Source organism: Ursus arctos, unplaced genomic scaffold, assembly GCF_023065955.2.
Source record: "Ursus arctos isolate Adak ecotype North America unplaced genomic scaffold, UrsArc2.0 scaffold_10, whole genome shotgun sequence".
Lineage (NCBI taxonomy): Eukaryota > Metazoa > Chordata > Mammalia > Carnivora > Ursidae > Ursus > Ursus arctos.
In genome coordinates this window covers 70,584,227-70,656,315 of record NW_026622764.1, presented here as the reverse complement: position 1 = coordinate 70,656,315, position 72,089 = coordinate 70,584,227, and the positions used below count along the sequence as shown (strand labels likewise).

Here is a 72,089-nt window from a genome sequence, read left to right as displayed (position 1 = left end):
TTGGCTCAGGGCGTGATCCCGGCATTCTGGGATGGAGTCCCACATCAGGCTCCTCGGCTCCCTGCTTCTTCCTCTCCCACTCCCCCTGCTTGTGTTCCCTCTCTCGCTGGCTGTCTCTCTGTCACATAAATAAATAAAATCTTTTTAAAAAAATAAAAATAAAGAAGGGGGTGAGGAGTAATCACTTCTCCCTACCAGACTTCCACAACTGCTGGCCATGGAGAAGAGGTGGGTGTTCACTGGTTAGACATGAGCCTTTTCTGGCTAGGTCAGAGACGGGGCAGGCCCTGCCAGCACAAGCAGCAGCATCCACATAGGCTGAACATGCCTGTCACGTCAAGCCATCGTGTGGAGAGGCCCCCAGCCCTCCCCTACTCGGTTAAAGCCTCAGCTGGTATGGATTGGCCATTACTAGAAAAAGTCAGGAAAGCAGGGGCCTGGCAGCTTAAACACAGTGGGAGCCGCCAGACATTCAGGACAAACGTCCTTAAAAGCATGTTTCTCAGGGTGCCTGGGTGGCCCAGTAGGTTAAACATCTGATTCTTGATCTCACCTCGGGTCTTGATCTCAGGGTCATGAGTTTGAGCCCTGCCTTGGGCTCCACACTGAGTATGGAGCCTTCCTAAAAAAAAAAAGCACATTGCCTAAAGCCAGTCACCCACTTTACACATTTCAAACATAGCACTGGGATGCAAATTCAAGCTGCCGCATTTCAGCCAGGCTGTCAGCATTATAGGAGGCCAACAGGCTTAATTCAGAAGATGGTCTAGGACCCATGGGAAATCCCATTACAAAATGATCTTTGATGGTGTGCCTGGGTGGCTCAGTCGGTTGACTGTCTACCTTCGGCTCAGGTCATGATTTCAGGGTCCTGGAATCAAGCCCCGCATCAGGCTCTCTACTCAGTGGGGAGTCTGCTTCTCCCTCTCCCTCTCCCTCTCTCAAATAAATAAATAAAATCTTTTAAAAAATGCTTTTTGCCTGGATGGGTCCAGGCCCTGTCTAGGAAAGGGTCCCTTACTCCAGGACCCCGGCTTTTGTACCCATCTGCTGTGGACCCCTCAGTGTCCTTTTGGAGTGCTGGTGATGGCCCCAGACAAGGCACTGGATTCTTCCCTCTTATTAGCTGAGTAACTACAGGCAATTCCGTTACCCTGAGTCAGATTCAGCACAACCCGCCCACCAGAGTGAAATCCATAGAACTTGCCTATCATCAGGCGATTTATTAGTAAATGTAAGTGCATTCATGCCACGGAACACTACAGTCATTTTTTAAAAAGTGCTAATAAGGAATGATATCCAAAATGGATTGCCAAGTGCAAAGAGCAAGGTACACAACAACTCAATATGTATGGTACTGGTCACGTGAAAAGGAGGAAAAGAATGTATGTATATTCATACTATCTCTGAAAGACTTTACAAGAAACTGATAGCATTGGCTATCTCCTGGCTGGGGACCTACATGAACAAGGAACAGGGCAGAAAGAACACTCTCAAGCTTTACGCTTTAGAATTTCAACAGTGTGAATATATTATCTATCCACTATAAAGTTTTAATGTTAAAAAAGTCAAACAACATCAATAGGATTTAACGATTGGCAGGATAGAGGTAGGCAGGAGGAGAGGGAGAGGTGGAAGTCAACGATGACTCTGAGATCACTAGTCTGGATGACTGGATTGGCTAAAATACAGATTCTAGAAGGAAAAGGAAGGTTTTGGGGAAGGAAAGTAAATCGAACTTGGACTATCCCGCTGGAAGTGCAAGAACTATACAAATAGAGATGTTTAGAGCAGGAAATTGAAGACATGTCAACAGAGCTCAAGAGACAAGGTAGTATTAAAAATGTAGATTTGATGGGGCGCCTGGGTGGCTCAGTCTGCCTTCAGCTCAGGGAGTGATCCCGGCGTTCTGGGATCGAGCCCCGCATCAGGCTCCTCTGCTGGGAGCCTGCTGCTTCCTCTCCCACTTCCCCTGCTTGTGTTCCCTCTCTCACCAGCTGTCTCTCTCTCTGTCAAATAAATAAATAAAATCTTCAAAAAAAATTTTTTAAATAGATTTGATATATACAACAGAACAGTACTCAGCCATCAAAAAAATGAAATCTTGCCATTTGCAATGACCTGAATGGAACTAGAAGGTATTATGCTAAGTAAAACAAGTCAATCAGAGGAAGACAATTATTATACAATTTCACTCACATGTAAAATTTAAGAAACAAAAGAGAGGAGCATAGAAGAAGGGAGGGAAAAATAAAACAAGACAAAATCAGAGAGGGAGACAAACCAGAAGAGACTCTTAACTATAGGAAATAAGGTTGCTGGAGGGGTTTGGGAGTGGGGTAACTGGGTGATGGGCATTAAGGAGTGCACATGATATAATGAGCACTGGCTGTTATATGAACTGATGAATCACTGAACTCTACCTCTGAAACTAATAATATACTATATGCTAATTAATTGAATTTAAATTGTAAAAATGTAGATTGGGAGGGCACCTGGGTGATGCAGTCGGTTAAGCATCTGATTCTTGGTTTCGGCTCGGCTCATGATCTCAGTCATGAGATGGGAGACCCAAGTCGGGCTCTGCAATCAGCACTGAGTGTGCTGGAGTTTCTCTTGCCCTCTCCCTCTGCCCCTATCTCCCGCAAATAAATAAATAAATAAATTTTTTAAATGTAGATTTGGGGTCATCCTGGATGTTTAAAGCCATGAGGATGGGTAATAGGCTGGTCTACCAGGTGAAAGAAGCAGAAACCTAACTCAATCTGCTTTTAAAAATAAAAGGGGAAGAGAAGTCTATTAGAATACATTACAGTGAAATCCAAGGCACAGGTGTGGCTGAATTTATTTTTATTTTTTTAAAGATTTTATTTATTCATTTTTTTAAATATTTTATTTATCTGACAGAGAGAGACAGTCAGAGAGAGAAGGAACACAAGCAGGGGGAGTGGGAGAGGAAGAAGCAGGCTCCCAGTGGAGCAGGGAGCCTGATGCGGGTCTCGATCCCAGGACCCTGGGATCATGACCTGAGCCAAAGGCAGACACTTACTTAATGACTGGCCACCCAGGGACCCCTGAATTTAAGGATTCAAAAACATCCTCAGGGTTCTAAGGGGAAAAAAGTTCTTATTCTGTAAGTTCAAGAAAGAAAAAAAGAGATTGTTATTTAGCCCTAGTTCCAAGCCATGAACAAGTGACCACACAAAAAGTTCTAAAGCCCTGCCTTACCCTTCAGTGAGAGTCTCACTTCAGCACCACACCTGATCAGCAACAATTCCCTGCACAAGTCAGCAAAGCCCTAAAATCCAAGCTTCTCACAACTGCCTAGGAGAACAGTGCTTATTTGGTTCTAAGAGACAGTGCAATGCAGTTCTCCTTGATTGAGCAGGTAATAAATTCAACACATGCACAGAAAGAGAATGATGTGTTCAATTCCTACAATAATTCTGTTTCTCTTTACCCCCTTTCAGCTCAGCTTGCTTCCGTTTGTCTTGATTCACATATGGATTCTAGCTATCTGTCAGCAAGTTGTTCCCTGACTGCTCCAGGTTTCCATGGTCCTTAGAGCTCTTGTCCCAGAAACCCTGAGAACATGAGGAAAAGACACAGGGGCGATTCTATTTAGCTGAGTTTAGATCACATGCCCGACATTTAACCAACACATTGGCAAAGAGGATAGAGTACTCTCCTTGGCCAAATCCAAGTCAAATGTGCTGGTAATTACTCTCCATTTGCCATCCCCCAGGTCAGTTCTCCATCCTCATCTGTCTTGTTCAGTGAGGCAGATGCTGACTGCAATGACGGCATCACCCAGGTGCACTTGCCAGCAGGCTTCCAGCTGGGTGTGGCCAGTAGGAGGCACTGGGAGGCACCCAACAGAACTGAAGAGAAAGGTGAGGGTATTTCTTCCCTGCTCCCTCCTTGCTTTGGGTTGCAAACTGTTAGCAGACGCATCTCTCCACAGCTACTGCTAAGCACTGGTTATACAAAACTGGAGCTCTCACTGGGTGCTGGCAACAATACTTCTCCCTCTTTCCCCTTCAGATTGAGGGATGAGAGTGGCTTCCTGCTGTTGGTTCTCTTAGCCCTGCCAACACCTCTACAAATTATCCCTTCCTTAAAATCTCCTCAGTCGATCTGTGTGAATGGAATTCTGTTTCTATCAAAGACTATGACTGATATAGGTGTCCAGCGCTAGAATGGAAAGGCCTCATCTCTCCTCAAAGAAAGGAGTACTGAGCAGACAAAAATACACCTCCAATGCTGAGGTGAGCCACCTGGGTGGCAGGAGATGCCAGCTAAGGATAGAGTCTGCATCTAAGGGGCAAAAGAAAGGAGACGATCTTAAAGGGAAGGAGTGGAATTCAAAGGAGTAATGAGAATAATTAGAAGGTAACTGTGGAAATAGAGAGAAAAGTAAATTTTAAGAAAGTTGCAAGTGCCACAGTTTAGTGGGATGAGGACTATGAAGAAGTTGCTGGATTTACTGATTAGAAAGTTATTGCTAACATTTGAACAAAGTCTCAGTAGGATGGTTTGGCAATTTTTCAAACATGCCTCTTCCCATTTTTTTACATTCTTCCCATGACAGGTGGTATCTATGCCCCTTCCCCTTGAACCTGGTCTGGCTTATGACTGTTCTGATGAACAGAGTATAGCAGAAGAGATACTGTATAGCTTCTGAAACTAGGTTGGAAAATATCATGCAAATTGAGGCTGGTCTCATTGGGGTGCTCACTTTGGGTGAGACCAGAACCCATGTGGAAATCCAACCATACTGAGGCTGCTGTGGTGGAGGGCCACGAGCAAGTGTCCCAGGTAACAGGCAAGGTGAACCTCCACCTGACAGCCAGCGTCTACCACCAGCCACATGAGTGAGTCACTGTGGACATCCAGCCCTGTCAAGCCTTTAGATGATTACAGCCCCAGCAGGTATCTGACTGCAGCTACATTAGAGACCCCAAGCAGGAGCTGCCCATCCAGCCCTTCCCAAATTCTCATTCCACAAAATCATGTGTAGAGTTAAATGGTTGGTTTTAAGTTGCTGGGTTTGGGGGTAATTTGTTACACAGCAGTACTGATGAACAGATTTTGGCACTGGAAGTAAAGTACTTTAGGCAGGTGGTATTGGCTTTGGGACTGGAGCCACGTGATATGCAGAAGACTTGAGGAGACCTAGTGAAAGTTTGATGGACCTTGAAGAGGTTGTCAGTGATGGCTTAAAGGAAAATGGAGAAATGTCAGAAACCAAAGGAAAGCAGACCCCTGTAATAAGATTGTAGAAGGTTTAGCAAACTTTCACCTGTGGTAATGTGGAAAATCAAAACCATATCTGATAAACTGATGAATCTGGCTAAGGAGATTTCCAGACAGAATGACACAAGTGACAACTGGTTTATTTTAACTATGTATCATAAGGTCTAGACAGAGAAAGATGATCTAAATGAAAAAAAGGAATTACTCCATTTTCAAGCAGAATTTACAGAAAATATAAAAGAACAGAACTTGCTGGTTCAAAAATAAAACTAGTTCTCATCTCCATATCTCCTACCAGAGGGTTCTCAAAGTAAGAAAGGACCTCACAGAAAATATCAAACCCAGGGCACTGACAGGAAAACACCTCAGGGTAAAAATGAAACCAAGTGTGTAACTAGAGCACACTTTGTTAAGACCTCAGAAAGTTTTTAAATGGTGCCTTCATTGACCCTTTAAGACCTACAATCTATTAAGGATTGTAAGGTTTTACCTGACAGATCATCTTTTTTAAACAACAACTTTTAAGAATCATAAGGGCACTATCTCACTCAGAAAACGTACAGATAGCCCAAGGTAGAGAGGACTTTTCTTGAAGAGATTTGGCTGCATGGCTTTTATCTAATGCAGTGGATTATAAATTGATACACAGGAATCTCATGAAGTTTTTAAAGGAATTGTATCAGCTTTGACTTGAAGGCACAGAGACAGTATAAAATGAAAAGAGGCTTTTACCACAATGAGATACAACCTCGCACCCGTCAGAATGGCTAAAAATAACAAATCAGGAAATTACAGATGTTGGCAAGGATGTGGAAAAAGGGGAACCCTCCTACACTGTTGGTGGGAATGCAAGCTAGTGCAAACACTCCACGCTCAGAGTGGAGCCCCACACAAGACCCAATCTCACAACCCTGAGATCATGACCTGAGCCCAATCAAGGGTTCGATGCCTAACTGACTGAACCACCCAGGCGCCCCCCACCATCATTTTTTTTTCTGATAGTAGTATCTATACAGTATCCCATACTTGACACTTTAGGTGAATGGAAAGCAAATCACAGATCTTCAGATTGAGAGGAACTATACTCAAGGAACCTCATTCAAAAAGCCTTTTCTGCTTGGGGATCTGATTTCAAGGACAAGATCCTGACCCAGACCCTGAAGCTATGGTGGGAGAGAACGAGTATTTTGCATGTAGAAAAAATGTAAATAATCTATGACCAGAAGGTGAACTGTGGCAGTTTTAAAGGAGTAATGGAGTAAAGGAGTAATGCCAAAATTCATTGGCACTCTTCTCATTGAGAAGTGGAGCCTATGTCTCTTCCCCTTGGATCTAGACATGATGATGCTTCAGCCTGTACAGGACAATGTAAGTGATGCTGTGTGACTTCTGGTGTTACAAGGAAAGGCCATGTAGCATCTGCCTGGACCTCTGGCAACACTGTCTCTGGGGGAAGCTGGCTACCATGACTAGCCTGAGCCTGCCATGCTGGAGAGACCATGAGGAAGTATTCTAGTAGATAGACCCAGCTGAGCTTTCAGACAACAGTCAGCAGCCAGCCATGTGAGTGAGCCATCCTGGATGCCAGCCCAACCGAGCCTTCAGCCCTGGCCAACACCTGCCAGCAACTGTGAAACACCCAAGGACAAACTGCACAGCCAAGCCCTCCTCAAATTGCTGACTCACAAAACTGTGAACAAAATAAAATGATGGCTGTTTGAAGGCACTCTGTTTGGGGTACTTCCATGCAGCAGGAGTAACTGGAACAAATGGGGCCAGTGCAAACCAGATTACACAAGCGTAGGAATTGATGAATGGTGAAGATATTGAGGCAACTTGAGAAATTAAGCAGGGAAGGAAAGGGAAAATATGATATAGTGATGTGGGGGCAAGTTGACTTCAGGGAACTTTCTTCTTAGGATGGGAGAGTGGAGCTGATGGAAAGAAAGAACTTGAAGATATAAAAGCCATCCTCAGAGAGCCTTGACATGACAAGGTCAGACGGACAGAGCCTTGGGTGGAAGGCAGCACACTCCGGGGATGGAGGTTTGGCTGTAAAAAGGACTGAGAACACTGCCGTCAAATGAAGAAGGGAAATTACTTCCTTAAAAATCAAACCTAGAACTTTAGGTCAAGATGGACAGTAGAAGCAAAACAAAAGCAAACTAACAAAATCCTCTGCTCCAAACACCTAACAATATGTGTAAGATATAAGAAGAAATAAATTAAAGTCATATCTGGACTCAAAATCCGGATAAACATCTCTTTTCATTAGATTTCCAAGTAACATGTAGAAATGGCAATGAAAGTGGGGAAATAGTTCATAAAGACCATTGAAACTTGTTTAAGAAAAATCCAGTCCCGCAAATCCTCTGCTCCTGGGTTTGACTTACAAAACAGTGAAGGGGACTGAAGCTACTGAAGCTGTAGGTTTCAGGTCTGGAAGCAGAGGAGACAGCATCTGGGGGTCTCAGAACTATGCATAGCGAGGGCTTGAAGTGTTGTACATGAGATGAAGACTGGAGTAAAGACCACTGCTTAAAAGCAGGTGTGGGATAGACCCCATTCTGTTTCCAATACCGTCTGAGATTACACTGTTTGTGGAGAATTACAGGCTTTGGAGAGGAGGGACCCAGCCCTGGTGGCCAGCAGCTGAACCAAACCACTCACTGGATCAATGCTCAAGGCACTATGTACCTGCCTCTGGATTGAGGGCTAGAGGATCAGAGAGTGGTGTTTACAAAACTTCTTGGCAGGGAGGGCTCTTCCAGCCAGTTACTGCTGTGTAATGATACACTTGAGCTGCAGTAGCCTAAAACAAAACCAATAAATACTTGTTCTTTATGAGTCTGTAATTTGGCAGTGTTCATTGGGGATGTCTGTGGGGGTATCAGCTGAAATAGCCCATCTGGGGCTAAAGGACCCAGTTCCAAAAAGGCTCATTTATATGGCTGGCAATTCATCCCTAATTGTTGGGTCCTTTCCCTGTAGGCCTCTTGTTGGAATGGCTTCCTCGCAGCATAGTGGCTGGGTTCTGAAATCAACTATCCTAAGAAATAAAAGCAAAAAGAAACAAAAATCCTTGTATTCCAAGTGGGTTTGAAAAATAAAAATCAAAATGCATGAAGAAAGCAAAGACTAGGCAAGCATCCAAGAGTTTAAGTTTCAAGGTAAAGATGGAGGCTGAGACATAACAACCACCTTTTCCTTCCTCCTGAAGATCACTCAAATAATATTTTAAGAACCAGTACATCCAAAAGGATGAAGACACGGAGAGAAGAAGAAAAGAGCAAAATGTCAGAATTTTTAAAGCAGAGAAATGAACGATAAAGAATTCAGAGACTTCAAAAATAAAACTGAGTCCTGAGCCAATAGAGGGAAAACCCCCAAAACGACATGATTTATACTCTACATTTCAAAAGATCTCAGGAATTGGCTGCATCAGTATCCTGTGAAAGTGGGAGTGAACACAGGGGTGTACTTTATGTTTTGTTTTTATTTTTATGAAAGAGTCACAGTTTATTTGTTTGTTTGTTTTTAAACTTAGCTCTACAGGGGCACCTGGGTGGCTCAGTCAATTAAGTGTCCAACTCTTGGTTTTGGCTCAGGTCATGAACTTAGGATCGTGAGACTGAGCCCCACATCTGGCTCTGTGCTCAGGGTGGAGTCTGCTTGAGATTCTCTCCTTCTACCACTCCTCTTGTTTGCTCTCTCTTTCAAATAAATAAATAAATAAATAAATAAATAAATAAAATCTTTAAAAAAAAAAAGTAAGCTCTACACCCAATATGGGGCTTTAATTCACAGCCCCAATATTGAGAGTCACATGCTCTATCTACTGAACCAGTCAGGTGCCCCATGGGGGAGTATTTTAAATACAGTGGATTATTTGAAAGTCTGTTAAAAAAGGAATCAGGCACTAAAATCCTCTCCCTCACTTTACAAAGCTATTAAACTACATGTCCCACATCCCAGTCAAAAACTTGAGGTTTATTCTCTAGAGAGAATAAAACAGACTGTCTTGAATTGAAAGACATTAGACAAAGTGGAGAGTGGGAATACTACATTAAAAATGGGTAGATTAAGTAAATAATTGACATTGGATCCTGAGATCCTAGGAGGAGATTGGAAAAGTCTTCTCTAGAGAATATGCCCAGAGCAAGAAGAAATACCTACAGATATTGACATCAAATATTCTATAAATAAATGGACCAACCAGATAACCCTATGGTTAACAATGGGGAACACACCCCATATAAGTGCCTGAAATTTCCCATTGCTATCAGTTTTTCAGTCTTCAGTAGAGGTAGACAAACAAGGACAGCCTGTCTCTGGAGGAAATCTTTGGACCTGAAAATACAGAGACTAAAAATTAAAAAAAAAAAAAACCAAAAAACAGGAATGTATATTGGTACGGCCACTGTGGAAAACAGAATGGAAACTCCTCAGAAAATTAAAAATAGAAATTTCATATGATCTAGTAATTCCACTACTGGATATTTACCCAAAGAAAAGGAAAATAGTAGTTCAAAAAGACATATGCACACCTATCATTATTGCAGCATTACTTACAAATAGCCAAGATAAACAAGCAGCCCAAGTGTCCATCCATAGATGAATACATAAGGAAGAGGTGGTATATATAGACAATGGAATATTACTTAGCCATAAAAAAGAATGAGATTTTGCCATTTACAACAACATGGGTGGACCTAGAGGGTATTATATATACTAAGTGAAATAAGTCAGAGAAAGACAAATACCAAATGATTTCACTTACATGTATAATCTAAAAAACAAAACAAACAAAGAAATAAAAAGCAGAAACAGACCCATAAATACAGAGAACAAATTGATGGTTGCAAGAGGGGTTGGGCAAAATGGGTGAAGGAGAGTGAGATATACAGGCTTCCACTTATGGAATGAATAAGACAGAGGGATAAAAGGTACAGGATAGAAAATATGGCCAGCGTAACAGCGTTGTGTGGTGACGGATGGGAATTACACTTGTAGTGAGCACAGCATCACATATAGAGCTGTTGAACCACTACGTTGTACACCTGTAACTAATGTAACTTCATGTGTCAACTATACTTAAATATAAATAAATAAATAGGAAAAAGTAAGAATGGGGTAAAAATCAGCTTAGAGGAAATAGTTTGTGCAAGAAGAGAAGTTTTAAAAGTTAACAGAACTATCCTCAGGGAGACAAGAAGAGACGCTGCACCCAGAAAACAACAACAGAATGCTATTTCTAATGGGAAATTCAGAGAACAGTAAGAACTATTAAAAATTTTCTAGGGGTGCCTGGTTATCTCAGTCAGTGGAGAACGTGGCTTTTGATCTCATGGTCGTAGGTTTAAGCCCCATGTTGGGTATAGAGATTATTTTAAAATGAAATCTTTAAAAAATTCTAAATATGACAGCAGCAATGAAAATCCCAGAAGAATAAATGGATATAAAATTGGAAAAATCTCCCCCCAAAAATAGACCAAGAAAATCAAAGATACAGACATAAGGTAAAAAAAAAATTTTTTTTAATTAGAGGACCAGTCTAGGAGGTACCATACCTTAATAATGGACTTTCAGGGGTGGGGAGGGATGGAGGAGAAATACTCGGCAATGAAATAATTTAAGAAAATTTCCCATGACTAAAGGCCATGAGTTTCTTGATTGAAAATGCTTGCTAATGCCATATGAAAACAGATCCACACCAAACCTCAGAACAATAGGGACAGATGAAGATTTCACAAAGAAAAAAAAAATCAAACATAAAAGACCAGAAATCAGAATGGCTTTGGATTTCTCAAATACTGATTGAAAGCAATGAAGCAATTCTTCCAGATTTTGAAATTTTCTCCCAATTGAGATAATTATACTCAGCCAAATTATCAATAAGCCATGGAGGTAGAAAAAAAGTCATTTCAGAATGTTGTCTTGGCCAGCTTTTGCTGCATAATGAACAACCACAAACTCTTGTATACACAATATGCATTTGGGCGGGGGGGAACGGAGAGGCAGAGGGAAAGGGAGAGAGAGAAACTTAAGCAGGCTCCAAGCCCAGTGTGGAGCCTGACACAGGGCTAATCTCACAACCCTGAGATCATGATCTGAGCTGAAATCAACAGTGGGACACTTAACCAACTGAGCCACTCAGGCACCCCCACAGTATGCATTTTTATTCATGTTCACATGTCTGTGGATTAGCAGAGATGACTCTCCTCCATGCTCTGAGTCTGCAGGTCACCTGGTGAGGCTCCAATCCACGTGTAAAAATTGAATATTAATCTAAGCAAAATTACAATATAACTGTATTTGTAGAATACGGAGTGGAAAGGTGAATATGCATAGCGGGGCCGGAGAGGAAAGAAAGCTTAATCCTTACTCCGGTGATGGGGCAGCATAGTAGTTAAGGGCATGCGCTGAAGAGCCAAATCATGTGGATTTGAATCCCAACTCAGTGACTTCTGACATGTAACCCCTTGGACAATTACTGAATCTTTCTGTGCTTCAGTCTCCTCATCTGTAAGATAGTATTAATAATAATACCCACTTCTCAGAGTGATTATGACCATTAAAGAAATTAATATATGAGAAGTACCTAGAAAAGTGCCAGGCACATACTAAGTGCTATATGAGTGATTGCCATTATTATTTATCACGGTGGAAAACAAATAGAAAATGCCGATGCTGAAAAAATAACCAAGAAGTAACCATTCCATGATAGTATTTATAGACATGGATGTAATACCAAAATAATTAGCTAGGAAGTGAAAATGGTTGCCTCTGTGGAAAGAGGGGGGAAAAGGAAGGGCTGGGGGCTGCTGTTTTTCCACAAAACTAGAGAAGTGGTTGATTCTTATGTATGCTATAGCTTTAAGAAAGATTAAAAAAATAAAGAAAGATGAAATGTGAGAAGATGCCAAGCCACGCATGAGGAAAACCACCTTTGTATTTCTTTGACGGTGAAAGGGCAAAATGTTTCTGTGATGTTAGCAATGGAAGGCAGACATCAAAACATTGCATTCCTGCAGCACACCGAAGGTATCCGTAGAAGAAAAAACTTGCTAATTTTCTCCTAACCCAAGAAACAATAATGTGTTTATAATGAGAAAGAAACAGTTGAGTTTGGGAGCTTAAAGCCAACTTATTCTTTTAAAATTTCTTCCTTTCTCAGGGCGCCTGGCTGGCTCAGTCGGTGGAATATGCGACTCTTGATCTCACAGTTGTGAGTTCAAGTCCCGGGTTGGGTGTAGAGATTGATTAAAAATAAAATCTTTTAAAAAAATAAAAATAAAAATGTCCTCCTTTTTCAATAGTACCATTCTCCTACAACTTTTACTTTCTTAGTTTTGTTCTTACCAAAAAAAATAAACAAATGGGCAAACAATCAATCAATCCCTAAAGAACTTGTTAAAAAAAAAAAAAAGAAAAGCAGCCAACAAAGTCAATATTTGAAATCATTATTTCAATATATATAAAAGTAATATTATAGAATAGTAGTCTGAAAAAACAAATGAAATATGTGTAGGATTTTTAAAGTGGGAACTGAAGGTATAATTTCAATTGAAAATGAAAAAATAAAAAACAAAAACAAGTAGAAATAAAACCAAACTAGGTCTGTTTTTAAAAGGAACATTAAACATCTTAAAAATAAAAAAATACAACCATTAAAATAAAATATGCAACAGATGGGATAAACTCTAGACCCTACATAGTCAAAGATAAAGCCAGTGAACTGAAAACAGAGTGGTGAGAAATGCAGAAGGCAGTACAGAGAGGCAATACAAAAATTAATGAGAACTAAAGAGGCTAAGAGATAAGATTGAGAGATTCGAAGAAATGCCTCAGAGGAGTTCCAAAATAAAAGAATAAAGGACGTGACAAAAAAGAAACATTTAAAGAAATAATGTGGATAATTTTTCAGAATTGAGGAAACATGTTCTCATGCATGTTGGATACCAAGCAGGAAAAAATAAAACAATAAATTCCACACAGAGAAACATTCTAGTGAAACAAGAACATTAAGGATGAAGAGACAACTGTAAAAGCTGCGATAGGAAAAAAGATACTTTATCTACCGAGGAATTTCAACAGACTTCTTATCAGAACAGTACATGCTAGAAGGTAAGGTAAGACCTTTGAAAGTGCTGAGAGAAATGACTGTAGGTACTCCCCATATCTATGGAGGAGTAAACCAAGACAGTGCTACGCTCAGGAAATCTCTCAAGATTCTATCGGCGGGATCAAACCCAGACAGTCTCAGCTTCACCAACCAGACTCTTAGCTATGAACCTACCGTGCATTTATAGAATACAGGGGAAACTTCCATAATAAAAGGAACAATTCACCAAGCAACAGCTAGGCTACATATTTAACAGGAAAAGGAGTAAATTATGGCATAGTCACACAACAGGATAGTAATCAGCAATTACAATTAATAAATTGTATCTACGCCCATCAACAGGGATGTACCTCAAAAATCAAATGTACCGTCAACCAGGAATGTGTGCCTAGACCTCAGAACCCTTCAACTACAGAATTAAAAGACTGATAAGAAGCATTAAAGGTGAGGTTAAATACTTTTCTTCTGAAAAATTTCCTCCTGGAAAATTTACCTGTCACATCTTTTTCAACAACTTTGAGATGTGAATGAGAGAAAGAAATACTACAGTCTGTTTGGACCAAGAATTTTTATGGCATCTGAAAGTCTGAAGGAGCTAGCAACCTGATCACGCTTGCAGAGGCGATAGAACAATGACGCTCACAGTAAATTCAAAATCCAGATGATCCTATTTATAATTGATCTCTTCTCAGCCTTTTGGCCAGAATCACTTCTTTATAATTAGTGATAAATCCCCATTGATTTTTCTGTTGACATATGAGAGAAGTGCAAAAAGACCATCTTACAGTTGTCAGGAGCAAGGAGAGGGGGAAACGGAGAGCCAATTCAAGTTTATTCTTAAGGAGTTATATTAGGAAGCTAAAAATGCTTGACAGCAACCATCACTAAGATGATCTCACATTGGGACACCTGGGTGGCTCAGTGGGTTAAGCGTCTGCCTTTGGCTCACGTCATGATCTCAGGGTCCTGGGATGGGGCCCTGCATCGGGCTCCCTGTGGAGCAGGGAGCCTGCTTCTTTCTCTGCCTGCAGCTCCTCCTGCTTGTGCTCTCTCTCTCTGACAAATAAATAAGGGTTTTTATTTTATTTTTTTTTTTTTTTAAAGATTTTATTTATTTATGTGACAGAGAGACAGCCAGCGAGAGAGGGAACACAGCAGGCGAGTGAGAGAGGAAGAAGCAGGCTCCCAGCGGAGGAGCCCGATGTGGGACTCGATCCCGGAACGCCGGGATCACGCCCTGAGCCGAAGGCAGACGCTTTAACGACTGCGCTACCCAGGCGCCCCAAATAAGGGTTTTTAAAAAAGATTTTACTTTTTTTATTTATTTGTGAGAGAGAGAGAAAAAGCCCACGAAAGGGGGAGGGACAGAGGAAGAAGCACACTCCCCGCTGACCAGGGAGCCCAATGCCGGGCTCCATCCCAGGACGCTGAGATCATGACCTGAGCCGAAGGCAGCTGCTTAACTGACTGAGCCACCCAAGCACCCCAATAAATAAAGTCTCAAAAATAAAAAAAAGATGACTTCACATTGTGAGGCAATCCTCAGAATCTCAAATATGGTTACTTGTTTAAGTGAAGAATTTTGCTGTGATAGCCCCAGACAACAAATGTTAAATATAGTGGCTTTTCCCCAACTGTTTAATGACTAGAAAAATAAATACTACCCTTGAATTTAAAAAGCGAATCTTACATTTGGATTGCTGAGGCTGTTTCATGAACCACCTCCTAACCGGTCTCCCTGTATTGAGCCTTGTCTCCTTAACGTCCATGTTGAATACCAGGGCTAGAACGACCCATCTTCTCCTGGCGGCACACGGCGCAAATCATGTCTGTCTTCTCAGCTACACTGAAATATTGGCCATGGCAGAGTCAGTCTTACTCATCTTCAGGGCTCTAATGTTTATGCTTGACTATCCTGGAGTTCAAAAAGTGTTTGCTTGCTAAATGAACAGAACTCAGGACGAACTGGTTATAATGCAATACTACAGAATGCTAGTAGGTGGCGCTATGTTTTCTTTTTGAGCTGAAGGGAAAAAATCTCTGGATATTGAGGAAAGAAACTCAAGAGCACAGGCTAGACTACAGAAGCAACCTTACTCATTGGTACACTCCCACGGGTACCTGGGAAAAGCTACACCTGTACAGGTGTAATACCCAAAGAGCCCCTATGAGATCTAGCTGTTAATAAAAAGTCCCTTTCTGGGAAGTCCCTCTGCAAGTCTTTAGGACTCAGAGTTTAATTTATCCCATTATGTGGGATCAGTAACTCTTCCCACGGTTAATTTTAGAAAAGTGAACTTGCCCTTTATAAAAAATTGTGTCTAAATTGCCACCTAGTGAAATTACAAGAAAACTATGCACAGACCTAAAGTAATCTGAGTATGAAAAGTCCTTACACTTCAATGTAAGAAAAACTCACATAATTTTCTAAACTAAGGAAACTAAGTAGGAGTGATTTAGAAGTATTTGCAGATATATGAAAGTTTTAAAATTTGGCTTTGGTGCCAAGAAGATATCTTTCTACAATGATATGTAAATTCTCTATATTTCCTGGAAAAATCTAAAGCCTGGATAATTAATGAATTACTCAACTCATATGTACCCAGGGATTACGTGTTATGTGAACCAGTTTTTAAGTCCCTTCCGGAAAGAGAGAATTCTAAATGTTTAAAAAATTGTTGGTGGGCTTAGTAGCCAGGGAACAATTCAATTTAACAAACATTTATTCAATGCCCCCTACCAGGCAAAGGGTTAGTTATTAAGCAACCTCTGGTAAGATATAATTAGTTTTATATTTTAGCTGTGCAACATTGGAATATTAAGAAATGAAAATAAGAGTACCCATAATACAACACCTGATGATATAATTGCTATTAACATTGTGGTATACTTAATTTTTTAAATTTTTAAAAAGATTTTATTTTATTTTATTTTACTTTATTTTATTTGACAGAGAGAGAGACAGCAAGAGAGGGAACATAAGCAGGGGGAGTGGGAGAGGAAGAAGCAGGCTCCCAGTGGAGAGGGAGTCCAATGTGGGGCTCGATCCCAGGACGCTGGGATCATGACCTGAGCCGAAGGCAGATGCTCAACGACTGAGCCACCCAGGCACCCCTGTGGTGTACTTTAATCTGAATTTCTTCCGTAGAGTTGTTTTAAAACCTCCATTTTCAAATCTCATTACATACAACTTTTTTTCCACCCAGCATTTTAACAAAATTATTTCTCACGTTACTAAAAAAGCTTTCTAAACAAAATTTTAGTCTCACGTAAGAATACACAGATATTTAAGGCTTTGTTACTTAATGTCAAATTGATCTGCAGAAAGGTTGCATCAATTCACACACCCACCAATAAAATATTAAAATGCTCACCTATATACATCTTCACTATTGGATATTAAGATTCCTTTAAATGTTTGTCAAAACGATGTACAAGGCTTATTATCTTGAGTTTTCCCCCATTTTCTATCTTACAAGAGAGTTAACATTTTGCATATGCTTAATGACAGTCTATGTTACTCCTTTTACACATTTCCTATTCAATTTTAAAACTTAGTTTTCAACTGACATAAAAATTAAATATGAAAAAGGAATTTGTCCTTATTGATGTGTTAGAACTCTTGGTATTTAAGGGCATTAATTCTTTACTTGTCTCATGTGCTGAGATTTTTTAGTTTTTTGATGTACTGAAGCTTTTGATTTTTATATAGTCAATTATTCCCTTTATGGTTTCTACTTGTGGTATCATGCTTAGGAGAGAATTCCCCATTTTAGGGGTGTCTAGGTGGCTCAGTTGGTTAAGCATCTGCCTTCGGCTCAGGTTGTGATCCCAGGGTCCTGAGATGGAGCCCCACATCAGGCTCCATGCTCAGAGGGGAGCCTGCTTCTCCCTCTTCCTCTGCCTGCCACTCTCCCTGCTTGTGCATGCTCTCTCCCTCTCTCTCTCTCTCCATTAAATAAATAAATAAAATCTTCAAAGAAAAAAGAATTCCCCGTTTTCATAATATATTCAACTATATTTTCTTCTAGTTTAATACTACTTCTTTTAAGATCTTTAATACATCTGGGGGCGCCTGGGTGGCGCAGTCGTTGAGTGTCTGCCTTCGGCTCAGGGCGTGATCCCGGCGTTATGGGATCGAGCCCCACATCAGGCTCCTCCGCTATGAGCCTGCTTCTTCCTCTCCCACTCCCCCTGCTTGTGTTCCCTCTCTCGCTGGCTGTCTCTATCTCTGTCAAATAAATAAATAAAATCTTTAAAAAAAAAGATCTTTAATACATCTGAAATTTATTTGGCACAAGGAATGAGGGGGCATCTATTTTTATTTTCTTAACAAATGCTTATCCACTTAACACAACACCATGTATTAAATAGTTATTCCCCCACAGGAGTGCCTGGGTTAAGTGTCAAATTCTTGATTTCGGCTCGGGTCATGATCTCAGGTGGTGGGATGAGTCCCGTGTCCTGTGCCCTGCTGGGTGTGGAACTCGCCTGGGATTCTCTCTCCCTCTGCCCCTCCCCTCAATGTGCACACTCGTGCTCTCTCTCTCTCCAAAAAATAAAAAAGCCACCCCCACAAAAATAATAAAGTGCCACCTTCATCATAAGTAAATTCTAATATATACTTTGATCTATATCTGAATATCTCTTTTAGTCCACTTACCTGTTCACTTATTTTGATTCTGGAATCCATATTGTTTGATTATAAATACATAACATATTTTAACTTCTACTAGGACACATTTCTCCTGATTACATTCTTTCTTCCCCAAAAAACTTTAAAAATATTCTCATATATTTATTCATCTAGATAAATGTTAGAAACATTCAGTCATGTTTTTTAAAAAGCATCCCATTGGAATCTTTAATTAAGGATCATTACATGCACACATTAACTTAGAGAAAACTGGCAGCTTTACAATATTGAGTTTTCTCAGCCAGAAATTTTATTCAATCTTTTTTTAAGTCCTTCGACATCTAAGAGTTTTGTAGTTTCCTTCATGTGGGTGCTGTATATAGCTTGTAAAATTCAACCTTAGATTTTTTTATCATCATATATCATATTTTTTCCATTACATTTCTAACCATTTTTTTGTTGGTAATGACACTCTGGGCATAAGTTTCTTCTGTATTTTCTTTTTTTTTTTTTCTTTAAGATTTATTTATTTTAGAGAGAGAGCATAAGCAAGAGGGGCAGAGGGAGAGGGAGAGAACATCTCAAACAAGCTAGATCTCACAAGCCCAAGATCAAGACCTGAGTGGAAACCAACGGTTGGACCCTCAATCAACTGTGCCACCCAGGTACCCCTCCTCTGTATTTTCAAATTGTCTCTTGAGCATAGACCCCCAAAATGGGATAATTCGGTATAAGACTATAGATACATTGAAGAACTCTTGCCACATTGCTGTAAAATTTTCACACCACAATTAAAATATTTAGAAGTACCTCTTTCATGCCACTCTGAACTATTTAGTATTATTTTTGTAAATCAACAATTAATTTGAAGGAAATGGTATATCCTTGCTTTTTAATTTGCATTTTTTACTTGTGAAAATGGATATTTTCTTGTAAGCTTCATCTATCTTTTTTTTAAAAAAGTAATATGCATTTATTTTTTATTTTAATGTTTTTTTATTATATTATGTTAGTCACCATACAGTACAACCCTGGTTTCTGATGTAAAGTTCGATGATTCATTAGTTGCATATAACACCCAGTGCACCATGCAATACATGCCCTCCTTACTACCCATCACCAGCCTATCAGAAGGGGGAATGAAGCATGAGAGACTATGGACTCTGAAAAACAAACTAAGCTTCATCTATCTTAACAGTCTTGTGCATAAAAGACATTACCATGGATATGGATTATATTTGAAAACAAAAATGCCATTGGTTGAGCCAAACAGAGTTCAGCTAGTCTAGTAATGAACTAAATGGAGGTGTGTCTGGTTACAGAAATAATTGGGGTACTACTGGCATTTGGTGGGTGGGTGCCAGGGAAGCTAGACGTCTCAGGAGTCATGGGACAGTCCTGCATATTAACGAATGTCATGGTGAACATTGTTATGAGTAAAAAACTTATTTATAATTTTCTGTGTTTAGAACCTAATTCTGTTTTACACACACATTTTTGCATCATTTTGATATACACTGAAATTTCTAGGCATGCAACTACAATGTAAACCAAGACAAAATTGTACTCTGATTTATTTGAATATTAACAACAGGTATTCAACCATTTGAAAATTATGTCACTAATGGCAACATATTTATGTTATTGACGTTGCCAGTACAACACATCATTATCAGTTTTTGTAGCTGCCCCATTCACAATGATTCTGAGAACAGGGCAAAATCTGACCAAATAATTGAATCTTCTAGTGTAGTCCTGTTCAAACATAAAAATACATGTCAGTTTATAACAAATTATTTACTTTTTATTTAGCTATGTATTAAAACTTAGAGAAATATATTTTAATGCTATTATTATTGAAGTAACATACAAGTAGGTTATAGTATCTAAATGTTTAATTGCAAGATAGTAAAGGAAGCACTGCAGAACACTGGGTCTTGACATGTTAAGACAAAACACCCTAGCACCAAATTTATGCCAAGAAATCCAAAAATTGGTCAACATTAGAAAACACTTTAATATAATTCACAATACTAATAGATCTAAAGAGAAAAATCACATGACTATTTTGATAAATGTTGAAAAGTCTTTGATAAAATTCAATACACATCCCTAAAAATTCTTGAGAAAATAGAAGAGGAGTAATACTTTCTTAACATGCTCTATTACACCATGTCACTTTATTTTCTGTATTTGGATGCTTTGACACCTGGGCCTTGCTGGAACGACCCCTCCCAGGGTTAGTTAATTTCTAGAGACAGTATATCATCCGCCTTTGAGACCACCTCCTTTACACTCCAGACCACTATCTACCAGCCTTAATTACCCTAGAGCCAATTAAGAGATAACTAGGGATAGGCCCTAGGCCCAAGGGCCAGCTGAAATTATTCAAGCTAGCTATTTTAAGCCTACTTACTTTGCCTCACCCTTCCTTTCCATGGAAACCACAATAAAGGCTCCTGACCACATGTTCCTCTCCCCCCTCTGCCTCCTGGCTGACCGTGGTGCTTCCCCATTGGTCCCCCATGGTGTGGCATGTCCCTTCTTTGGGGGATCCGGGTATAACAAGTTACTTTTTAATGAAAGTCATCTCCTGATCTGTTGGCCATGTCATACTTAAATAATAATAAAGCCCATATTTTAGAACCCATGACAAAATATATAAAATTCAGCCCTAAAGCCAGCTTCTCTTTTAATGGAGAAATGCGGGAGCTATTCCCATTAAAGTCAGAAACAAGGCAAGATAATCATTATCTCCACAGCTATTTAACATCCATCTGGGGATGTTAGTCAGTACAATTTGACTAAAGAAAACAAAGGCATAAGGAAAAAACTTGAAAATTTAATTGCAGATGACAGAATAGCATATCTAGAAAATGCTAGAAAATCAATTTTAAAAAATGCTAGAGGGGCACCTGGGTGGCGCAGTCGTTAAGCATCTGCCTTCAGCTCAGGGTGTGATCCCAGCATTCTCAGATGGAGCCCCACATCAGACTCCTCCGCTAGGAGCCTGCTTCTTCCTCTCCCACTCCCCCTGCTTGTGTTCCCTCTCTCACTGGCTGTCTCTCTCTGTCAAGTAAATAAATAAAATCTTTTAAAAAAAATAAAATGAAATAAAAATAAATTTAAAAAATGCTAGAAAATCAGTTAAAGCAATTCAAACAATAAAAAGTTTCATAAGATAGCAGGATATAAAATTAATATGCAAAAATCAATAGCACTGACTTCCAGTTTCTGGTCTGACATGCTTGGAACTCATCACTCCCAACTTCACAAGGTTGGGGGGGAGCTAAACAAACTGAAAATCCACACTGTTTTTAGATCCATCAAAGAACTGAGATCACAGGGCATACTGACACTCGGGAAACTGGAGAGACAGACAGGCAGACACAGAAAATCACAGTGGGCAGGAAGCAGAAGCTGCACCTGGAGCCTGGTAGGAACACCTGAGGGTAAATGACTAATTTCTAGAGGCTAGCTTGAGAGATAAAAACCCCTGAAAGCCCAGTCTTAGAGGCACCCCCCACTTCCCTGAGTTTTACCTCCAGGAGTCCCACCAGGTCCTCAGGGAGAAGGGGAAAGGTAACCAGAAATAAGCCCAGAGCACTCTGTTCTCCTTAACAATGGCCCGCCCTCAAAAGAAAATATTTTACCGGAGCCTAAACCCCTGTAGGTTTCACCAGAGCCTAACAGACCTTGGGGGAGGGAAATACCACTCCAGCCCCCTCTAGTTTTCTTCACCTAACTGGTGTAGGGGGTGGAGCAGGTGGCTAAGAAGCACTTGTAAATGTTACGACCAGGGCTCACTAAAAGACTGAGACCTAATGAAAGGACTATATAATATTTCTCCTCCTCCCGTGCTTTACCACCACACCAGTAGGGCTCCTAGAGATTATAGAAAACAACTGCAAACTTCGGACCCTATTTAAGGATGAGTCTCTAGGGAAACCCAAAGACAACAAAGGGACAAAAATAAGGACATTAGAAGACATTTTCAGCCTTGGAAACCCCAGCTACAGCAAAGGGTAAACACAGCCTAACTCCTGGCAAGATTAACATGAAAACTGACTCTCAAAGCATATTTACCTCAGTTTCTTTTACCCAATACATCATGTCTGTTTTTCAACTAAAAATTACAAAGGCCAAAAATACAGTCTGAAAAGACAAAGCAAGCATGAGAACCAGACTTAGATATAGCAGAGACTTGGCATTACCAGACCAGGAATTTAAAATAACTATGATTAATATGCTAAGCATTCTGATGGAAAAAGTAGCAATATGCAAGAACAGATGGGTAGTGTAAGCAGAAAGGTGGAAATTCTAAGAACGAATGGAAAGGAAATGTTAGAGATCAAATACACATAACATAAATTAAGAATGCATTTGATGAGCTTTTTAGTAGACTGGAGATGGCCAAGGAAAGATTTGGTGAGCTTGAAGATAGATAAAAAAAGAATGAGGAAGATCTCTATGAACCCATATGGAGTGATTTCCAGGAAATACAAAGTGAAAAAAAGCAGAATAAGACATAGATAGTATGCTATCTTTTGTGTAAGAAAGAAGGGGCAATGAGAAAATACACATACTCTGCTTATCACTACAAGGAAAAAATAAAACCAGAAAACCACGAAGTTGGTTATAACAGGTAGGGAAGAATGGTGTGGAAGGGATACAGGAGAGAATGACAATTCTCTGAATATAGTATTTTGTATGGTTTTGATTTTTGAGAGCATGTTAATAGTCTAAATCTTAGAAATGAAATTAAAGTAATATGAATTTATTATCCAAAAATTAAATTAAATCAAAAATGCCTCTTTTCAGCAACACAAAAAGCTAATGGTGAAGTTAAACAAACAAAATGAACTTTATTGTTTGTCAAATGGCTATCATAACAACCTGAGTAGGGGAGGTTGGAGGACTAGTCCAAGTAATTATCTACCCTTAATTTGTGACAAGGTGAGTGGGGGGGGGGAGATAAAAATTTGTAAACAAATCCTGAACTCTTTTTAGTAGGTTTATTTGTAACAGTAGTATGGGCAAACCAATTCTGAAACTATTTTGGATAGATTATAGGATTAAGCAAATGAGGGAAGGTGTTGATGTCATTGGGAGCCAGTTCTCATTCAAGAAGTTCATAAAATATGGAATGTGGGAAACAGAAATCACTGTGTACGGATCAGAAATATTGATGTAAACTCATTTTTTTCTAAAAAACGTATATGTATGTGTACACGCATGGTTGTGTGCACCTGTGTATATGTGTATATATGTTGTGTGTGTGTATGTGTGTGTGCCCATGTGTGCTCTTACATAACTATAGCCCTCTCATCGACTTGGCAGTTTTTATTGATACAATACTTCAGTCTACTGCTAATATTCCCATTTTGTCAGTGGAATTAATAATGTTCTTTATAGCATTTCCCCTTATTAATACAAAGTCCAATTTAGGGTCAGTATGGCATGTCTCTTTAGCCTCCTTTACCCTGAAACATCTCCATAGCCTTTGTCTTTTATAACATTGACAGTTTTAATGAGCACTGGGTATTATATAAGACTGATGGGTGCACCTGGGTGGCTCAGTTGGTTAAGGTTTGCCTTCGGCTCAGGTCTGGGATCGAGCCCCACGGCAGGCTCCCTGCTCAGTGGGGAGCCTGCTTCTCCCTCTCCTGCTCCCCCTGCTTGAGCTCTCTCTCTCTGTCAGATAAATAAAATCTTTAAAAAAAAAAGACTGATGAATCACTGATCTCTACTTCTGAAACTAATAACATGTGTTAATGAAATTTAAATAAAAATTTAAAAAAATAAAAATAAAAATTCTAAGTGATAATAATAATAGTAATAATAATAATAATAATAATAATAATAAAGACTACAGTCTGTCCTCCTCCCCCATTTTCCTCACAGAACATTCTTCATTTTGTGTTTGTCTGCTGTTTCTAGCATCCTTCTCCAGGGGTCACACCAGGAGACACATCATGAGCAGCTGTCTGTCCTTGGTAATGTTAATTTCGATCTCCGAAACAAGTTGTTCCCAGATTTATTCACTACAACCAATAAGCAGTCTATAAGGAGACAATTTAAAACCGTACGAAATCCTGCTCCTTGTCAAAATTTCCCTCTAGGTTTGGCATCCAATGATGATTCTCTTAAAATATATACGTATTTACTTTTAATTGTGATAAAGTACATATAACAAATTTACATCTTACCCGTTTTTAAGTGTACAGTTCAGTGGCATTAAATACATTCATTTTCTACTTTTTAATCTTTAATCCCTCAAAGAGTCAGCCCCAAGAAAACCAGACTAATCCCCTGTTTTGTACTCCCACATCCTCCCCTAAAAAAATGTGTTTACATTTTCAGGTCACATTGTTGCAGTAGAAGCATTAGCATAGACACTGTTGTCATAACTAAATCCTTTTTTTACATTTTTATCACCCCCTGCCGAGGCTAGAACCAAGTTACTCTCCATGTACAAATTTCTCTGGAAAAGGAAATTTTATCTTAAAGTGAAAGACAAAAAAAAAGTCAAATTTTCTATTTACAAGGAACTTAAACAAAAAAATTCCCAAGTCTCTCCTTTATTGGTGTTTACTACTGTTCTTAGGTTTTTTGTATCTATGCTATCCACCAGTAAATAACATATCTGCCTGAGAATTTTAAATTTTAAGTTTAGAAAATCCTTTTCCAAAGCCTGACTACTATGTACAACAACAGCCTATTAAACTTCCTAATTTGGTGCTAAGACAATCTGTTTATTCACTTATTCAGTAAAAATTTGCTATTTATCCTGCACAAGGTGTTATTTGAGGGGTTATAAGATAAGGCGTGGCTCCTGTGTTCCGGAAGTTGTAATACATAATAGTGAACTGTAATAACTGATCCCCTGATCCTTCCAGCAAGCTTTTCCTTCCCCTTCATCTGAGGATGGGCAAATGACCCATACCTGGACCATCAGACCCTTCCACCCTACTGACCCTGAATGCTACAGGAATGAACAGGTCACCAAAGCTGGCCGGTCAGGTTTCCTGCCAGGGTTCTTCTGTTGGAGAGCAATGGGAAATTTCTCTAGCACCTGGATCACAAGCTGTAAAGATGGCATTGGGCTAACTGAGGCCCATTTTCCTTCCAAAGAGGAAACCAGTAAGCAGTAGGTAATAATCAAGCCAACTCACAAAAAAAAAAAAAAAGGTAAAATTCAAGGTGGAGGCTAAGAACCCTGATAAACTTGAGAGTCTGAGGCTTTGGATCCAGTTGTGCCTGGGGTTCCCTCCGTATTTCAAATTATCTGAGCCTAAAAATTCCCTCTTTGCTGAACTACACGGAGATCCTGCCACTTGTAGTGGAGAGGGTTCTGACCCATACTGCAAGCTAATCGTAATGAGTGGCACCACGAGTGAGGAAAATAAAACAAGTTTCTACAAAAAATAAGTTAGAGAGTTCACCTTCATCACGAAGATCAAGAAAAAGTGGCATTTGAGCTTCTCCTTAAAGAATGAGTTAAATCTTGATAAGTAGAAATGGATAAGAGAACATTTCAGATGAAAGTAACAAAGAGGAAGTGGTCAAAAGTTGTCCAGATTAGGGGGCACCTGAGTGGCACAGTGGTTAAGCGTCTGCCTTCGGCTCAGGGCGTGATCCCGGCGTTATGGGATCGAGCCCCACATCAGGCTCCCCCGCTAGGAGCCTGCTTCTTCCTCTCCCACTCCCCCTGCTTGTGTTCCCTCTCTTGCTGGCTGTCTCTATCTCTGTTGAATAAATAATAAATTAAAAAAAATTTTTTTTAAGTTGTCCAGATTGGCAAGAGTGTATTCATTACAGTGTAGTATGGGAGCTAAGACTAAAAAGGTAAGTTTGGGGGGCGCCTGGGTGGCTCAGTCATTAAGCGTCTGCCTTCGGCTCAGGGTATGATCCTGGCGTTCTAGGATCGAGCCCCGCATCGGGCTCCTCCGCTGGGAGCCTGCTTCTTCCTCTCCCACTCCCCCTGCTGTGTTCCTTCTCTCGCTGGCTGTCTCTCTCCATCAAATAAATAAATAAAATCTTTTAAAAAAAAAGGTAAGTTTGGGCTACTGTTTTGTGTCTGCCTCACACTATCAATAGATTCTATCAGCTAGGAATGCCTGGGGGCACTCACCTAGGCCTGCACAACTCCTAACAAGCCTGATCCCGCAGACATTTCCCCAATCCAGAGCCAGTGTTGTGGCTGGACTGGCCCTTGTGGTTTTTCTTCTGATTGCAAGATGCACTTCAGCAACAATAAGCAGGGAACTTTGAAAACAAACAAACAAACAAACAAACAAACAAAACCAAGGTTTATTCTTGGAAGGTGCACAGCAAGCTCAAGGCTGCACAGTGAGATCACAGGTGGTGGGGGGAGCAAGCTCACATGGACCTGGGTTCTCCCCTTACTGAGGTCAAGGGGAGATGCCTCAGATTTTGTGGGCTCACTTTTTATTGGTGAATTTAAAACATAAGAGTGGAAATTAAAGTGGGGGTGAGGGAGAAGGTGATGGTGCAGGATGGTGCAAATGGTCCATTATCTAGGTCACCCAGGGCTTTCTGAAAGGGGACTTCATGGGTTGGGTGGCCTGGCTCTTTATCCAGTTGTGTAGCGTGCAATGTGTTTATTCCAAATGTCTTGGAAATACGTGCCTTGGCAATCCAAAGCTTAAGGTCAGCATTTATGTTCCAATTTATAAACTCCAAATTGTCAGGCACTACACTATACCTACTCAGTGGAGGACCTTAAATTCTAAGAAGATATCCAAGTAGTGCTGTCCACCTGGACACAGAAAATGTTGCACTGTAGCTCAGGAGAGTGAGCAGGGCTGGAGACTACATTGGGTCACCTGCAGAAAAACTGTAGTTCAAGCGCTCAGGAGACTAAACCATCCATAATAATGGTAGCTACTGTATATGGAGCACCCATTCAGGTTAGCCATGATGCTAAAGTACAGTCATTGCATTGTTTTATTAAATCCATAGGGAAAAAATCCTGTAAGGTAGACACTATTTTATTTTTAACCCCATTTTATTTTTTTTAAAGATTATTTATTTGAGAGAGAGAGAGAGAGCACGAGTGTTCAGAGGGGCAAAGGGAGAAAATCTTCAAGCAGACTCCCCACTTAGCACAGAGCCCAGCGTGGGGTATGATCTCACAACCCTAAGATCATGACCTGAGCCGAAACCAAGAGTCCGACCCTCACGGACTGAGCCACCCACGTGCCCCTTAAGCTCATTTCAGAGTTCAAATTTGAAATAAGGCTTACAGGCTCAGCTTGTTCAAGGTGACCAATTCAAAGACCCAAAACTAGTTAGTGGCAGAGCCAGGACTTGGACGTGGGTCTGTCTTCGCTTCAGGGCACAAACTCTGAAGGTTATACTGAACTCCATAGCAGAAGAAAGGGGTAGACAAAGAATCTTGGGAAATATCTAGCAGAAGAAAGGTTTTGTCTCCCTCTGGGTCAGACCGGATGCATAGACGCCATCTGAAGAGGGGAAGAGTGTGGCAAGGATTTACCTGACATATCTCCATTCCTTACAGTACACATCTATCACTTCTGCTTCTCTGCCAATAACAACTGTGCCTGCAAACTTGCTCACTTAGTTTCAGGTATCTTTTTCATGATGTCTCAATCTATCTTTTTATTTTATTTTTTTTATAAAGATTTTTATTTAGACAGAGAGAGAGAGTACAAGCAGGGGGAGAGGGAGAGGGAGAAGCAGGCTCCCCACTGAGCAGGGAGCCTGACTCTATCCCAGGCTCTATCCCAGGACCCTGGGATCATGACCTGAGCTGAAGGCAAACACTTAACTGCCTGCACCACCCAGGTGCCCCTCAATCTCTTTTTAAACTGAATATTGAAGATGTCAGAGTTTCTGTTACAGTAACTAATGTTACCACCTTACTTAACACTTAAGGAGATTCAGTTAAAGCATAAAACCATCTCTTTACAAATTTTCAGTTCTTCCCAAACTGAAAGATTCAAGAGGCAAATTGGATGATAGAATCGCCACTCTTGAGATAATCATTTGGAAGAAAAAATTTCAAAACCTGGGACCAAAATACAAAGAGAAGGGATATCTAAAGGAAAATAAAAGGTACTTGGAAGATTGATCCTGGAGACCCACTATGCAAGTAATATGAATGCCAAAAGGAAAATATGTAACAGGTGAAGGAAGGGGCAAGGAAATTTTGTTATTTGCAGACTTATTTATGCAGGTTTAGGAGAGGTGATAAAAAGGCACACATCTAGGCATGTCCTGATAAAATTTGAAAATTCCAAGGTTAAAGATTAATGTTCATGTTTCTAGACCAAAAGAACAAGTTATTTATAGAAGAAAAAAACCTAACTGGCACTAACTTCTCATATGTAGTAGCAGAAGTTGGTGGGATATTTTGGAATCATACTTACAAATTACTAAGAAAAAAAGGACTAGGAGCCAAGAATGTATAACATGTAAGACATTATCCACTCACTGGTGTGGAAAAAAAAAATATTTGCTGGGATGCAAGGATTGAGAGATCATCATTCACATAACCCATATGAGGAAACGTTTCCAGAAAAATCTTTGTCAAGCAGGAGGAGAAAAGGGGGAAGGAGAAGGAGAAGTAAACAAAAATTGCTGAAAGAAGGAAACAGAAAAGGAGCCAATGGTAGGCATAGCACTTTGCAGTGTATACGGTTAATTGAAATGGATAATGATTGACTGGGAATGTGTACTCTGAACACTATGGATCCTTGAAATATGAGACCTACTGTAAGAGAAAGTCTAATAATAGTCTGGAGCTAAAGGTTCCTCTCAGCAATATCTAAGCATGGGGAATTGGGCGGGCATATGTAAAAAAAAGTAATAACATGAAAAGTTTGATTTTGTGGAGGATGAGGGAGCATGGGGGAAGAGTATGTGGAGACGAGCAAGTAGCAGGCACATCGTCTTGGATAAGAGAATAGCAGTATGTATTCAAGGACGATAATCAGGAATGGGAATACTGAATGGAAAAGTACAGTAAAATTTCCAAATTAACACAAAGGAGGGAAGAGAATAAAAACTAACCAGATCAATCATCAAAATACAAAGCAAATAACAAAGGGAAAGTAAAATAGAAGGTAAGGTGAAAGAGAGATGATCAGTTGGAGAAAAAAAAAAGAAAACAAATGATATGTTGTTTATAAGAAATATGCTTAATAAAAAAGTAGACAGAAGGTTGAAAAGTTTAAAATGGGCAAAAATATAAACAAATGTGGGTCACCCGGGTGCCTCAGTCATTTAAGCATGTGCCTTCAGGTCACGTCAAGATCTCGGGGTCCTGGGATCAAGCCCTGTCCCCCTCTCAGTGGGGAGCCTGCTTCTCCCTCTCACTTCCCTCTGTGCTCTCTCTGTCTTAAGTAAATAAATAAAATTAAATATATATATATAAATATATATATAAACAAATGTAAACTTCTCAAAAAATGATGATGAAAGATATCAAAGACCTAATAAATGGAGACATATTGTATTCATGGATTAGAAGAGTCAACATGATAAAGATGCCGATTCTCCCCAGACTGATCTATAGATTCAAGACAATTCTTATCAAACTGTCAGCAATATTTATGCACAAATCTTAACAAAATGTCAGCAAGCTCACTCTAAGAGTTATATGGAAAGGAAAAGGAACTAAAATAGCTAAACAATTTTGAAAATGAAGAATTAAATGGGATAAATCACTCTATTAGATTTTTAAGACTCGCTCAACAGCTACATTAACCAAAACAGAGTGCTATCAAAGGGGCAATAGACACATAGATCAGTGAAACAAAACAGAGGACCCAGAAATAGACACGCACAAAAGTGCTGAATCCATTACTGACGAAGGTGCAAAAAGCCATTCAATGGAAAAAGAATATTCTTTCACAAAAGGATATGTGCTTACAAATATTTTCTTCTGTTCTATAGCTTGTCTTTTCACTCCTCATTAATGTCCTTTGATGTACAAAAGTTTTCATTTTTGATGAGGTCCAATTTATCTATTTTTTCCTTTTATTGCCTGTGCTTTGAGTGTCATATCATTCCCCTATGTTATCTTCTAAGAGTTTTATAGTTCTAGCTCTTACGTGTAGGTCTTTGACTAATTTCGAACTGATTTTTGTATGTAGTGTAAGATAAGGGTCTAAATTCATTTTCTTGCATGTATGTGGTTATCCAGTTTTTCCCAGCACTATTTGTTGATAAAACTGTTCTTTCCTTCAATCATCTTGGTAGCCTTACCAAAAATTATTTTATATTCAAGGGTTTATTTCTGGGTTCTCTATTCTATTTCACTGGTATATATGTTTGCCTTTATGCCAGTACTACACTGTTGTGATTACTAACACTTTGTAGTAAGTTTTGAAATCAGGAAGCGTGAGTCATCCAACTTTGTTCCTTTTCAAGATTGTTTTGGCTGTTTGGGGGTCCATGAGGATTCCCATATTAATTTTAAGATGGGTTTTTATATTTGTGCAAAAACATCATCAGGATTTTGATAAGGATTACATTGTATCTGTACAACACTTTAACAGAACTGTCATCTTATCGATGCTAAATCTTCCAATCTATAAACATGGGTGCATTTCCATTTATTTGTGTCTTCTTTAATTTCCTTCAGCAACGTTTTGGTTTTCCCTCTCTTTCTTCCCTTTGCTCATTTGTTTTGTTTCTTAAATTCCATATACGAGTGAAATCATATGCTATTTATCTTTCTCTGATTGACTTATTTTGCTTAGCATAATACTCTCTAGTTCCATTCATGTCATTGCAAAGGGCAAGATTTCATTCTTTTTTATGGCCAAGTAATATTCCTCTGTGTGTGTGTGTGTGTGTGTGTGTGTGTGTGTGTGTGTGTGTGTGTACCACCTCTTTATCCATTCATCAGTCAATGGACACTTGGGCTGAATTTTTTGTTTTTCCATGTACAAGTCTTTGGCCTCCTTGATTAAGTTTATTTCTAAGTATTTTATTCTTTTGATGCTAACTGTAAATGGAATCGTCTTGATTTCATTTTTTAATTGTTCATTGCTAGTGCCTAGAAATGCAACTCATTTTTCCGTGTTGATTTTATATCCTGCAACTTTGCTAAATTTATTAGCTCTTGTGTTTTTGTAGACTCTCCAGTAGTTCCTACACATAATATCTTACCACTTGAGAAAAGAATCTTATTTCTTCCTTTCCAATTTGGGTAGCTTTTACTTCTTTTTCTTGCCTAATTTCTCCAGACAGAACTTTGGATTTTGTGTCTAATAGAAGAGGCAAAAGGTGGCATCCCTATCTTATTCTTGATCTTAGAGGAAATGTGTACAGTCTTTCCATTGAATATAATGTTATCTGTGGGTTTTTTATACACAGCCTTTATCATGTTAGAAGCTTTCTTCTAGTCCAACTTTGCTGAGTATTTTATCATGAAAGGGTGTTGAATTTTGTCAAATGCTTTTTCTGCATCTATTAAAATGATCATGTGGGTTTTTTTCCTTCAGTTAATATGGTGTGTTACATTGATTGATTGATTCTTTTTTTTTTTTTTAAGTAGGCTCCACACCCAGCATGGAGCCCAACATTCGGCTTAAATTCACAACTCTGAGATCAAGACCTGAGCTGAAAACTGAGCCACTCAGGCACCCCATGTTGATTGATTCTTTATGTGGAGACATGCTTGCACTCCAAATAAATCCCACTTAGTCATGGTGCATAATTCTTTTAGTATGTTGCTAAATTTGGTTTGCTAATATTCTTTGAGCGTTTTTGCATCAATATTCATAAGGGTTATTAGTCTGTAGTTTTCTTTTCTTGCAGTGTCTTTGTCTAGCTTTTAGTATCAGGGTAATGCTGTCCTCATAGAATGAGTTAGCATGCCTTAAAAATTTTTAAATATATATAAAATCAATCCCTCCTCAAAATCCCAGTGCAGCTCTTTCTGCCCATGTATTCTGCCTCTGTGCTTTAAATATATATATATATATATATATATATATTCATAGAATGAGTTAGGAAGTATTCCCTCTTCAATTTTTTGGAAGAGTTTGAGGACTGGTGGTAGTTCTTCTTTAAATGTCTGGTCCATCTGGTCCATGACATTTTTTGGTGGGAGGTTTTTGATTATTGATTCAATTTCTTACTAGTTAGAGGTCTATCCAGATTTTCTATTTCTTCCTGATCCTGTCTTGGTAGATTGTATGTTTCTAGGAATTTGTCCATTTCACCTAGGTTATCCAATTTGTTGCTTATAAATGGTTTCTAACACTAAAGGTACAGTTGAAAAATACACATGTTCAAAAATCCTAGAAGTAAATTAATGAATAAACAAATATTTATCAAGTATCCATTATGTCCAAGGCACCATAAAACAGAGAGGTACAAGAACCAGAAACAGTAGTCAAAAACGAAATTTTAGAAAGATCATTTGCAATAGCCACAAACATCAATAAAGTAACTGGAAATAAATCTAACTAAAGATGTGAAACCAGGGATGGTCCAGCAGCTCAAACCTACCTGCAGTGAGAACAACCCTAGGCTTAAAGAGAATCCAAGGACAGTTAGTACAAGAGAGAGAGCCACTCCCAGGGACTACATCTATTTAGAGGGATGCAGCCAACGTACATGGACAAAGCAAGGAGGAATAAGTGCTCCCATCTCAATCTCTCAATCTCTGATTTTTTTTAAATTAAACCTTTCACATGTATGTTTGTATGTATGTAGATTCACATATAGTTCTAAGAAATAATATGTAGGGTCCTGTGTGTTTTTTATCCAGTTTCCCCAGTGGTAACATCTTGCAAAACTACAGTACAATATCACAACCAGGATATTCCATTGATAAAATCCACTGAACATGTTCAGATTCTCCCAGTTTTACTTGCATATATTTGTATTTGTGTGTGTGTGCATGTGCATTTAGTATATTCTGTCACATGGGTTTGTGTATCTACGACCACAGTCAAGATATAGAACAGTTTCAACACCAGGAGGATTCCTCCTGCTTCTTTTCATAACCACACCCACATACCCCCTACTCCTCTCCCCTTCCCTAACCCCAGCACCCAGTGATCTTTTCTCATTTTTATAATTTTTTTTATTTCAAAAAATGTTATATAGGGGCGCCTAGGTGGCTCAGATGGTTGGGGGTCTGCCTTCAGCTCGGGTCATGATCCCAGGGTCCTGGGTTGGAGCCCCATGTCGGGCTACCAGCTCAGCAGGGAGTCTGCTTCTCCCTCACCCTCTGCCTCTCCCCCTGCTTGTGCTCTGTCTCTCTCTCAAAATGAATAAATAAAATCTTCTTTTTAAATGTTACATAAATGAAATCATACAGTGTGTAACTTTTTAGTTTTGTTTTTTTCCACTCAGTATATTTCTTTTGAGATTCATCCAAGTTAATTCCCTTATTGTTGAGTAGTATTCCATGGTATGGAGACATTACAGTTGATTTAACCATTCGCTTGTGGGAAGACATTTGCATTGTTTTCAGCTTGGGAACTATTACAAATAAACTGCTATTCACACTTGGGTACAGGTTTTTGTGTGAATATTAGCTTCTATTTCTCTGAGATAAATGATCAAGAGAGCAATTGCTAGGTCACGTGACAATTGCATGTTTAGTTTTTTAAGAAACTGTCAAACTGTTTTTCCAGAGTGGCCATACCCTTTTATATTCCCACCAGCAATATATGAGAGACCCAGTTTCTCCACATCCTCACAAGCATTTGGTGTTATTATTTTTTTATTATACCCATTCTATTAAGTATGTTAGTGTATTAGTCTGGGTTCTTCAGAGAAACAGAATTTTATATATATAGATATATATAGATATATATAAAACAGTCTTGGTTCTGTATTATGTACGTATTTTGCTGAAAATTGCCAAAACAGTTATTAACGTAGAATTCACATACATATGAATGAGATTTATTGAAAGAAATTGGTTCACATAGGTATGGAGGTATGGAGGCTGAGAAATTCTAAGATGTGCAGTGGAATCTGGAGACTCAGGAGAGCTGATGGTATCGTTCCAGTTTGATTCCTAAGAGCCAAAGGTGTTAAGTTCTAGTCTGAGTCCAAGTCCACAGGTAGGAGAAGACTGATATCCTAGCTCAAAGTCAGTCAGGCAGAGACATGTCTTTCTTACTCAGCCTTTTCAGGTATTCAGTGGATTGTTTGAGGCCCACTCACACTGGAGAAGAAAATCTGCTTTACTAGGTCTACCCGTTCAAACGTTACTCTCATCCCAAAATCCCCTATGTAAACACCCAGAATAATTTAACCAACTATCCAGGCACCCCATGGCCTAGCCAAGTTGACACATAAAATTATAGTAGGATATCACATTTTGGTTTTAATCTGCATTTCCCTAATGGCTAATGATGAAGAACAGTTTTTCATGTGCTTATTTGCCATGTGTATGACTTCTTCAGAGAAATGTCTGGGTTTTTTTTTAACTGTTCAGTCTTGAGAGTTCTTTATGTATTTAGAGACTAGTCTTTTGTTAAATATGTGGCTTGTAAGTCTAGCTTGTCTTTTCATCCTCTTTACAGAGTGTTTCATGGAACAAAGTTTTTAAAAAGTTTTATCCACTTTTCCTTTTAGGGATTGTAATTTGGTGTCAAGTCTAAGAAATCTTTGATTAGCCCTACTTCTGAAAGATTTTCTTCTGAAAGTTTTATAGTTTTACATTTAAAATGATGGTTCATTTTGAGTTAGTTTTTACCTAAGTATAAAATTTAGATCTTTTTTTTTAAAGATTTTATTCATTTATTTGACAGTGAGACGGAAAGCACAATCAGGGGGAGCAGCAGGCAGAGGGAGAAACAGGCTCCCCACTGAGCAGGGAGCTAGATGCGGGGCTCAATGCCAGGACTCTGGGATCATGACCTGAGCTGAAGGCAGACGTTTAACTGACTGAGTCAACCAAGTGCCCCAAAACTTTACTCTTTTTAAAAACTTACAGATATATAATTTCTCTGCCACCATTTGTTGAAAAGACCATCCTTTCTCCTTGAATTCATTGTTTATCTTTGTCACAACTCAGTTAGGCACCTTTGTATGGGTCTATTTCTGGGTTCTCTATTCTGTTCCACTGATCTAGGTGTCTATCCTTCCACCAATACTGCATACTCCAGATTGTTGTAGATATATATTACATATTCAAATCAGGCAGACTGATTCCTAACACTTTATTCTTCTTCTCCAAGATTGTTTTGGATATCACAGATCCTTTGTCTTTCCATATAAATCTTAAAATAAGCTTGTCTATACCTACCAAAAATTTCTTGTTGGGATTTTTGATAGCAAACGCATTAAACCTACAGGTCAGTTTGGTGGAGAATTCACATCTTTGCTATGTTGAATCTTCGAATCCATGAGTATAGTATGTCTCTCCATTTATTTTGGTCTTGTTTGATTTCTCTTATCATTTCCTGTTTTCAATTTCACCATTGTCTGTTCTTATTTTTATTATTTCCTACTTTCTACTCATTTTGAGTTTATTCTGCTCTTTTTCTAGTTTCTTGGGGTAGGAACTTAGATTATTGACTTGAGAACATTCCTCTTTTCTAATGAAAGCATTTACTGGTATAAATTTCCCTCTCGGCATTGCTCTAGCTGAGTACTACATATTTTGCTATATTGTACTTCCATTCTCATGCAGTTCTATATATTTTTTTAAATTTCCCTTGAGATTTCCTCTTTGATTCATGGATTATTTCAAAGTGTGATGTTCAACTTTCAGTTCTTTGAGATTTTCCTGTTGCTTTTCTGTTATTGGTTTCTAGTTTGATTCCCTTATACCTAACTGATTTTTGACAAAGATACAAAAGCAATTTAATGGAGAAAAGGATGGTCTTTTCAACAAATGTTGATGGAACAACTGCACATCCATAAGTTAAAAAAAAATAAGTTGACCTAAATTTCATACCTTGTGTAAAAACTAACTCAAAATGGGGGCAGCTGGGTGGCACAGTCAGCTGGGCCTCCAACTCTTGGTTTCAGCTCAGGTCTGATCTTGGGGTAATGGGATCGAGCCCCACATAGAGCTGTGCACTCAACTCAGAGTCTGCTTGGTTTCTCTCCCTCTTCCTCTGCGCCTCCCCCACCTAACACATGCACTCTCTCTCTCTCTCTCTCTCTCTAAAATAAATAAATCTTAAAAGAAATTAACTTAAAATGAACCATGATCTTAAATGGACAACTATACACTTTTCAGAAAACATATTCTGGAAACATACCCTGCATGATTTCAGTTCTATTCAGTCTGTGGAGGTTTGTTTAATGGACCAGGATATGGTCTACCTTGGTGAATGCCCCAGGGTACTTGGTGAAAAAAAGTATATATTCTGCAGTGTTTCGTATATGTTGATTAGATCTTATTGGTTGTATCATTCATATCTTATCTTGTATAACTTGCTGATTTTCCATGTAATAGTTCTAACAGTTGATGAAAGTAGGATGTTGATATCCTCAACTGTAATTATGGACTGGTCTATTGCTCTGTTCGGTTCTCAGTTTTTGCTTCATGTATTTTGAGGTTCTGTTGTTTGCTAAATAGACGTTTAATACTGTTGTGTCTTCCTGGTGGAATGATCCTTTTTATCATTATGTTTGCTATATTTCTCTTTAACCTTAGTAACCTTCTTTACTGTGAATTCTCTTTTACCTGATATTGATAGAGCTACTCCTTATTTTAATTAGTATGTGTATAGTATGTCTTTTATCCTTTACTTTTTTTAAACTTTATTTTTTTAAGATTTTATTTATTTATTTATTTATTTATTTGAGAGAGAGACAGAGTGAGAGAGAGAGAAAACACAAGCAGGGGGAGCAGCAGAGGGAGAGGGAGAAGCAGGCTCCCTGCTCATCAGGGAGCTCGACATGGGGCTCAATCCCAGGAACCTGAGATCATGACCTGAGCCAAAGGCAGACCCTTAACCAACTGAGCCACCCAGGCACCCCTATCCTTTACCTTTGACCCACCTATGTTGCTGAATTTGAACTGAGTTTCTAGTTAACACTACATAGCTTAGTAATTTTTTTATTCACTCTGCCAGTCTGTACCTTTTAATTAGTGTATTTTGACAATTTACACTTATGGTAATTTCTAATATGTTAGTACTTAAGTGTGCCATTTTATTTATTTTCTGTTTGTTTTCTCTGCTTCTCTTTTATTGCCTTCGTGTAGGCTACCTGAACATTTTTTTTTGGACTCCACTTTGACTTATTTATAGAGTTTCTGGGTGTATCTCCTTGTATAGTTTCCTTAGCAGTTGCTCTGCATGTTACGATACATATGTGTGACTTATCACAGTCTACTGGAATCAATGTGTTTTTTTGTTTTTGTTTTTTAAAGATTTTATTTATTTATTTATTTATTTGACAGAGAGAGAGTAATCACAAGTAGGGGGAGCAGCAGGCAGAGGGAGAGGGAGAAGCAGGCTCCCCACCGAGTAGGGAGCCCCACACAGGGCTCAATCCCAGAACCCTGGGATCATGACCTGAGCCAAAGGCAGATGCCCAATGACTAAGCCACCCAGGCGCCCTGGAATCAATGTTTTAACACTTTGTGTGAGGTGAGGAAACTACTCCATTTAAGTCCTTCACCTTCCCTACCTTGAAATATCACTGTTTTGAATACCAGCTATTGTTATATTTTTATTTCAATCATCAAATATGATTTATAAAACTCATAAGGGGCCCATGGGTGGCTCAGTCAGTTAAGTGACTGATTCCTGGTTTCAGCTCAGGTCGCAATCTTGGGGTTGTGGAATTGAGCCCTGAGTTGGACTTGGCACTTTGTGTAGAGTCTGCTTGGGACTCTCTGTCCCCCTCCTTGGGCCCCTCCCCTTCTCTCTCTCTCTCTCTCTCTCAAATAAATAAATAAATCTTTTTTTAAAAACTCATAAGAAAGGGCGCCTGGGTGGCACAGCAGTTAAGCGTCTGCCTTCGGCTCAGGGCGTGATCCCGGCGTTATGGGATCGATCCCCACATCAGGCTCCTCTGCTGGGAGCCTGCTTCTTCCTCTCCCACTCCCCCTGCTTGTGTTCCCTCTCTCGCTGGCTGTCTCTATCTCTATCAAATAAATAAATAAAATCTTTAAAAAATAATAAAAATAAATAAAAACTCATAAGAACAGTCTATTGTAGGTGGCCACATTTCTGCTTGTTCTCCCTACCTAGTGCTCCAAGATTCCTTTTTTTTTTAAATATATATATCATTTTCTTTCTGGTTGAAGAATCTCCTTTAGCAATTTTTTTAGGATAGTTCTGCTAGCAACAAGTTCTTTTATTATTCCTTCATTTACAGATGTCTTTATTTCCTCTTCATTCCTGCAAGATAGTTTCACTAGCTATAGTTCACAATTAATGGTTCTGTTTCCAGCATCTGAAAAATATTGTGCCACTTCTCTCTGTCCTCCCTGATCTCAGATAGGAACTCTATTGTCATTCAAATTGGTGTTTTCCTATAGATAGTGTGTCTTTTCTTTCTGGATGTTTTCAAGATATTTATTTGTCTTTAGTTTTCAGAAGTTTGATTATGATATGTCTCAGCATGGAATTCTTTAGGTTTGTACTATTTGGGGCTCACTTAGCTTCTTGAATCTGTAGGTTTACGTATTTCACCAAATTTGGGATGTTTTCAGCCATTTCTTCAAATACTCTTTCAGCCCCACTCTTTTACTCCTTTCTTTCTAGGATTCCAGTGATACAAATGTTGGATCTTTATTGTTGTCTGGCAGGTCCCTGAAGATCTGTACTCTTTTTTTTTTTTAGTCTATTCTGTTTTTTTCAGATTGTATAAATTCTATTGATCTGCCTGATGGTCACTGATTCTATCATCTGTCCTCTCCACTCTACTATTCAGCTAAACCAGTAAGAATTTTTAAAAATTACTTTGTTTTTAAGTTTTATAACTTCCATTTTGTTCTTTTTTTACTACTTCTTTGCTGAGATCTTTTATTTTTTTCATTTGTTTCAAGGGAATCTATAATTCCTCATTGAGTATATTTATAATGGCTGCTTTAAAATACTTGCCAGATAATTCAAATCTGATTCATCATGGTGTTGGTGCCAGTTAATTGTCTTTTTTCATTTGAGTTGTGATTTTCCTGGTTCTTAGTATGATAGATAATTTCTTATTTTATCTTTGACATTTGGTTATTACGTTAGAAGTCTCTGGGTCCTATTTAAGTCTTGTTTTAGCAAGCAGTTTAGATTTAGTACACAGATTCTTTCCTAATTTTGTGGGATCTGGTTCTAAATAACAAATCAACTTCCAGAGCCCTTGCAGTATTACTGTGTTCTGCTTGTTTTATCTGGTATAACTGGAGCTTCTATCTGTCCCTGCATGTGCTGCCTATTGGTAAGAAGGAGCTTCCATAGGCCAGGCCACCTGCCATCTCTAAGTGGGGGAGAGGAATGTCAGGCCCATGGAAACAGTAAGGCTTCCCAAGCTGCATATTTGTTGTGATGGGACCCCCTCCACCCCCAGCCAATGTCATCCTGCTTTCTGGTATCTCTCAGTGGGGGAGGGAGTTCTCTGGCCTGGCAGGGAAGGACAGCATGTCCCTTAGCCACTTATTTTCATCGAGTTTCCTGATTTATCCCTCTTGCTGATGCTATTGGGTTCACCTGGTATTGTCAGTGGCTCTCCTGTTGATCCAGAAGAGGAATATGCTCCCTTCAGTTGCCTTCTATTGCTAAATTGGTGGTCAGAAAAATACCAGGCTTGGCTCACATTTTTCTGTTGGTTGAGTGGTTGTAAGATGCCTCACCACTGTGTTTTTCCTCTGTCCTGGGGTCCCCAACCAGTCTACCTTCTTCTTTCCACCTTTTAGAGCTGTCCTTTGGTATCTCTTATGTTGTTTCCAGAGTTTATCATTGTACTTAGAGGGGAGGAGCAGAGAGAAATGAATCTACACCATCTAGTCTAGGCTGTCTTATATTTTAGTGCCTATTATTGACCAAACCCAACTGTCCGGGAGAGCATAAAAGAGCATGTCAATGCAATATTAAAGGCAGCCTCCCAGAGCACAGAGCAGAATGGAAAAAGGTGAAAAGTGGACTTGGAGAAGCAAATAGGGAATATCCAGCACAACCACCATTTTTTTTTTTTTGGTGAAGGAAAAATCAAAACATTTTAAAATATACAGACTTATAGTGTTTACCTATCCACTACCATCATTAAAAGAATATCATCTGAAGAAGAAAAGTAACCACAGAGGAAAGGAAGGAGATACAAGAAAGTGAGATTGGAAATGAATAAAATATGTTAGTATATTCAATTAAACATATATTAATGCCAAGATACCAAATTCTGGGACTTTAAAAAGATGGTACTAAACCTTTGATAAAAATAACAAGGAATACTATGGGTGGTTCAATAAGTAGTTAACGTATAATGCTGTTCCTGTCTTGTTCTGAGGAAGAGAACAGTCTTAGATAATTTTAGACTGTTGGCAACTTCATACCAGATGTTAAAAAAATTTAACAGAATTACTACACGAACAGCAATTTGGCCTCTAGTTTCTAGTTGTGTATGTAAGGGAAATCAGAAATACAGCAATGTTTATCTATTTTAAAGTAGGCAGGAAGAAAAGGGAAAAGAAACAAAGGGGAAAAAGATGGTAAAGGTAGAACACCTATTTTGTGTCTTAGAGTCTATTCTAAGCCACACAGAGCATGCAGAGGATGTGAATAAGTCACTGGATTCAGCAAAATGCAAATGTTTCCGTGAACTGAAGGCATATCCTAGAGAGCCTGCTTTGTGCTCCAGCGCTTCAAAAAGAGCAAAGCAGCTTTGCTTTCTCATGAAAATTGATAATTAACCAGCTCTGTGAAGGATATTGATGTGAGTGGGGGTGGGGGGCAAAAATCAATCCCTGGAAAAACCATTTCCTGCTTTTCTTTCCTCTTTCCCCAGCCTATCCCCCACCCACCTCAATCTCTGAACCTTCAAACCCCAACCCATTCCTTCACTTGTTTTTCCTTCCTTTTAAGCCTCTGAACCTACCACTTACTCTACTTCAGAAAAAAAGAGGAAAAAAAAAAACATGTGGGGAAAGGAGGAATAAAACAATCAAAACAGTGGCTGTCTAATTCATCTTTAAATTCCCAATCCTTGGCACAATACTGATTGACGCAGAGAAGTTATGGACATAAGAAAGAAGGAAGGAAGGGGAGTGGGAAGGTGGAAGGGAGGAAGAGAGGTGAGACTAAACATTTATTTCGCACCTACTAAGTGGTAAGCACTGAAAAAGAAGCATTGCAAAGACATGGTGTTTACGTTTATGGGGTCCATATCTGATAGAGCTGAAGGGACTCCGCACCATTCAGAGGAATCTAAGAGATCTCTTAGACAAGACAGAAGCACTGAGTCCTCTCTGCTGCTCACTACCTGTTTCCCAGCCCCACCTCACCAGAGTGAAGTGCTGTAGGCTGAGGGCTGCCTCATCCTGCATCTTAGTCCATTTGGACTTAACAGAGTGCCACAGACTAGGGAGCTTATAAAACAACAGAAATCTATTTTTCACAGTTCTGGAGGCTGAGAAGGCCAAGATCTAGGCACCAGTAGATTCAGTGTCTGGTGAGAGCCCACTTTCTGGTTCACTGATGGCCATCCTCTCGCTGTGTCCTCACATGGCAGAAGGGGAGCACAAGTTCTCTGGAGTCTTAAGGACACTAATCTCACTCATGAGGGCTCCACCCTCTTGGCCTAAGCACCTCCCAAGGTGCTCAGCCCAAGGCTCCTCCTCCAAAAACATTGGGGTTAGGACATTTGGGAGGACACAAACTTTCAGTCTATAGCACCCTGCACTGTCCTCTCTCTTCACGCTAAGGCAGGGAAAATACGTGCACTGTGCAGTTCAAGTCCTGTGGCTAAACATTCTGCGTTGGCAGAATTCTAGAACTGCTCTTTCCTCCTCATCCCTGTAGGGTATGAGATAGTTATATGTGGCACTTGCTTTGTGTATGTCCTGTGTGATCCCTGCCAAATCTAAGGAACCATATCTGACTCTTGTGTATGTCATTCTAGAACATAATGCTCAAAGTTCAAGCTGAGTTGCACATGTTTTTATGAAACGAGCAGGATGGTTGGGTCCTAAATGAAGAAATACTTGTCAAGAAATTGTCAAAAGACCTAAAAACCTTGGCAATTTCAAAGACCACAAAATAAGCTTTAGGAAAAAGAATTTTTAAATCTACTATTTAATGTTAAATATCTGACATGTACATCCAGAACACCAAAAGGCGATTTCTTGAGATGACTCTATATCCTTAGGAAACTCATTAAAATTTTCTGGGTATCACCTTTTAGCATTTTCAAGTCTAAAACCAAAAGTTCTTTGAATGTCTCTTCTAGCTATGAGAAAACACATTAGAATGCTCACAGGTACACTTGGAGGGCACGCATGCACCCTGGTAGTGAGGCCACTGTGGCTATGAAAACTAGTGCTGGACTGTGAGAAACCCTTGGGGAGCCAGCTTATGCAGTGATCATAGGAACTTACTCATCTACTTTGAAATGAACTGGAATTTTCCAGGCTACAGAGGTTCAAAAATATCTTACTTGTGGTCCGAATATCTCACCTAGCCACCAGGTGTGCTTACCTCTACGTTAGGAGGTATTTTTCCTCATCTTTGGGGCTAAGAGTGAGATAGGGAAGAGTGATAAGTCATCTGATTTGGGGGCGGGGTGTACTCAAAAGTGAACAAAAAACGGGAAGAGACTATGGAAATTATATCAATGTGCCTCCACCAACTATTGCTCTTTTAATCCTCACCACCACCCCATGAGTTAGTGTTACTGTTATTTCATGGTAAGAAAAATGAGGTTTGTCTCTGAATTTCCAGACTGGTGGCTTAAAACAGCAAAACTTCATGTTCTCACAGTTCAAGAGTGTCAGCAAAGGGTCAGCAGGGTTGGATCCTTCTGGAGGGTCTGAGGGAGAAACCGTCCTATGCTTCTCCTACCTTCTTAGGGTTGCAGGCATTCCTTAGCATTCTTTGGCTTGTTGATACATCACTGGCCAAATAAATCTGTTATACTCAGCCAACTTTACCTCAAGTTGGACACACAGCTTCAGCCAGTGTGTTCTCTTAAAAAGAGAGGTCTTCTACCTTAGCAACACCTCCATGGGCAGCAGCCATAACCAATTCCTCATCAAGATCACCAGATCCTTGAGCTTCAAATGCTTTCTTCCGATGTTCAGAGAGTCTTTCACCAAATGTACTGCTGATGGCTGACCCTCCAAATGCCACGTTGCAAACTCTGGCCCAAGATGGTTGACAAGCTTCCACCTGTCAATCACTGTCTCTTGAGACCACAGCCACGAAGTAGGAGGGACAAGTCTCAAATGCAGATCTCCTGGCTCCTAGTGCAATGGGCTATTTCAGTTTTTTCACAGGTTTTTCAAGTTCAATGCCAGTGGCATATCATGTACGCTGGTCTTCTATGAACCCACCTTAACCACCCAAACTGGGATCTAGGAAACAAACAAGTAAGAAATTGCCTGTTCACCATCCAGGCCGTAAGGACACATCCTAAGGTTCAGAGAATGCCAAGAGCACCCACCATGTGGACAAAGTGCTGAGCAAAGGATGAGGAGGACGATTGTTCATGACAAGAGGAAGTTGTTTTTCTCAGATGAGGGGGGAAAACTCTTCTGTGGACTTCAGCATCTCAGCAGTGAGCACAACCTGAGAAATCCAACAAGTGGAAAAAAATAGTGGCTCTTCCTATGCGTTTCTCTCACAATAATAATTACGTGGATCACAGGTGCCTGTTCCTTGATTTTGAATTTTTGTCTAACAATATTTTCTGCTTCATTCCAACATCCTTTCTATGCTGCTTGACATTTTGTTGGCCCTCGAATGATAAACTTAAGTTTGCCGGGATCAAGCATGGAAGGGTGCTAATGTAGGCCGTAGCTGGGGAGGCAGGATGTGAGGGCAGATTGCCCCAGGAGATACAGAGAATGGCCATTTAATTGGAGTATTTGGTGCTTGGGAGAGGGAAAGGCAGCTTGAAGACAGGATTGGTGCCAAATTGAAGCACTCATTGGACTTTGCTAAGGAGTCTGGTTTTACACGCAGTAGAGAAAACAGGTTTTTAGACTAAGAAAATTTTAAAATTCATACTGTATGAAAAAACTCTCCTGGTGAAGTACAAGTGCTGGGACATAAAGAAGCAGGCAACAAGGAACATCGATGGACACCTGTCAGAAAAGCCTGGATAAGACCCAATCTCCACCAAGGCAGTGGCCAAGGACATTAGGAAAAGGCCAATTCAAGAGTTATTTACGAGGAAGAATGGACAGAAATTGGGAACCTAGTGGATGTGGGTATAAAGCAAAAGTCAGTGACATTAGACAAATCATGGTACTTGCACTAAAATTAGGTAGGTACACTACTCTACCCAGAACTCTTTTTTTTTTTTAAGATTTTATTTATTTATTTGACAGAGAGACAGCCAGTGAGAGGGAACACAAGCAGGGGGAGTGGGAGAGGAAGAAGCAGGCTCATAGCAGAGGAGCCTGACGTGGGGCTCGATCCCAGGAGTCCGGGATCACACCCTGAGCTGAAGGCAGATGCTTAACAACTGAGCCACCCAGGGGCCCCTCTACCCAGAACTCTTTTTTTTTTTTTTAAAGATTTTATTTATTTATGTGACAGAGAGATAGCCAGCGAGAGAGGGAACACAGCAGGGGGAGTGGGAGAGGAAGAAGCAGGCTCACAGCGGAAGAGCCTGATGTGGGACTCGATCCCGGATCGCCAGGATCACGCCCTGAGCCGAAGGCAGACGCTTTAACGACTGCGCCACCCAGGCGCCCCTCTACCCAGAACTCTTAAATGACTTTGCTGAATCATGATTGACAATCTGGAATCCTCCGTCTTGTCACACTTTTCCATACTGAAGCACATGAACTATGTTTTTCTACCAAATCACAGTTGCATGAACTTTCCATATGACTTTATGGATTTCCCTTTCTCTTTTCTGCCCCCTAAGTGGGGATATCCTCCAGAATTTATCCATGGCTCTCTTTACACTCAATCTTTCAAAAACCCAATCAACACGTACAGACCTATGTCTAACCCTGTTCTCTCACTCAGACCTAGGCCTTCAAATGCCTGTAAGCCCCTTAAATTTACAATGCCCACCTTCATCCTAAATTCAGCATGTTCAAATAGGACTAATTATTATCTTTCCTGGGAACTGGCCTGTCTATCAACTCTTTTCTGTCCATAGTAAAACCATGTTTTCAGTCTCCCAAACAGGCAGCCCTAAAGCCATATTAGTAATAAAAGAGCATGGGTTTTAGAGTCAGCTTCTGGGTGAATATAGACTCGACCAACTGTTAATAATATGACTTTGGTCAAGCTAGTCAACCTTTCTGAACCTCTGCTTCTTCAGTAATAAAATGGGGGCAATGATACTTAACACAGAGGAATGTCATAAGACATAAATGAGATCCTATGGGCAAAGGGCCCAGCCGAGCCCTGGCACAGAGTCAGCATTTAATAAATATTGGTTCCAATCTCCTACGCCTTTTTCTTTACTTCCTATTCAACTGATCACCAACTCCTACTGTTACATTCTCTTTGTTACATTCTGGATTTTCCCCTTTTCTCCATTTCCATTGCAAGTCTGAACTCCATGTTCTCAGGCGCCTGGGTGGCTCAGTTGATTAAATGTCCAACTCTTGATTTCAGCTCAGCTCATGATCTCAGGGCTGTGAGAGCAAGCCCTGCATCAGGCTTCATGCTGGGCATGGAGCCTGCTTAAGATTCTCTCTCTCCCTCTGCCACTCCCCACCCCTCTAAAAAAATAAAAAATAAAAAAAATAAACTCCATGTTCTCATACCTCAACTTCTTTTTAATAGCCTCTGAATGGGTCTAAATACTTTAGTCATATTCTGGATTCTGGCCCATACTTCATACTGTGATGTTCGTATTTCTAAAACATTGTTCTCATCCTGTTAGACATATGTGATATATGAAGCTGGGTACTTAAATATTTCTAAGACATATGTAAAGGTGTATGTGAGTGTACTTCCTCACTCACCTGTTTTCTTTTAACTTATGTGAAACAGAGGTTTTTTGCTGCCTTCTACTTCCTTAGTATCTTCCTACAAAGATGAGGTGAAACCCATGATAGAAAACAACAGCAACTATGATGACAACACCATGAGAACTTAAGGTGGTGAAGAACATGCATGGGAACTATAAAATCCTCTGAGGTTGCTGCCAGGGGCTAGGGAGAGGGAGCAAGGGGGAGCTGTCATTTAATGGGTATAGAGTTTCAGTTCTCAGGATGAAAAGTTTTAGAGATTGGGTTACACAACAATGTGAATATACTTAACACCACTAAACTATACTCTTAGAAATGTGTGAATGGTCAATTTTATGTGTTTTTCAGTACAGTTACATTTTTTTAACTTTCTTTAAAAAAAAATGTGAGAAAAAATCCTAAAGGAGCTGAAGGTGTGTGCCTTAACTAGGGAATTAATAAAACAGGAAGGAAAACATCCCCAGATTGGGGGACGTGCCCTTGCTATGGTGTTCCCATCAGGGCCCACATTTGTCTCTGTCACAGAGGTCTTATCATTGCATTTAAATTTCCTCTCTAGCTGCCTGACTCCCCTACTAGACTAGAGGTTTCTTTAAAGCAGAGACTACCTCTTTACTATGGCATCCCCGATACCTAACACAGTGTGTGGTGCAAAGTAGCATTCCATAAATATTAGTTAAGTAAGAATGAATGATTGAATGAATGAATGAAGAGCAAGGCACTCTATATATGAGTTCTTTTCAGAGTGCTTCCCACATTGTTAACTCATGGGGTAAACTCTACGTGGTAGGTATTATCATTATTCCCATTTTACAGAAAAGGAAACTGAGGCACAGAGAGGTTAAGGGACTTACCCAAGATCACACAACTAATAAGTAGTGATGCTGGGATTCAAACCAAAACAGCTCTGCTCCAGAGCCATGCTTTTAACCTTTCACCAAGCTGCCATTCAGTAGATGAGAAACTTGAAACACTGGTCAACTGAAAGCCCAAAATCAAACTGCTAGTAAGTGATGAAGCAAGACAATACCCTATATGCTTTCAGGATATAACTAAAAATAGACTACAGGGGAAAGCCAGATTGTCTCAATGTGACTAACGTGGTCACGAGCTTCCAATAAGAGGTAGAAAAGCCACATTTTCAGGGCATCTGGAGTTATTTGCTGTGTGTATTTTTGTGCTTGCTTCCTTCCCTCCAATAGAATCTAAGGCCTCTGGGGTAGGGATCATGTCTTATTTTGTTATATCCTCAAAACCTGTCATAGTTTCTGGCATAGAACAGATATTTAAATACGAGTTTGTTGAAAGGAGTAAGAGAAGAGCGATCTTAAGCCAAGCTACCATTAATGACAACAGATCAATGTCACAATTCCATACATCCCTAAGTCTGTGAATTCCTCATAATCTTAGAAATATAATTTCACCTCTTCCAAACTCACCATTCCACCTCATTATGTTTATTATCCTTGTGGAGTAGGTGAGTATAGTCAGATAGTTAAGCAATGATTATCCAGTATGTAAGTCCTCTGTACATAGCATGAATAGCCTATCAAATAAACAACGATCATTGTGAATATTTATAAAGAAGCAACTTTTGTAAAGTTCCAGAACTAGCAAACCCAAATCTAGAAGTAGAGGTGAAAATCTTGAGTTGGGCATAGATCGGCTCCAGGTAAACCTTGCCTGGTACAGATGGACATGGATGGGCTAGGGAGGCAGAGGGATATGAATTTCCTAAAATCTGCTACAGAATTTTGTGTCCTTACACATTCATACATTTTTCTGGGGGAATGATTCATAGCATTCACTACAATCTGAAAGAGCTATTTGACTAAAACAGCAAAGTCAGAACTATGGCTTTAGAATCTTTGTTTACATTATATAGTAGAATATTTCCATTCCAGGCACCAAATGAGAAAGAACTGTAATGCCTCTGTGATATAAACTGAAGACATGCTTCAGCACTCCTTGTGGATGGAGACAATGAAAGAAAGGAGTTGAAACGTTTGAAATATCTAGTAACTTGACAGATAAGAGAGTTTTGTGCAAAATTTGGTGCTAAGTTGCTAGTTACTTCTATTGTCCTTATTAGCGACTTCTTAGAAGGTGAACAATTTTTTTTTTTTAAAGAAAGGAAGCTTGAATTAGATGGATTAGATGAGGAATGAGGAACAGGCCAGGCCATGTGCTTATCTACTTCTCAAGACCATCCCACTACCCTTTACCAAAAGAAAACAAACAAAACTGTTGAAACACCACTCAACTTGGTTCAATTATTTTTTTCACCTCAAATGTACATAAACCATCTTCAGTTCTTTTCTCCCCTCATATCAAGCAATAATCAGAACAACAAAGTCCTAGAATATTATAAATAGTAGGTGGAATAAGACCAGTATTCTTTTCAAAAATGCCCCCAGGACTTGCAGGGAAGAGGTTCACGAGGAAACACAGCAGGAGAAACAGAGAAAACTTGACTCTTTCCCAGTCAGTACTTTTCTTGACTAAATTTCCCTAGTTATTATATTTAAGTTTGGCTACTGGTCATATAAATACAAAAAGGTAAATAGTGTCACTCCACTCTCTTGAGAAAACTCCAAATCCTGTGTAATTACAGGCCGGGAGACAGATAACAGCAGGCTAGGGGTTAGAGACTTGTGTTTGCCTTTTTGTTATCACCTGTCGAAATTTGCTGGGAAGGTAAGAAAACAGTGCTGTTTATCTGGATTCATAGCAATCTCTAACTCCAACTTTTGGAAACGTCAAGGTTTGACTGTGACCATGTTGGCAGAGTCTAATAAATTGCTTTGTAAATGAAGCAGACAACACTGATTGATTATGTTTTACAATACAGCATTAGTAAAAAGAGAAAAGGTTTTCTTCCCCTAAATTAAACCTCAGGCCTCTTCTGCAAGAAAACTAACAAAAATTAGGCCCGTTTCTACAGAGGCTGGCCGCGAAGTCCGGAATACATCGATAATACTTTATCTCGTATACATGGAATACAAGATATTATGTATGCAGCGTTGTCTGTGTTCAGACTTCAAGGACATCGTATACAAGGTGTTAGAGGGACAATGATATTTGAAATGAGTATGTCTGTACCAAAACGTCCGCATACAAAAGATGAACTTGGATGTGAATGGAAGCGGTAACTTCTGGTAACACAGACTCACTTGATAATTTGAGCCCCTCAGCTTCGCCTTTTCCTTCAAGTATCTGAATGAACCAGGTCAGGACCATCTCTGTGGTGTGTCGACCATCTACTTAGCTGCTGTTATGAACACTTGCACTGTGGGAAAGATGGTTCTCTCCAAACCAAGATACCTTTCATAACTCTTGAGCTGAGTCATCACTATTTACAGGCAAAGAAATCAACATGGAACACCCACATCAAACCAGACCCACTCCCTGCTGTCAGATAGATAGGTCATTCAGTAGCGAGAACATTTCCTAACTGAAGACTTGAGTGGGGATTATGGAAGCTCTCAGAAGACCACAGCAGGGGGCAAGGGCTGATGTAGACAAGTCCTGACATAGGAACGAAAATCAACTTGTCCAGATGATCCAGACATTTAAATGAGAATTTCCCAATTAATTTTCTAATTCTCTAATTGAGTACATTTCAGTATTCCAATGATTGTACAACAGTTGATGTTTTATTAAATAAAAAGAAGAAATAATACATATTATATTTAAAAGCGTAAAGTCTTTCCCATGTTTTAAAATATTGTGTGTAAGTGATTAGAATTTGGCATCGTTCCTACCTTAGTCACTTTCTCTAGAAACCTAATCCAGTTAGAAACATTTTGTAAAAAATAATTTACTATCCAGAAAGTTTTCCTGTTTCCAAGATAAGAAAGCCTGTTCTGCCATCCCAGCAGGCAAGGGTTGTTTAAGTTACTAGATAACAAAGTTGCTATTGATTCTATTATTTTTACTCTTCCTGATTCCCTGCGGTCCTAAGGGAGTTTGTCAGACCAAGAATGATTTTATAAAAAGGAGTCGTTATTTTTGTTGTAACTAGCCTCATTGTGACAGATGGGATCCTAGTGTTTTCTCACTGCCCTTTACTCAGGAGCTAGGAGCACAGAAAGCAAATAACCAAGAAACCAACACACTCATAGTAATCTGGATTTCTCAGCGTTGAGCCAGAGCACTTGGAAATCAAATATTGGCCTCCTCCTGAATGCCCCTTTTAGCCCATTGTTGTCAACCAGTTTAACATTCCCTTATCACATGCTCATGTGGGCAGAATTAAATGGAATTAGCCACAAATTATATAAAATTCATTTACCTTTAAAGGAAGCTATTTGGCCATGTTCGGTGTAGAGAGAATATGGCATTAAGACACAAGTTATAATGGTACTGCCTAGAGATGAATCAATTTGCTTTGGTTTTATTGCCTCCCTTTATTTGCCCTTATGTGTTAGCTACTGTGGCTGGAAAAGCTCAGCTCAGCTTTGCTGAGCCCAGAGTGGAGCCACACACATTAACATCCCAAGGAGAGTCCCACTGTTTCCAAAGAGCTCAGTGGGAGAGGCGCAATAATAAAGTAGGATCAGGCTGAACCTTTCTCAATCTTCAGTCACGTAAAGCAAAAATGGGTGTGTAAGACAGAAAGAAAAACCTGAAAATGTCCAGGATTTATATGTGGTTTGCCCGTGTCGAGATTCAAATAACACGCTTTTCTGCATGGACTTGGGCATTTTTCCATATGTTTCCTCTATTTAAACCTCACAACAACCTTATGACATAGAGAGGTGTATTTTTATTTGAATGTCCATGCTTAAAGAACGTTTGTTCTTTGAGAGCGTCTATGAGTCTCCGTGTATCAAACAAATTATAGCTCAAGTGTTTGTTTCCTGTTGTTGTTGTTGTTGTTCTCAATTCATTGCGTGCTTAAGAATGACCTTGGGTGTGTTGAAAGTGCAGATTCTGAAGTCCCACCACACCCCACATATGGCTATTCAGTAGGTCTGAGAGTAGGCTACTTACATTCTGTAAGCATCCCAGTGATTTTAATACACATGGCTCATGAATCACACTTTCAGAAACACTACCCTAGGAATCTCTGTTATTTCATTGGTTAGTAGAAATCTGTACCTTTGTGGGATTTGCTTAAAGGTAAATGTGTTACGATATGTGAGTGGAGAAAATACACAAAATAAGTTTATTCAAATACAGCTTCTCTCTGCACAATACCCTGATAAGACATATCTACCAGAGGGAGAATTACTAATAGGAAAATTCAATGAATTTGAGACCACAGTCAAACAATCTGCCTTTACTTACGTTACTGCAGGAGAGGGAATGATTGCGCCTTACGTAGAAGCTGACTCCTCCACTTTAATCCCCACAGATTCCTAATTTTAACACTTTTCTATGGGTCTTACATTCAGGGCACATGCAGAGGAATCACTTTGACAGGGGCGCTTCTGGATCCTTACAAAGAAGACCGGGGTTGCACACGACCACCTTCCTTATCTGGAGAAACAGGAATGGAGCAGGATTCCAGGACTGCTCCAACCCAGACACTGGAACTGCTGCCTTCCTTCCCAAGCCACTTGAGGGTTTCCTCTGAGTTTATGATAATAGTTTTGTCTCCAACCTGGAAATGGAAGAACCATGGAAAATACAGTGGGGGAGTGGCCTCTGGCTATAAGACGCTGTCTTGACGCTGGATTCCACATCTACTGGGATAGGAACAGCATATTCAGCTGTGGTTAGTTCACCCCCTTCAAGTCTTCTGTGCAGGGCTTTCCTGGATATAAAGATGAAGCCCCTGTATCTCCCTCACACCTGATTCTCTCTCTCTGTGGTGTGTGAAGGGCTGGCAGGAGCAAGTGCCATCCAGTGCTCCCCACCTCCTCTACCCACTTAAAGAAGAGCCCCACTTTGGGGCCCATTCCCTTAAAAGACACGGTGTTTCTGAATATACCTTTCCAGGTGTACCTGCCTGGCAATGCCCTTAAACATGGACTTGTGGTAAGAGCTCTGCAATTCTTTTAGATGCAATAATGATCAATCATTAAATACTTAATAGATGCATTAAAAGTAATGCTGGAGGGGGGAAAGAAGAGCTGACCATTTGTTCAGTGCCTGTGGAGAGCCAGGAACATTAGACATTTTGTCTAATTGAATTCTCACACAATAAAAAAATATTTCTTCATTGTCTACTACACAGCAAGACAGTATAGGGTCACAGCTAAAACCAGACCTCCTCAGCATGAATCTAGGCTGTGTGATTCCGGGCAAGTTACTTAACATCTTTATGCCTCAGTGTACTGCACAGCAAAAGAGGAATAACAGTACCTCCTCACGGGATTTTAGTGAGGATTAACAAATGTGAAATACTTGAAACAGTGCCTGGCTCTGTGTTTGCTGCTATCATAACTATCTACAATGGGTGTACTTGCTGGGGCAGTACTATTGTTTCCATTTTACAAATAAGGACAGAGGGGCTTAGCAGAGTTACATAACTTGCCAGGGACACACAGCTTGTGCGGGGCAGGAGCAGATTTGGAAGATGGGTATATGCAGCTCCAAAGAGTTTTCCATGCTACACCGAAGCCAGAACACAGTTCTTCTACTGAGTTTCTGTCCCTCAGTGAGATCGCAGACATGCACATATAGAGGGCTACATAGCTGTTTAATCGAGAAATATTATTGAAAATATTTGGCCTGCCAACTAATAATAAACCATGTGAAATATGGGATGGTTCGAGAAGGCAGCTGGAATGACCAGGAAAGGTGGGTCAAGCCTCCTTTGGGTTCTTGGAGGTAAGGAAAGGTTCACAGGAGAACAAAGGATTAGTCACAGGAAACAGTGATAGGAGGGGGGTGGAGGGCAAAAAAAAAGGGGGGGGGGAATTTCAATGGAAGTAAGAAGCTGGTTATCCACGACGAAGAAGAGAAAGGGATGGCCAGGGCTGGGGTTTCGGGAAATTGCACCTTTGGATGATAGGGCAGAGATGGGAACCTGGGGAAAGCAAGCCAAAGGGATGGGAACTGCAAGGGCAGGTCATGGGGGATGCTGGGGGAAGAGCAAGCAGGGGGCCTTAGTCGCTTTGGAATGCCAACTTCCTTTCACACTTTTCCTTTCAGCTGCAAAGTAAACTAAGGGCCTCAGAAGGATTAAACAAAAACGGGAGGAAAGGGCTGGTGTCTGCCAGTCCTACTCCTGGGAGAAAGCACTGAGCAGTGTGGGCTACTGGGCAGCACACAGTCCTGGGGTGCACAGAGTCTGACCTACCGCCCCTTCCACTCCTCTCTCATACTAAAGAGAGCCAGCGAGGTAGCGGACAAGACAACTGTCCAATTAATTTACTTTTTTAGGCTGCATCTACACAATGGGGGATGGTGCTGGATTTTCTGAAAATAATTTCAACTCTCGACTTTTGCTGGTTTGTCCCGTGAATGTGTGGAAAGCCTTTGATTCAAAGTGTGAAGTTTTTCTGAACAAGTTACCTTTGGCTCTCTCAGACCTAGGTACCAGACTCAAATCCTGGAGCTGAGGGAGGGAAGAAGAATTCACGCTGGGGGAATAAAAGCCAGCAAAAGTGCCCTCTGAAGAAAAGGCTCATGTACAAAAATTCAAAGTAAATTACGGAGAGAGGATTCTCATTAAATACAGCACATTGTTTGCTTTAGCGTTTCCACTCAAGATATAGTTTAATTTTTATTTTTAACAGCAGGTTAATTATAAAAACAAATATGATCTAATAAATTAAATTCCACACAAATTCACTATAAACACATCTTTGGAGTTAAGTGAGGTTCATCTATTATTTTTCCCCCTTGGTAGTGGAATACAGTGGCTTAAAAATTCTTATCATCAAGTCAAATTCAGCCTTTGGCATGCTTGGAAGACTCAGGTCCTGACCAAGAACAAGGTAACCTGTGTTCTCCAGGGCACAAACTGTGTCTCCAGAAGGGAAAGGGGGAAGAGGGTAAGCAAGGACCTCCAGTATCTGCGAGAGCTATCAGGACGTCCTGCTAATAAACGACTTTTTCACTGTCCACACTATAATTGGTTTACAGCCTTTTTTGTTTATTTATCCATAAGAGCTGCTGTTAAATGGCTCGGGAAGGCGCTCGCCTAATGGCTCGGTATCGCTCCTGGGCCTGTGGGAGGCGAAAGGGGCGCAGGCGTCAGCGGGGATTCAGAGCGGAAACGCATTTCACCTGTAATGGACTTGGCGATTTTATGATACCACGAGCTATATCCACAGAAGAAATACAATACACGCTCTTGCTCAGTGGAAGGTTGTGCGGGGTGCGTTTTCTATATGGGAATACGTTATAATTAACCAATCCAAAAATCCTGTTAGCCTTGTCCCACCGTAATCAATGGCTGTTTGCCCTCTGTTTCCTGGGTCACTTGTTTAAGTAGTGGCCAGCAGAAAATGCTAATTGTGAAAGTGAGAACGGGCCTCCGTGGAACACCTTCAGCACCCCCTCCCCTTCCCCCACGTTTTTGTTCAGACCCGGGCTCCCGGTTTTTCGCCAAAGAGCGCAATAGACGGATTTGCTTTCTGCTGAGCGCCTCTTTTCTTTCTGCAGGGCCGAGCAAAAATATTAAATGCGAGCAAATGAAGCATCGAAATGGAGACCAATTTACAGAAATGTGCAATTAGACGAGAAGTGCAAAATAAACACTCTGGGTCGGTGGTGGCGGGCGAGGCGAGGAGCGGGGGAGGAAAAGGGGGGGGTCTGGGGACTGAGCGCGGAGTTGCCAAGGGGGGAGGGGGAGTAGGGAAGAGTTGGGGGGAGGAAGGTGGCCGATCTTTGTCCCAAGCGGAGCTCGCAGCCCGCTCATAACCGCGTCGCCAAGTCAACCCGCGGCGACTTGGCAGATTATCTCCGAGGGTCAACACGCCGAGGCCGGGCAACCCCCCTCCGGCCCTGCCTGCTGATCGATGCGGTCACTCGCGGCCCGGTGATTGCGTCTGGTCCTCCGCGGCCGCCGCCAACAATGGATTCATTGACGAGAACGCGCAGAGATTAGGTGCGCGGGTCCCACTGCCTTTTCCTCCCCGGCCCCTAGGACCGCAGGTGGCCCTTTTCCCTGAAGAAATCGCCGGAACGCCCCCACCTAACCGGCTTCCCTCAGTCTGGAGCGCCCGCCCAAAAAAGGCCGGGAGCTGCGCGCGTCCCCACCCAGGCGCGGACCCCTTCGTGCACAGCACTCTTCCAAACGCAAATGCTGAGACGGCACCAGCATCGCACAAGGCAAGGAATCTGCAGAGAAGTCCAAATTCCCAACTGCTTTTGCTTTTTAATGAAAAAGGGTATTTCAGAGTAGCGCACTCAAACCGTATGCATTTAAAACACATACTTTCACAAGGAGAAAATATATTAGAATCTTCCTCGTGAAGGGCTGGATGCGGTCTGTGGTTTAGGAAAGTCAGATTGCAGTGATTTCCCCTTAGATTGCAGTGATTTCCCCTTAGTGGTTCCTTGTGGTTCACGTTCCCTCTCGCCAAGGCTTTTCTGCAAAAGTGTCCAGTTTTTCTCCATGTTGGTTCGAGGAAAGTGGTCCTTTTGGCAGGAACTGGTCCAAGGCCACCCAGAACTCCCTGGGCAAACGAATCAGCTGCGTGGGTCATGCCCAGGCCAGGGCTTGGGTGCCACCGCGACCGGCAGATAGTCTGTCCGCATCGTCCGGTAGGAAAAAACGTCTCTAAGTGCGGACCCCAGAATACCCAGAAGTTTCCGAAGCAGTGGAAGCCCCAACTGACAATGTCAGTTGTCATAAAAACGCAGCGCTTTTAATTCTTTTCTAAACTACTTCCCTCCTCTCTCGGACCGACCTTCTATCAGTCCGACGCTGAAGCACGCGTTCTCCAGCTGACAGATTGCGGGTGGGTGTCAGGATCTGTGGAAAAGCCATTACGGATCTGGAAACCCCATGCCAGCCCCGTCCCCCCCTCCCAGCCACAAGAGGTGACGCTATTTCTTCCCCCCCTCCCCTGCCACATTAGGAAACTGCACTGAGTTGGTCAAGTGAACCCCAGTTTCCCGAAATCAAAATTAATAATGCCCTTCAGTTTAAAAAACCTAAAAGCCACTGTGAACGATTCTGAAGTTACAGTTCACACTCGAGAAGTCCCCGCAGCACAGCCACAGATAAAAAAAACATACAACGAATGCTGAATCTTCATGTACTTAGCTCACTGACGTCATTGTGGTTGTGTACAAATTTCATAAATAAAATAGGACCAACTGCTTCTGACCTATAGAGCTCGGGTCTGTAAACCTTTTTAACCGTATTCCCTAACAGTTAAAAAAAAGTTTAAATACACAACCTCGGCATAGGTATATTTATAAATTATATTAATGGACTAATGTATTATGTACATTACCAAACAAGGAAAATAGATCAAAGTATGATGAAAATATATTTCTATAATTGAATGTAAATTTTAATATTTTCGCGAATGCTCCACTTTACACAGCACTGCCAGCTGCGCATACAGGTGTGTGCGGTAAACTCAGCTGAGAGAGAAAATTGAAACAAATGCAGGTGCTCTCGGGTACCTGGGCCTTGCTTCTTAAGGCAGTCGGCCAGGCCAATAATGGCCCCAGGCTGAGCCACGTGGGGCACAGCGGAGCCTATGGCGGGGCGGCCGGCCCGACAGTCCCCGCCGGCGGCGGGTTCCCTCGGCGAGCTGAGCGGAGCTGTCAAAGCGAGCAAGGGTGGCGGCGGGAGTGGGAGAGCTGCACAGCTCCAACTCCCCAGCCCCAGCTCCCCACTCCTGGCGTCCGAGACCCGGCGGCAGCCATGAACAGCGACGAGCAGTACTACGCAGCTACGCAGCTTTACAAGGACCCCTGCGCGTTCCAGCGCGGCCCGGCGCCAGAGTTCAGCGCCAGTCCGCCTGCGTGCCTGTACATGGGCCGCCAGCCCCCGCCGCCGCCGCCCCCGTTTCCGGGGACCCTGGGCGCTCTGGAGCAGGGCAGCCCCCCGGACATCTCCCCGTACGAGGTGCCTCCCCTCGCCGACGACTCCGCGGTGGCGCACCTCCACCACCACCTCCCAGCTCAGCTCGCGCTCCCACACCCGCCGGCCGGGCCCTTCCCGGATGGAGCTGAGCCAGGAGCCCTGGAGGAGCCCAGTCGCGTCCAGCTGCCTTTCCCGTGGATGAAGTCTACCAAGGCTCACGCGTGGAAAGGCCAGTGGGCAGGTAAGCCTGGCTCTGCGCCCCCTTTGTCCTCACCCGCTCTCGTACCGGCTGCCCCTACCTCCAAACGCTCCCTAGGATCCTCTATCGGTTCCCGTTCCCAGCCCGTTTGGACAACCCAGGGTCGGACTAAATTACAGAGGGAGCCAACTAAGCCATCCAGCACAGAAGTGCCTTTCTGGTCCCATTTAGAGCTTCTTTTCCTCCTCCCTGGAGCTTAAACCCTTCTCTCCTGTACACTGAACTCCAGCAGCTTGCGCACCCCCAGAAAGCTAAAGCCTGGCTGAGCTCCAAGCTTCGGACCCTCCGGATCCTCCTCCACTGGGGGATCCCCCTGGCCAGGACTCCACGGAGTGAGCGTCAAGGAAGCCGAGCCGGGTTCTGGGATGCTCCCGGGCCCGGGCCGGAGCGCGCCTTTGGAGTCCCGGGCCCCCTCTGGCCCTGGGCCCATCCAGGAGGCTTCAATAGAGGAGTACAGACAGTGTCGGAGGCACTCAGTGGATGCAGAAAAGCGGGGAAGACAAACTGCACCCAAGTTTGCAAAGGCGGCCCGGGATTGGGAGGTTGGGGGTGCGGGGGGTACTCACCGCAAGATCGAGGCCTGGCTGCTCAGCCTGGGAGACAAGCAGCTGGGAGAGGCGTCTGCGATGCTAGTTCACTTTTGAACACACAGAAACGTTCCAAGGGGTCTCCCCCATGCTGCTTCCCAGCAAGTAAGTTTGAGGAAGAAGATGCCCTCCTTGCACGGCCGTTTCAGGGAGGCGTGAGCACTGGCTCCCCGCGGCCCTAGGCGCCGGCGTGTCACAGAAGTTCGTCCTGGGAGCCTGGAAGCCGAGACGCGGAGGGCCCGCAGGCCCCTTCCCGCCCGGAGCTGGCCGGGGGTTCTGGCCGCTACACAATGTTATCGCTTCCGTGCCGCGGCCACCTGTGGTCACACCTGCATGGCGCGTAGTTGACTTTTCTTTTCCTTCCAGTAGTCGGAAGTTGGGGGAAAGAGGCTCAGTCTGCCGCCCCCCATCCCCACCCCAGAGTCCTCGGAGCTCTGTCCGCCTCCGGTGCCTGACACGGACCCCGGCGCAGTCCAGCGAGCTTTGCGGGGTCCGGGCTCGCCCAGGGTCCCCGGGGCTCGCCTCTCCCCCTAGTTCACTTTCTCGAGATGGCCGAGTGTGAGGACCGGGCGGGTCCGGGTCCCGAGTCAGGACAGGGCCAAACTCCGCTGCAGTCTTCCCCACCTACCGCGCAGGCCAGGGCGAGGGGGGCGCCAGACGCTGCCCGGCGCCTGCGCGTACTTACGCAGCCCGCGAGGCCGCCGCCAGAGACTGGGGAGTCTTGGGAAATGCGGGATTCTTGGGAGGCGGGGGACTAGGTCCCTCCACCCGGGGTGGGGGCTGGGGACGCGTATTTCCGGCATTCCAGGGAAGCCCCAAATGAAAACGATGAAACGTTCCGAAGCGGGCTAACTTCCCCACCCCACCCGCAGGGTGTGAGCCCTGCTCTGGTGAAGCTTGGGCTCAGGCGGACCTAAGGATCCAAACAGTAAAATCCGATAGAAAAGTGGTGGCCTTGCCCCGGGATGGGGGAACCCTGAAAGGGTAACAACCTCGGCTTGGAGAGTCAGGCAGAGAGAGCCCTCTGACCCGCTACAAGCTCAGGCCAGGCGGAAAGGACCAACCCCCTTTCCTGGAAGCTGCCCGTAGGGTTCTCCTGCGGCCTAGAGGTCCTCCCCCGAAATCTCTCGGCGGAGCAGAGCTTTATGGGTCTGTGAACTCCCCTGCCCACTCCTAGTGAGGTTTCAAACCCCTGAGGAGAGTAACGTGACCAAAGGGCTTTCATTTGTAGCACAATATGAATACTAACAACAATACTATGGGAAGTTTTGAAAATGTCGACCTAAAAAATGAACTGCAGCAGCCTCACTGGCGGGCTTGTCCCTAAACCGGCCTCACCCTGCGCCTTTGGGAAGGGCACGGACGTGGGGACTCTTGACATCTTCTCCATAACACCACCAACGGCCTCCATCTCCTGCCAACCTGTCCTGAGCTGGGGTGGTGGACCCTGCCGAAGTCGCTGGCAGCGCCTCCGTGTCACCCGCGGAAGAGGGCCAGAGCCTCGAGAGATTGTGGATTGAATTTAAGAACCTCGGAGGGCCTTTTCAACGTTCATTTAAGGCTGCATTGCTTCTCTCCCATGCCCAGGAAAGCTTAGAAGTGTAAGACTCTGGAGGTGCTCCCCAGGGAGCAGGCCTCCTCTGCTGACTCTAGCCCAAGCCTCAGCCTTGGGTTCTGGGCACCACCTTTTGGCCTGGGGGGAAACCCTCCCACCAAAATACATACTAGCTTTTCAATTCCCTAAAGCTTCCCAAGAGTCACAGCAAAAATATCCCAGACTCTGTCCTAGGACTTAGGCGTCTTCCTCGGGTGCAGTCGGTAACACCACACGCAGAAAAAGGAAAAAAGCTCAAGACCTGGAGCAGAGCGGCAAACAGCAGGTGTGCAGCGGTAATTTGCTGGGCCAGCGGTTGCTTCCTTGCCACCCGGGCTAGGAGCTGGAACGCCTGAGCCTTTGACTCCACCACTACCCCATCCTCCATAGGGCTCTCCGCTCCCAGTGGAAATCTGACCCCCAAGGCTCCCCGCTCACTTTTGTCAGCATTTGGAGCCCAGGACACAGAGGCCAGGGCTGACAGGGACCTTCCTCCGGGACCCAGAATAGTTTCCCTTCTCCAGGGCAGGGATCCGGCGATTAAAACAATTAGAGAGAATTTACCAGCTTTTGAGTTGGGGATGATTACAACAATATAACTATACAGAGATAACACATGGTCAAATATAACAATATATGTCATAAGCTCAGGGTTTATATTAGCTCAAGGTTTTTCACAATGAGGTTTGCACTTATACGTTGATCATGAAATCAGTTAACTGGGTTAAGACCTTTTTTAAAAAAAAATAGTAAACAATAGTTTACTATTAATATATTTTTATATATTTACTATATACTATTTACTATATATTTGCTATTTACTATTAACATATATTAATAATAATAATAGTTTCCTATTAGATAGTGTCATGTGGTAAAGGTTGGTTTTATGTCCTGAATTTTTTTTAGTGTTCAATAATTTATCAGTTGCGTATTAACTAAAATTTTTTTATGTCAGTTCTATGTCTGCGTGTGCACTGGGTAGTGATGTGAAACATTTACTGTGGGTCAAGGTCAGAAAGCTGTAGTTTTTAAAAAGTCCTATACTAAAGGCATCTGTTGCCTTTGTAGAATCAAGCAGGTTTAGATATCTATTGTGTGTGCATCTTAATCACCATCAACCCACTGAAGAACCACTGGTTGATAGAGCCCACCGCCTGCTCACAGAGAGAGCCTGAGAGCAGGCACAGCTTTGACCTCCCAAGAAAAGGTGACCTTTACTAGAGAAGGGCTGCGTGAGCCCAGACCGAGCTCTGGGATAGGAGGTTGCACTGGGTGGTGGGAGAGCCTGGGAGGACCAGGGCTCCCAGGATTGGGGCTGAAGTGTTGGGCTTCATGGGTGGGGCAGGAGGAGCCAGGGATCGAGGGACCACACTCACGTGCCCTGTCGCCCACAGGCGGCGCCTATGTTGCAGAGCCAGAAGAAAACAAACGGACCCGCACTGCCTACACGCGTGCGCAGCTGCTGGAGCTGGAGAAGGAGTTCCTATTCAATAAATACATCTCCAGGCCGCGCAGGGTGGAGCTGGCCGTCATGCTGAACTTGACAGAGAGACACATCAAGATCTGGTTCCAAAACCGTCGCATGAAATGGAAAAAGGAGGAGGACAAGAAGCGCAGCTGCGGGCCAGCAGCCGGGGGTGGCGCGGATGCTGAACCAGAGCAGGACTGCGCGGTGACTTCGGGGGAGGAGCTGCTGGCGCTGCCGCCATCGCTGCCCCCCGGTGGTGCGGTGCCGCCCGCTGTTCCCGCGGTTGCCCGAGAAGGACGCCTGCCGCCCGGCCTTAGCGCATCGCCGCAGCCCTCCAGTGTCGCGCCCCTGCGACAGCAGGAACCCCGGTGAGAGATGGGGGCTCCTCCTGGCCAGGCGGCTTCAACCACTGGTAAAGAAGGGGGGAGCAGTGTCGGACCCTGGGTGTGGACAACCATCCCTGGCCGTTCAAGGGGTCAGGAACTGCGGAGGCCACCCCAGACGGAAGGGGAGAACTCGAGTTCTCAGGCACCTGTGCCAACTGGGGCGCCTTGGGGAGACAACTGGCAGACCTTCTGAAAGGAGAAGAGAGGTTTTCTGTAATATCTGGGGCCTCTTCTGGTGATATTGTTGGATTGGAGACATCTGCTGCTGCTGTGTGGGTCCTAGCACTCCAGAACCATGGACCTCTTTAGAGAAGCCAGCTCTTCAAAAGACAACAGAAAATACAAGCTGGAATGCTCCCCAACACATTGCAGGCAAGCTGGACAGAGCGCCTTAATCTGACCTGAAACAGAGCCAACTTTACTCAGGCTTCTGCCTTAACGCTTAGAAATAATTGAAAGGAAACTTCTAAGGATCCAAAGACCTAGTGAAATTGATGCCCATGGAATAGAATAATTCCTCCTCTGCCTCCTCCTCCCTGTGTTTTCCTCTTCCTTTTTACAACCCTTTTTAGTATAGCCATGTACTTCACCAGCTCACATCCTTCGATCTGCATCTCTTTTCTCCAAAGAAGAGGACGTCTTGCAAGTGTGGCCAGGCAGCAGCAGGGCTGGGATATAAAGGCAGTGCCAGAGTCCCTGCACATTCAGTTTGTCCAACACTTGGAGAGACGGCAAGGGGAGATGGGTCTAGAGCAAGGGATTTGGGGGGAAAAGATGGCCCCCGAGCCATCACTAAACTGAAGCTATTTGGAGCTTTCTATTTAGGATGTGGATTTAGTGCCTAATCTCAGGGCAGGAGAGACTGTATGAAAGGTGAGCAACATGGCCTGACCCGCCTTGGAAACTATTCCCAGAGACAGTGTGATTCCCACATCTTTAGAAATGATGAAAACGTACATGGTTGGGAAGTTTGAAAACTGCTTATTTTTATTTAAAGTTTTAAAATTACCTAACAGTTCTTTACAACCAGGTCTGTAGTTTCCAAGTCAGTTGCTTGTTTCAGGGTCCGGGCCTTGTGTTTGGGTGGTGTTTGTGGAAAACAATTAATAAATATGAATAACATAGAAAAGAGATGCAAACTGATTTCCCTGGCTTTGTATCAGATTTTCTTGCCATGCAATGATTCCATTTCATTTTAAAAAATTAAAGCATCATTTATTTGTTTGGTACTAACCAGAGAAGAGGGGGCAATTAAGAAATACCACATTTGGGTTTGAGGTTGGTGGATTTTCATTTTTTGTTTTTTTTTTTTTGTTGTTGTTGTTGTTTTGCTTCGCTTTTAACTTGACTCACTGCTGAAGATGAATTTTTCAGGCAATATAGCCCAGAAGCATGGGGATTCTAAATGCCACTGGCTGGTTCCAAATGGCACAGAGCCAGGAGCAGCCCATCCTGCCAGCAGCCCATCCTGCTGGCCCTGCTGCAGCCAGGAAAATGGGCCAGCTGGTCAAGGCCTTGGCCAGGTATCCTCATTCCTCCCAAAACAGAGGTCTGGGGCAAAGGCTTTCTGAGTGGTTCTTCTAAAGGAAGTGTTGCTTTGGATGAGTCTCCCCTCCTGGAGCCCCAAGGCCATCAGTGTCTTGTATTAGGGGCAAACTGGGCCCAGACTAGTGGGCTTCCGATCTCTGGGGCCACCTGCTCCTCCCTCCACTGCTAGCGCTCCCACCCTTGCGGGCCATTGGCTCACTCCCAAGGGTCACTGCTGTTTTCTTTGCAAAGGGACAGCAGGGCTTGTTTTTGTTTTGTTGTTGGTTTTGCTTTTGTTTTGTATTGTTGTTTTTGTTTTTTGAGAGAAAGAAATTGAGTCATAAGGCCCCTCTGAAGTAAAGGAGGGTCCATGGATCAGAAAGGGGAACTTTCTCATCAGTGAGGCGCCTCACTGGGGAGACTGTGACCTTGCCCTGCAGCTTCTCCACACATGCCTGGGCTCTGGAATCTAGCAAATCTGCCTTCACACCCCCGTCCCTCAAATACTGACCCATGACCTTGATAAAATTATTCAACTTCTCTGAGCCTCAATTTTCCCATCTGTAAAGTGGAAGTAAATACTACATCGAAGAGTTGTGAGATTTAAACCAAAGAATGTGTGTAAAGTGTTTAATTCACTATCTAGAAATAGTAATCCTTCCACATTGTTTTCTGACCATCATTCCTTTCCGAAGCAAGCCCTGAGCGGCTACTGCAGAGATTCACCAGGTCTCCTGCCAGCCCTAAAACCCCTCTCCTTTGACAAATCCCCACTCTGTCGCTGTTGATGTGACTTGTTCATATAACCATATAACCAGTGATCGTTAGCATTTACTAGTTTTATGACTGCCTTCTTCATAAATAAACTCTTTTGATTTCCCACAGCAACCTTCACCAGGTAAGTGAAACTGTCCCCATTTTACCCGAACAAAAGCTGATGCTGGGTGGAGAGGACTGGCTGAAGCTCAGCCACTCAGTTGGTGGAGGCGCGGAGACTTGTCCTCGGAGGCTTCCAGGGCTCCAGAGCAAACCAGCCTCCATCTCTCCGAGACTCCCGCCCCCATCTCGCGCGCTACCCCGACTGCACCGTGGCCTCTCCGCGCGGGCTGGAGGGTTCAACAACCCAAAGAGAAGTGTGAGCAACCAGGGGCGGGCTTGCGTGGCCGAGGGCGCAGGTGCTGACTCCGGGCCAGGCGTGTGGTCTCCAACTGCCCAGCACCGGGCGCGGGATCCCTAAGCTTCGCTGAAAGCCAGTTCCGCAGCTCACCGCGACTCCGCCACCGGCCGCAAGAACCGTGCCTCCCACGGAGAAGAGCTCCGGCTTTCAAGTCCCCGCGCGCAAGGCATGAAATCCAGAAAATCCAGCGTAGTCTTGAGCTAATCATTTAATTATCTTTCCTCTTCCATAAAATGGGCTCATAGTGGGATAAAATGGGATGATGTCTTTGAAGTGTTTGTTACGGAGCCTGCCGACTCGTTGCCAGTACGCGCGGTAGGGGGTGAGCATGGTGGCAGTGGCAGGGGTGAGGTGATGTTGCCAGTAAAGGCCAGCCCTCCAGGGAGGCGCAGGGAGGCAGCGAAGAGCGCAGCCCAGCTAGCCAGATGGGCCTGGAAGAAAGGAAGAACGAAGGACGAGCTCCCCGGTAGGGAGAGCCCACTTGGTGCGCCATCGGATCGGTGGAAACTCGGCGGAGGACTTTGTCCAGACCCCTCTTGGCTAAAGGGCTAGGTTGGGCCCCATAGGGAGACCCGCGTGGGGCACGACGCGTGAATCTCCAACTCTGCGTGGCCACCCTCGGCCAAATGCAAGCGAACCTTGAGTCCGAGTGGCGGGGGCACTTGGAGCCCCAAGCCCAAACCCACGCACAAAGAGCCTAGCCTAGTCTGCGGAGCCCGGAGGCCAGTAAAGTTGGGATCTCCCAGGAGCCCAGAAACAATACAAAACCAAACAGCCCGAGGGGCCTTGAGAAGGGCCTCTTTCTGCCAATCAAGGGATCTCCAGGTCCTAGAACTCCTCAGGTGACTCTCATACCTGCCTCTCCTGTAGGGCTGTCGGCATCCCTCTGATCTTCAGGTTGCGCGTGCTCCTCTCCAGGAAAGAACAGACACCGGTAGCCTTTGAAAGCTCTCGGGGAAAGTGTTCCCGGCGGGGAAGATGAGCAGGGCTCCGGGAACGCGGTACGCAGTTCTCCGCGCAACTGCGCGCGGGTCCGGCAAGTGCGCTCCAAGATCACGGGACCGCGGGGGCTCTGTTCCCGCTCAGACGAGCCCAGGAGCTTCCGCCCGCACCTCCACGCCAGGCCAACCCGGATGATCATCCAGGCTGGAGCCACAAGCCTGCCATGCCCCGCGCCTCCGGAATCTACGACCGGAGGTTGGTGGAGCGCCGCTGCGCGCTGGTGGAGCCGAGATGAGCGCTCCCTGCGCGCGCGCCTATTTCTGCGGCAGGGTCCTGGGGATTCGGAAAATTCGGCACAGAGTTCCTCACCACACGCACACTAAGCCGCCGAGAGAGTGGGAGCTGGGGTGGAGAACCCAGGAAAGCACACCGCTGAACAAGCAGGGACCTAAGCTATAGGACTCCTTGTGAATAGTGCCGCAGTCACACAGTGCCAGGTATAGTGCACTGCAAGCAAAAGTCTCATTTTCTTGAGAGATGTAGTTCTTTCTGTAGGTTTGCTAACAGTCTCTCGAAGAAGTTCTCACCTTAAAAACTAAATTCATACCATGCAATAACATCTGAAAGTTGGTGATGAATTTTATGATCGGCCTATAGTTTTTAACAGGTTTGATCTCTGTAACTCGCTGGGACCTTTCAGTCCGGGACTGGTGCCCGAATGCATCCAGCAACATTTATTGGGCTCTTACTCTGTGCTGAGCACCTCTGGACCTTATACACGTGCTTGTCTGGAAGCGCCCCGTTTTAAAAAATCGGATCACCACTTCTTCTGATGGTCTCTGCAGTCATGGAGATTGGATTAATTATCGGTGAATTTACATGAATAAACAGGAGTCCACTGAGGTTCCCCAGATTTCTCCTTTCGAACCACAAGGGCTGTTTTGGTTTCCCAAATTAATTTTGGCCCCCTTGGTCTAGCGCTGTCACCCTCTCCATCTCCTCTTCCACAAATTCAGTTCAATGCATTTAAGTTCGAATGAAATCGAAGCATTGCAGGGTCCTTTCAAGTTGATGAAATCTTCCCGTTCTTACATTCCCATTCCCTCATTCTCGCTCCCCTCTTTTCTTTCTCTCTAGATCTTTGTGTCTATGTACATGTGGTGTGTGTCTTAGAGTAAGTCTCCCTATCTTTGCCTGTCTGGGTATGTCTATGTATGTTTGCGTGCCGATGTTCAGGGTGCGTCTCAAGTGGGTTTCAAGGGTGACAATGATCGGTGTGTATCTGAGGACCAGAGACGCCCTCCCATATACTCATCTTTTCTGCCTAGCACAGCTATCTTCCAAGTGTCTGATGACATTGCTGTTGTTGAAAACGGTCCGCTCAGGTCTCAATTCTTTGTGTTGACACAATGTCTGAAGGCAGGAAAAGCTGTCTGTACACAACATGGGACTATGATGGAAGCTGAATGATTGCTAAAGTATGGCATGAATGCTTAGGAATTAATCTTGTTTTCTTTCTAAGAAAAAATTTCACAACTAAGGTCTTTTCATACTTCAACAGCATCATCTAGAAACCCTCCTGAAAATCAAGTAGTTAGAAGGGTCAGAAGAGGGAAATTCTGGGTTGACACTGAATCAAATTTTTCTCAAACCCATTCTGGCAAACTAGATGTGAGGGCAATAAATATGGGAAACTGAGGCAGGGCAACAGGAAGCAGGAAGGTCTCCCTGCAGAGGAACTAACTGGGAGTGATACATAGCCTCTTAGCTGGCTGCCAGCCTTCAGGAAATTGCTACGTGTGGACAGCTTGAGCCGTGGGAAATGACCCACAGGTAACTTTGGGTAGGAAGCAGAGGTCAAGTTCTACTACCAATAACTGTTTTAAGAGTGAAAGTGGCTGGCTGTAGTGGTTCTTCTGGGCTACCTACTGATAACCTGTCAATGCCAGTTCCTATATTAAAATATGCTGTATTTATATATCATGAGATAGAATGGGCATAATAAAATTTTATTCCTCTTTTAAATGAAAATTATTTTTCTCTATAAATGAAATGCCACGGCTTTTGAAAAGATAGATTTCTCAAACCTTAAGTGATATTTTATAATTCGACTTCAAGTTGAAGTGCTTGGAGTCTTTCCCTAAACATAGAATATATGGAGACCTTAAATATATGTTATATCATCAGCATGCATTCAAAATTCTTGCTTGCAATATAGAATACACAGAACTCTACTTCAAGTGATAATTACACATGTAAAAATCATTACAATATTTTTGCTGTGAGTAAATATCATTTGAACAAATTCTCTTATTTTCCTGAATTCTCAATTAGTCGTTTCCAAGGACTGAGAGTTTGAAAAATTATTTCTCCTATTTATACATCCTCTAAAAAATCCAGAAGCTTTGGGGCACCTGCGTGGCTCAGTTGGTTAAGCCTCTGACCTCTGACTTTGGCTCAGGTCATGATCTCAGAGTCCTGGGATCCAGTTCCATGCTCAGCAGGGAGTCTGCTTCTTCCTCGCCCTCTGCCCTTCCCCTACTCATTCTCTCTCTCTCTCTCTCTCAAATAAGTAAAATCTTTTTTTAAAAATCCAGAAGCTTCACACTTCTAGAGATGTCTGAAAATACTGCCAATTTGAAATTGATATATTACATGGAGATATTTCCACTTGAGTAGCTCTGGAAACCCAATAAAATGTAAAAAATAGTCTCCAAGATTTTTTTGGTTGAAAATACTAGATAATTGAATTTATTGCAATTAATAAATGCGTGGCTTATTTTTATATAATGTTGAAGACTAATTTTCTAAGCCAGAAGCATAGTAAAGTAGATTATTTCTCCTCTGGATGAGTGGGCCTCTCACAAAGACAACAGACTTTGGAAAAACACAAGCCAACTTTCATGGGGGCTTTTGTCCTCGGATCCAATGGCGGAGAAAGCAAAGGTTCAATGGACAAATACAGAGATTAAAAGTGCTGTTTCTCAGTACCCTGGCAGAGTTTAACTTCTAGTTCTACCCCCACTATTTACTACCTTTCTGAAATAGGGCAAATAACTTAATCCCATTTGAGCTCAGCTACTCTCCTGTGAATTAGGGATAATACCATCTCATTCGATTGTCCTGAGGGTTAAACAAACAACCGTATGTGAAGAGAACATACACTGGTGGGTGGGGTCCTTTATGCAGCATGTATTCTTCCAGAAGCTTCCAGAAGTTCTTCCAGAAGCTGGGGTCTTTCTTGTCCTGCTAGGGCAGGGACAGTGGACCCCAGAGGAGACAACAGTGACACAAACTAGAGGTGCCTCTTTTCCCTGAGGCCCTAGATCTTCCCTCTGGTGGGGTAGCTAAGTCTTGTCCCCACTCTTCACAGGAGAGTGTTTGGGCTGACCAGGCTGGAGCAAAAACAAGCCAACACTTCTATAAAACAGAAGCAAAAGCCAGCCACACTGAAATGATACTTCAAACAGCACTGATGCCCAAATTCAACCAGCTTTGTATGTAAGGCACACATGTGTAACTATCTTAGGCATAGTCTTATGACCAAAGTTTCTTTACAAAAGTGAACTTTGCTCAGGCACACCTGGCTGGCTCAGTCGGTCATACTACTCTTGATCTCAGTGTTGTGTGTTCGAGCTCCATGGTGGGTGTAGAGATTACTTTAAAAAAATTTTTTTTAATTCTTCGAAGTGAAATTTATTCAGGGGTCGCAAGGCCCCCAGGGAATAGGTGATTGTCCCAGGACCACCTTAATAAGTCATTTCCTTAGATGTTAATGTATTGGCTATGTCTAGCAGTGACTAATAGAAACCACAAATAGCAGTAACTGAAGAGTGAGGTTATTTTCTCTCCTACATGGAAGTCTGGAGATAGGTAGTTCAGGACTGGAATATTGCTCCAGAATTGTCTGGGACTCAGGCTACTTTGGCCTCTCTTTCTGCTACCCCTAAATTATGGCCCTCACTTCACTGTCCCAGCTATGACACCCACTTTCTAAGCAGCAGGAGGGAAGAAACAAGGAAGAAAGGTAAGCCTTTGTGGTAGATGGAATATTGATCACTGAAAGATGTCCACTCTGCAATCCCTTGAACCTGTGAATATGTTCTGTTACAGGGCAAAAGGGATTTTACAGATGTAGATAGGCCCAATCTGATCATATAAGCCCCAAAAAACAGAGAACTTTCTCTAGCTACAATCCAAGAGATGCAGCAGAAGGGAGTCAGAGAGATTCCAAGTGTGAGAGGATTTGATGTGCCATTGCTGGGTCTGGGGTGTAGGGACCCAGGTACAAGTACTGGAGAAGGGCCTCCAGGAGTGGAAGAGGTGCCCCTGGGTGATAGTTGGCAAGGAAATGGGGACCTCAGTCCTACACCCATAGGGCCTGCATTCTGCCGAGAACATGAATTGTTCCCAGAGCCTTCCTAGAAAAGCTTTGGCCTGCAACTTGATTTTGACCATGTGAACCCTGGATTGGAGACACATGATGAGCCAAAGGGGGCTTTTGACCTATGGAAACTGGAAGATAATAAATCTGAGTTGTTTTTAGCTGTTAAATGTGTGCCGATTTGTTATTACAGCAATAGAAAATGCATACAGTTCCCTGTACTTTAATGACACTTCAAGGAAGTCACACCACTCTCACCGACACTTGATTAACAAGACTTAGTTAAATGAGAACCTACGGGCACAGCAGGCTGGAAAACGCAGTCTTTATTCTGGATGGCCTTTGTCTAATTAAAAATGGGAGAGGAGAACATTAAAGGAGGAAGGGTAGAATGGATACTAGAGACAGCTAGCAGTCTCTACCACTGTTACCAAGAATCTATATAAAAATCGTCATTATAGTTTGGTGTTTTCTGCAAAAACCACGGGTGAAAACAATATTTATTATTATACATAGTCCAAGTATGGGGTCCTTGGATTTAATTCGAGAAGGAAGTTTGTTCAGGTAAATTCGTGCGCTTGCTTTCATCAGACAACGAGCAGCACACAACTCCTTGTTTGCCTAGTCTACCAGAAAGCTCTATCTTAAAACTAGTGGTCAATTAGAGCTCAACTACATCTCTCATGCTAGCATAGCATATTGACAAAGGTGGAGATTTTCAAGGTCAGAAAAAAATGGCTTCTAGTTCTCCATTCACCATTCCTTACTCTTTGAACTGCGTGGCACAGACTTAGTATCTTTAGGTCTTTCTTCTCATTAGTAAATTGGGAGAAATACCCACGTCACAGGATTGCTGTGAGAGTTAAATAAAACAAAAGTGTGAAAGTTAAATAAAACAAAAGTGTGTGAAAAGTACTTTTTGATATGGAAATGGGCCCTAAATGTTATGTGTGATTATAAAACTTTGGCTCTCCCCTTCCTCTATATCAGTGGTTTTCAAACAGTAGCTTGCAACCTCTGTCATTGATGAAACCAGTTCAGTGGCTTGTCAGATTTCTAAAAAACTAAATAAAATAGAATCAAAAATATCAGAGTCCATTATGCTTAGCGAGTATTGCTTCATGAAACTTTTTTCAGTCATGTGCATAAATGTCCAGTCATAATACAAGATATATTTCCACTTTGGTTGCCATACAAAGTTTCGAAAACAGTGCTCTGAGTGGTGCTTGATCTTTATCTATTTTAAGCTTTTTTCTTTAAATGTCCTATTTAGTATGTGCCTTTGTTGCAGACCAAGTCAAATCCTCTTTGGAGGGAGAAAGTGGGACTAGAAATGAGAAAGAAAGGAGGGGGCACCGGGATGGCTCAGTTGGAAGAGCATGTGAGCACGTGACTCTTGATCTCAGCATCATGAGCTCAAGGGGGTGTAGACATTATTTAAATAAATAAATAAAGTTAAAAAAAAAAGAAGGAAGGAAGGAGAGGGGAGAACTCATGTCAGACACTTTTAAATCCAAATGCTATCATTAGGCTCTTCTTTCTGGGTCTCAGCCCCACCTTTCTAAACTCTCTATGTGATGTTGGCGCTGAGCCCAGACACCAAAAACTGCATATCTCCTTTGGCAACTGGCTGTGGGTTTGGTTCTGTCGGCCAGTAGGAGGCGCTAGAGGGAGGCTTGCTGGCACCAGGAGGGAGGGAGGACTTGTTTCTGCTTCCTGTTCACGTCAGCGAGAGGCAGGGCAGGCTTCTTTTTCTTTTTTTTCCCCCAAAGATTTTTATTTATTCATTTGAGAGAGAGCGCGCACAAGCAGGGTGTGCAGCACACAGAGGGAGTAGCAGGCCCCCCACCGAGGAAGGAGCCCAATGTGGGACTCAATCCCAGCACCTTGGGATCATGACCCCAGCGGAAGGCAAACACCCAACAGACTACACCCCCCCATCCCACCCACTCCCCGTCGTCCCAGGGCAGGCTTCTTCTGACAGCATCAGTTTAGTCTGGTAGCTGCAGCTTATTTCAGTTTGGAATTTTCCAGAATCAGCACCTCCACAAAGGCAGCAACAATCACACAAAGACATCACCGCCTTTACAAAATGTGAATTTTGTAAGATTCTCACTATGGTTTGTGAAGTCCGTATCTTCCGCACTGTCATGAAAGTAAACAGGCAAATACAGAATCCATTTCAGATGTTAATCTTTTCAACCTGTTGTGCAAACATAACCAAGTTCTCCCAGACATAAAGAGGTTGCTTTTTCAAGGCCAACCCTGTAGCTGATTCTGGAAAGTATGCATAAGGCATGTTTAAAGGAAATAAATCAGCCACAAAGTCCATATTCTTGAAAACAGTCACAACTAAGGCCATATTGACAGGTATCCTCTAGGGCTCCACCTTGAACTTTATTTAACCTTGGAGGTTAAATAAAATCACTTCACACGTCGTATTTATTTATCCAAGCTATCACCTATGGTGCCACACAGCTGTCAAGTCCTCAAGGATGAGAAGCGGAGCAGAGACTAGAAACACATTTAAGACTCCAGGTTGCTTTGCTCAGTTCAGCCATCAGCTTGTAAAGGCGAGTTAAGACCTCATTTTCAGCTGTCTTATTTTCACCACTTACAAACTGCAGCTGTTACGTAGGTCACCAAACGACGCTGATCCAGTACGGTGAGAGCCCTCATCCATGCCGTTATCCTTGTCCCCTGGATCCTGAATATCCGAGACGGCGGG

At 42.4% G+C, this 72,089-nt stretch overlaps 1 protein-coding gene across 1 annotated transcript; it reads left to right on the top strand.

The window, feature by feature from the left end:
- The first annotated feature begins 56,780 nt into the window (after window positions 1-56,780).
- PDX1 (pancreatic and duodenal homeobox 1) lies at window positions 56,781-62,468 on the top strand. Its single transcript, XM_026492877.3, has 2 exons — window positions 56,781-57,275; window positions 60,872-62,468. The coding sequence occupies exons 1-2, from the start codon at window positions 56,873-56,875 to the stop codon at window positions 61,315-61,317; spliced, it is 849 nt and encodes a 282-aa protein (XP_026348662.1). The 5' UTR covers window positions 56,781-56,872; the 3' UTR covers window positions 61,318-62,468.
- The last annotated feature ends 9,621 nt before the right edge of the window (window positions 62,469-72,089 follow it).

Coding starts and splice junctions, on each gene's coding strand:
- PDX1 (XM_026492877.3), top strand. CDS start 56,873: ATGAACAGCGACGAGCAGTACTACGCAGCTACGCAGCTTTACAAGGAC. Junction 57,276..60,871: donor GTGGAAAGGCCAGTGGGCAG/GTAAGCCTGGCT, acceptor TGTCGCCCACAG/GCGGCGCCTATGTTGCAGAG.